Source organism: Balaenoptera physalus (genome assembly GCF_965194825.1).
Source record: "Balaenoptera physalus genome assembly, chromosome: 15".
NCBI lineage: Eukaryota > Metazoa > Chordata > Mammalia > Artiodactyla > Balaenopteridae > Balaenoptera > Balaenoptera physalus.
The window spans coordinates 82169211-82233805 of record NC_138894.1 but is presented as its reverse complement, the minus strand read 5'-3'; the positions used below and the strand labels follow the sequence as shown (position 1 = coordinate 82233805).

The 64595-nt window shown below is 38.1% G+C and overlaps 1 protein-coding gene and 1 long non-coding RNA gene across 2 annotated transcripts in view; both read left to right on the top strand.

Moving 5' to 3' along the window:
* The first annotated feature begins 8012 nt into the window (after positions 1–8012).
* Positions 8013–40893, top strand: LOC309644107. The gene is made up of 2 exons (XR_014254241.1): positions 8013–35371; positions 37333–40893. It is a non-coding gene; the product is annotated as an uncharacterized lncRNA (long non-coding RNA).
* Positions 40894–59604: 18711 nt separating this feature from the next.
* Positions 59605–64595, top strand: part of TDRD15 (tudor domain containing 15) — a 19154-nt gene continuing 14163 nt past the window's right edge. Inside the window, 5 exon segments of the mRNA XM_082427395.1 lie at positions 59605–62387; positions 62390–63117; positions 63121–63147; positions 63151–63786; positions 63788–64595. The exon segment at positions 63788–64595 is cut by the window's right edge and continues 24 nt beyond it. Of these exon segments, the coding sequence (XP_082283521.1) occupies positions 61304–62387; positions 62390–63117; positions 63121–63147; positions 63151–63786; positions 63788–64595 (3283 nt within the window). The 5' untranslated portion in view covers positions 59605–61303.

Below are 64595 nucleotides of genomic sequence, written 5' to 3'. Positions count from 1 at the left end.
CTCATGTGCAGGCTCTGCTTCATCTGGCCCAGCGCTCATGTGACCTGCCCAGGAGGCACCTCATCCCCACTAGTCGATCAAGTTAGAAGTGGGTCTTGCTGTCCTGGTTCCACTGTGCCCCTGGAACCCATGCCCTAAGCTACACCTCTGTGTCAGAGCAGCAGTGTAGCACAGTGGTTAAGCATGTGGCATTCAAGGCTACTTTGCCCCGTTTGAACCATACTCTGGCACTTTATCAGTTGTACGACCTTAAACAAGTCACTTGAGTTTCTTATGCTTTGGTTTCCTTACTATGAAAATGGCGATAACCACAGCCCTACCTTATAAGGTTGCTGTTGTTATAAGGATTAAATGTATTAAGATAGGTAAACAGCATCTGACAAAAGTAGGCAGCAGTATGATACAAATATTAGCTTTATATATTGTTACAATTATTATGTGTGCCAAAACCACGGTTTGCACTGGATCTCCGCTTACTGGAAACTACACAGTGGATGCCCTGCCTAGCCCTTGCCAGTCCCTCTTCTGTTGCCCTCTTCTGTTGCTTCAACCAGGATGGAATTTCTCTGGAAATCAAATACTAGCACCTATTAAAACACTAGCATCTAACTATTAGTTTGAACCATGTATGACATGCCATTTTTGTAGGTCACAAATAACTGAATATTGAAAATTTCATATGGTTTGACCTAAAATAAGCAGCACTCTTGGCATAAAATCTGTTTGTCAGACAACCACCACTTAACATTGTGAATTACGATCTTGACCTTTCTGGAGACTGGCTCTATATCCCTGTCAGCTCCTCAAGTCCTGGCACTGCTTACTCTTGGCTCCTCAATGCCCCCCTCCACATTATCCTGGGGCTGAGGTCCTAGAAATCTCCTAATCTTCCATGTTATGACAAGTGGCCTCACAGAAGCCAAGAGAAGTGAAGATTTTAAGAAGGGTCCAATGCTTCAAAGAGAGGTCCAATGGGATCAAAGGATGGAAAATGTCCATTGGTTGTGGAAATTAGGAAATTATTTGAAATCTTGTTTTTTGGAAAAAGTGTGAGGCCTAAAGCCAGATCACAGCAAGTTGGGAAGTAAATGGGAGATAAAAAGGAGGAGACTCTTTTGAAAAGTTTGGTTATAGCGAAAAAAGGGTGATCTGAAGAGAAGAGCACAGAGAAGAATTTATTTTGGCAAGATGGAAACATGGATATGTTCTGAGGTTATGAAGGAGAAAGTCGATGGTATAAAAAGAATAACTGATGGAGTATTTTCCCAAAGGAGTTGGGAAATGAGGGGGAAGGGGATGTGGTAAAGGTTGAAAATAGATATCTCAGTGGGGAAAAGAAACTGAGAATAGGATGATAAACTCTCAAGGAGAGTTGAGTGTCTAATTGAGGTTGGAAATAATGTTTGAAATGACCCTGAGAACTCAGTGGGAATTTTCTCCAGCAGAGATACACAGCCTTGAAACACAGATACTGGACAGCCAGAGTAAGCCAGGATTTGGGATTGACTGAGGGATGTGAAGAAGAACAAAAAAGTCAGGTAACCAAGGCGGGTAGGGTAGTCTTTGGAGGGATTCACTATGAGCTGGAATCTAGAGATGAGAGGGCATAAAGATAGTGACGCATGGACAGATTAGAAAGGGGGTGAAGGGATTGAAGATTTGATGAGGGTAAAAAGAGAGCTTACTGGAAGTTAGGGTCAGATGTTGGCTTTCTGAGTTTAAGATTTCAGAAGGAGAATCATTCTGGGGTTCTGGAGGGAGAGACGGTTTGGAGTGTGACCACGGATGTGGGTTGATGGAATATAGGTGAAGGTCATTGGAGTTGAGATGATTACAGAACTTTGAGTCTAGAGTATGGGTGAGTCACTGATTTAGAAACCAACATTATTAAAAAGTTGGCAGGAAATGAAAAAAGAAACTTGTCCTGTCTTTATTCATTCATCCTGCATTTATTCAACAAACACAGATCAACATGTATTTGTCTTAGTTTTAAGAAAGTCCAAATAACTTTATATTCCTATGTTAGTGTACCACACAGTTTTTCCCCAGGACCTATTCTGGAGTGATCCAAGTAAAAAAAGAGACAGCCTACGTAGCAATCTCTAAGGCTTTTACTTACGTAGCTTTAAGCAATTTTTGAGATAATTGCATATTCACATGCAGTTGTAAGAAATAATACAGAGAGGTCTTGTACACCCTTCACCTGGATTCCCCCAATAGGAACATTTTTTAAAACTATAGCACAGTATCACAACCAGGAAAATGACGTTGCTACAATCCGCTGATGTACAGCTTTCACCAGTTTTGCACGCATTTGTGTGTGGTGTGTGTGCAGATAGTTCTGTGCAATTTTATTACGTACGTAGATTTGTGTGAGCACCCCCCCGCAGGCAAGACACAAATCTGTTCCCTCACAGACTCCTTTGCACCCTTTAATCACTGCAACTACTTCCTGCTCAGTCCCCCCCTCCTTAACCCTTGGCAACCACTAATCTGTTCTCCATTTCTATAATTTTGTCATTTCAAGAATGTTATATAAACGGAATAAGACAGTATACACACTTTTGAGACTGTTTCTTTTTTCACTCCTCATGATTAGCTACAGATCTATAGAAATTGTGTGTATCAATAATTTTTCCTTTTTATGGCTGCGTAGTATTCCATGGTGAAGATTTATCAGAGTATGTTTAACCACTCACCCTTCGCAGGACATCTGGGTGGTTTCCAGGTTTTTGGTTATTAAGAAAAAAACTGCTATAAGCACTGTGTATGGGTTTTTGCAGGAACATAAGTTTTCATTTCCCTGAGATAAATGTCCAAGAGGATGCTGGAGTAAATATTATGCTGGTGCCTTGAGAGCCTACAGAGAAGTGTTTGACCTTCTTCCCTGGGCAAGCAATACATCTGCCTGTCTGGCTTTGCTTGTGGTGTATTAAGAAAGCATCAGGGTTGGCCTCAAAGAGTTTCTTTCCAATCCTGTGATCTGTACATTCCTGGATTTGTTCACATGTTGCAGGTAACAGACTAATTGCTTCACCTGTGTTGTTATCCTCTTCCGCTTTTTGAGGTTCTTTTTTTTTTTAATATTTATTTATTTATTTGGCTGCGCCGGGTCAGAATTATTCCACGTGTTGTGCCCTCTCTCTCTTATCTCCAGACTCTGCTCCATCAGCAACATGGTTGTTCCAAGCTTTGGAATCAGGCATCCTGTGCCCATCCTGCTTTGAAACTCATCGATTGACCTAACAGTAGGCAAACTGTTTAACCTCTTAGACTCAGTATTCTCATCTTTAAAAGGGTGATAAGAACTATCTTATTACTTCACAGACTTTGGGATTAGACTTCTGGTTCAATTTTGACTTTGCTGTTTTGTAACTGTATGCCTGGAGCTATACATTACTTCTCTGTCCTTCAATTTTCTCATCTGCAAAATGGGGGTGATAATACCAGTTACCTCATAAGAGTTGTTATGAGGATTAAATGAGGTAATACATGTAAAGTGTTCATATCCTACATTGGAACATAGGAAGCACTCAATAAATGTTAAATATTATTGTTATCATCTCAGAATTCTGAGAATTAACCAAGAATGCATATCTAAAATGATTAAAACTGCACATAAAACATGCTATGTTGTTTGCATATATAAAACTTGTCAAATCCTATCTTAAAAAATGTTTTTGATACTGAATCACTAACTACCACCCTCTATTCCTCCTTGATTTTCCCACAGCTTTTCCAAAATGCAGTTCACATAAACATTGCCTCCATTTTCTCACTTCCAATTCACGTCTCAGCTCAACGCAATCTGGTGGAGACCCTCTCCACCACTAAAACCCATGAAAACTGCTTTATTAAGGGTGCCAAAACTTATTTAACACATCCGGTGTCAGCATCTCAATCATTATTCTGCTTGACTTAACTTCAGCTTTCCATATTGATGTGTGTTGCCTCTTTCTTGAAGTCCTACTCTCCTGATGAGTTTCGTGTCATTACAATCTGCTAGCTCTCCTCCTATCCTGCGTATAATCTTTGCAACCTACTTTACCCAACTATTGCTTTATCTGTTCTTTAAGTGTCTGTCTTCTCTCGGGCTCTGTTCTTATTACTCTCTATCTCACCTGTCCTGTGGCTTCAACCTCTATCTATATGCTGATGGCTTCTCATTTGTATTTTCAGCCCAGTTTTCTTATTTGGGATCCTCACCTACATATATAATTGCCATCCAATTGGATGTCCTGCAGGCATCCCAAATACAACATATTCAAAAATGAATACATTACCTCACCCATCCTTGAATCTAAATCTCTTCGCCACGTACATTCCCTATGTTAGTAAACGGTGTCCTCCGTGCGTGCAAACCAGAACCCTAGGAGTCCTTAGAGCCTCCTCCCTCTTCACAAAACCTAGGCAAGTCTACTTTCTAAATATCTCCATCACTTGTTTCTCCTGCCATTCTCTGCTGCCACTGATCTGGACATGTCTTGCCTGTACTACTGCAATAGCCTTCTTGCACCCTAGTTACAGCCACACAATTCAACACGTAGTTCCCTGAATATTTCAAGGTCTTTCATTTTTCTGAGTCCTTGAAGATGCCACTCTCTCTGCTTGGAATGTTCTCCTCCCATTAGTTTGACAAACAAACTTAAAGTCCTCTCTTCAGCCTTCCCTGATGTCCCCAACAAATTTAGTTGCTGCTCTTAATGCTACCTGTGTGCTTTGTATGTATTCCCATTATAGTAATATCTGATTGTATTGTAACTGAACATTTGTCTGCCCATCTCTTCATTACTCTGAGCATTTTAAGGGCAGAGGTCCTGTGTTTTCATTTTTGTCATCTCAATGTCAGGCACATCAAAACATCTCCACTTGGATATCCCACAAACATTTCAAACACGACATGTTTGTTGAATGAATAAATTTGTTGAACACATCTTTTTCACCTTCTGTATCTTAAGTGTGGGCATTTTCATCACCTTTGGTGGCAAATATTTAATCATATGTCTTGATTGATGGAGATTCATACCTATTAGTTCTCATCTATCATTAACAACTTGTTCCCTTCTCAAGCCTCAGTTTCCTATACAGTGTGACAAATAAGACTTTTAAACCTCCAATGAAGTTTCCATTGTTCATGGAAAGATCATTGTTTGAATTAAAGCACACTGTTAATAGGAATGCTTCCTAGATGCACAGTTGGATTTGAACAGGACATTGGTGTTTCAAGAAGTTTCCTTTTTTACCTGGCATGCATTTTAAAAGATTAAGAAAGATAATTTCTATTGCACAACCATTTGCAAAAGTTCACAAACCTCAAAACATTTAGTGAATAAACAAGGAAAAAAACTCAACTCACATTGTCTTAGTGCAATAGATGGTTTTTAGCAATTTCTACTATCTGTTTGGTCAGAGTGAGAAAATATTCCTCCTTTGTGTCATGTTAAATTCCTTCTAGCTCTACACTTTATAAAACACTGTTCTACTCTGAGCAAAAGAACAGAGCCTACTTTTTAATTCTTTTTGTATGATTTGTATGTAATGAGATATAACTTCCACTCTAGTAAAATTCTTTGGGGTTTAGAAGAATGAAGTGGTTTAGAATTAAAAATATAAATGCTCTGGTACATGGACCACTGGCTCACTTCTTCAGCAAAAGAACCTATCAATTCATACCAATGAAACATAAAGCTGTGAAGGGAAGAATATATTTCTCATTTCTCAGCTATCTGAAAAATGTCACTGGGCCAACTTTAATCATCTTTCCCATTACCATTTAAATGTATATTTGAAATACAGCATCATAAACTAAATGGATATTTTAAAATTGTCATGTTAGATTTCCACTGGTCATAAAGCTGCTTGATATTATTTTCTATTATTTCAGCAGCCAACTAGAGCTTATTTTATGCAACTCTCTAAAATCAACATTACATAACTAAAGTCACATGGTATAGTTAACTGTTAACTTTCCCTACTTTTCATTATTCCATCAGTAATGACTCAGTTATGATAGAAACAGTTATTGATTTATCAACAGACTATTGGAAAGAACGAAGAGAGGATAACTTACATTTTCTACAGCCTGAATTTTTCACTTGTTCTCAGACCACTGCTTTTAAAAGTGAATGAATTAATTTTGCTGATATTAATTATCTGTAAGAAATGTAATACTTAAATAATTAGGTATCTTCATACAAAGAGAAAGAAGCAATTCCAGTTTAGGTATGGGATTAACCTTCTTTGAACTCAGGAAAGCTACAAGCTGTGAATTAGGCCACAGTTAATCTTCTGATAAAAACACCTTGATTTAGATTACACAACTGTGTAAAAGTTATTTAGTCATTTAGAGGACATCAGGTAAACTTTTTTCTCAGATCTTCAGCAATAAAGACAGGAATGCCTCTCCCACAAGAGAAGAGAAGAGAAACATCCCAATTTCAAAGAATAAATTTTAGATTTGCTTAGATTCAAAATTTAAAAAATCAGACTGTATATACACAATGTGGTCAAATAACAATTAGCAAATGGGACTCTGAATTGCAATAAGACAACTCAGTAAGAAACTTCATGGCTTAGCTGGATACAGCAGAGTCAACATAGTTTATTCTCTCCATATTTTCAACAGCAGCAATCAGAGGGACAGAATCCACCACGGGGTAATCTATACCCTTCACGCTGATGACGGAAACAGTGGGATTGGCTGTATTGCATAACAAATCGACTCTCTTCAATTTACTTGCTTTTGAACATGCTGCTACAGTAGGATAGAAACCAATGCTTGCACAAATGGTATAGGGATTCGTGACATACGACACTACATTTTAAGGAGTTGAGGGTCAGCCTTTAGATTTGGTCAAAGCGCTTCTAACCAGTCTTCTAAGGGTCCACATTCCCACTGAGGCAGTAAGACCCTGACCACTTACTAAGTAAATGCTGGGGCAGTAAATCAGATAGAAGCCAGCTTCTGTTACTCACAAGGCCTTTTCTCTCCTTTTCATCCAGGGTTATGGAACTACTCTTCTTAATATGAGAATATATAAAAATTATACTTGAGAAAACTAATCGTTCTTAAAAATTTGGTGGGCCACAGAACCCTGCCCTTTGATGATCTGATAAAAGCTAGCATCCTCTTACTATAAATATCTACAAATGACCAGCAAGTTTTGCACAGAACTTCAAGACATTGTGAAGCCCCTGGAATCCATCCATGGCCCCCAACAACTCCTTAGTTAAGCTGCTTAATGCGACAACTAACCATGTTCATACTTCATCCATCTGTGTAACTTTAAACTTCCCAGCACAGTGACCAGCCTGGAGTAGGATTTCAGAGTCTTTGGGAATGAACAATTTTTCAGGGGTTGGAGTTGTGCTCTCAGCCACAGGGAGCTCCAGAGCACCAGTAGGAAACCTCCGAGAAACTCGGTGCACTAGTGCCAGCATCTCCAGAGGTCTAGTCCCACCCCGCCTCCCCACCCCCAGCCCACTGCAGCCACTGGGCGTTCAGGAGAGAGGATTTCAAGAAGGCTGGGCAGCACGGTGAGTGCTGGATGTCAGGGACACCCACATGCCGGCAGTAGCGACCCCAGCCTGAACACACTGGGCAAGTCATGAGTGTGTGGTCACTGCTGTTAGGATGACCCGGGTTTTTGGTTCTTTGGCCCATGATATTAGATGCTAGAATAACACTATCCTTCAATAAATAGTACAGTTAACTGCTCCTGTGTCATCAAGAAATCCTGGAGGGAGCCAGACAATGAGTGCCCTGAGTCACAGGTCCAGAACCAATTGTCTTGATAGGGAAAATGTGTGCTACGGAAAGAAGGCAGCAAATGGCTTCAAATGTAGTCCATGCTCCAGCCTTAGAATCGGGTTTTCCTCAGGGTGTTGCCGTGTCTGTGTGTGGGGGTGGGGGCAGGGGAGAGGGAGAGAGAGAGAGAGAGAGAGAGAGAGAGAGAGAGAGAGAGAGGACAGAGAAGGAAGTCCCAAAGCTGTGGGCTCAATCTGTGCTTCCAGGAATGTTTCGAGGCTAACCTTCCTAAAGTCCATGTGACCTGCGAAACGACTTTAACTCCTGATCCTGAGCCTTCGGCACTGTCCCAGATGCCTGCTGTGCCTTAACGGTGCCTTAATGGTGGAACCACACCAAGTCATGCAGGGCAGGATGTACCTGATAGCTCATCAGTGCAGAGATCAAGTTTCTGTGAGAAAGCCCTGGTGGCAAAGGTTCACTTCAAGCGCAGTAGCTCACGAATAGAAATGTGGCAAGTCTCAGATTACAGGCTGTTCTGCTGCCTGTCTCTTGCCTTTCCTAGTCTACAGCTGCTGTGCATAGTGACTGGCCAGGGTTAGGGCTGAGGGAAGATGATGCAAGGGGAGAGAAAGCCAGGCTCTGCTTGCTGAGAGCTGGTAGCTGGGGTCAGCCAGGCAGGCAGGAGCTCATGGGCACAGGAGACTGGCCAAGATGTCGACTCTATTTGCATGGTGCCGCCCCTGTAAGTCCCTGTCTCTAGGGTTTGTTCTCAGTGGACTTACCAGAAATCCTTCCCGAAAATCTCAGTTCCACCCCCAACCTGTGACATTCTGTTACTGAAGAGTAATTATTACCTGGTGTGACATTTAAATATTCTCAATACTCTCTAGTTACTTTTGGTCATTCTCCTTTCCTGATTAGGTCCTCGAGAGTAAGATGTCTGTAGGCACCGCCCCATGGGGCAGAGCAGGTGTAGAAATCAAGAAATACTGGCTTGAGTGAGTTAAGAATCTAACTATTGAATTATTAAAGAAGAAACAAGGCTGAGTCCAAATAATTTTATAAACATTCAAGTGGAGAGGGCATGCAGTCTCCTCAGCATTTTTCACACTTTTTGAAAGTGACCTATAGTAAGAAATTACTTTCCCATTCTAACACAGTACATGCACACACACACACGAGAAAAAAGTTACCTGAAACTTACCCTTACTACATGTGATATACTCTGATTTTTTCTATTCTGTTCCATCTCAATAAAAAAAAAAAAGAAAAAAAGAAAAAAACTGGTCACCACCCATTAAACAGATTTTATGATCCACCAATGGGTGCCAACTTGTTGTTTGCAAAACATTGGCTTACCTCATGGGATTATATTAAACCTGACAAAGAACCCTGCTCTGCTTTGCACTCGTCACTAAAAACCGTAAAAATATTTTCTATTCATACATAATTTACAAACATTTCTTAAATAGGTTTCACTGTGTTTCACAGCTAACAAGTGGTGGAATTTAGAGCCACAGCCAGTCTTAAGATCCCAAATCGAGGGCTATTTCCGCTTTATCATGTTGTACTCATGATCTGATTTGTGCCTGTCTAGCCGCCCCAACTTGGTTGTAAGTGCCCAAAGGACCAGGAATGTACCTAACACCATGCTGGCTGCCCCAGAGGTGCTCAATGGTAAACAGGTTGGTCAAAAGCCACGTTCTGGTTTTGACATTGTATTCTGGGCATTTTTGTGCCAAAACCTTTTATAATGCTTTATAATCATACCTTGTAAAAGGTATGATTATATTTCATGGATAGTATCATATCTATGATACTCTATGTATCAATGGATTGCACTGGAAAAGTTTCCCAAGCTTGTAGGGCTTTTTCAGTGAACAGGTAGGAGGGGATGAGAGAGGGACACTGTTTGTTTCCTACCTGTGCTTGAGCTTTCCCCAGAGTTCAAAGAGAAAATTCCAGAAAGACCAATAAAAGCAACAGAAAGCAAAGTCTTTGTTTCTGCTAGTTTTCCCAAACAGCTGGTTTTCCTCAGGCTGTAATATGTAGGCCTAGCTTCTACCAGACCCCGAACCCATGATAAATGGTAAACTATCAAGAATATGCCCCAATTTGCTGCTACTTTGGGGCTTTCCAGCTAACATCCAATGTCCTTAGGGAAACACAAACATAACATCTGTCCTCAGGTATATACATATGTGTATGGGGAGGCATAAGAACTGTTAAGACTGAACATTCACTAAGTAATTGTCTGTTGAATGAATGAATGAATATGGATGAAAAAATCAAAGTGTGAACATATGCTATACATAGGTGGATATTCAGGATTTTTTACATGTTCTCATATAAAACTCGTTTCCGCAATGTCCTAGGAGCAGGAAATGTGACAATAACAGTCCTGGGGGTATCTGGATAGGAAAGGATGGGGGAGAAAAGAGTTGAGAGGAGAAAAGGGAAGGTAGGAATGGGAAAAAAGAATGCGAGGAAAACGTGGCTGGAATTGCAGGAAGAAGGCCCAGCAACACTGAATGTTGATCACATCTTTGTTAGTTCTAGAATCATCTTTATCTTACTTGCTACTCTGTATACTTTGTTGGACTCAAAGTACACATTTCATATGATGGAAAGTTCCCTTGTTTACTTATTCTTCCTGATCCAGCTTTAAAAGGCTGTCTAACCATCTCAATATGTTTCTTACAGCTGATATACTTGTGAGCTGAGGTAAGGAGTGGGAGAAAGCAGCGTCAAGGTGGCTTCCTAAATCCAGTTCATGCGAAAGAAACCTTTCCTAATATTAAATCAAGTGGAACCCTCTCAGTAGGAGAAAAATAGGTGATGTTGCAATGACAAGACTCACCTTTCAACCTCATGATTGATAACGTTTGGAGGAAAGAACGATATTCTGTTCAAAAGTCAGGTCAAAAGCTTATCCACACATTGATTTCTCAATACAGGATCTGTAATGTCAAATAAAACAAAATCCTTTGTCCCAAATGAAGTCATTAGCAAATATCTTTTTGCTCCCCTGGGAATTCTGTTCTCTCACAACATCTTTCTGAATTATCACTTTGCATTGAGTTAAGAGTTTAATCTTTCAAATGAAGTATATGACCACAGAAGAAGCCAGTGGTTCTGAGGGCAGAAGGGAAGGCTGGTACTAACCTGGTGCCTGGGAGAAACATTAAGATCAAAAGTACAGCTATGGGAGCCAGACTGCCTGGATCTGAAATTGTTTCTGCCACAAGCTATGTAAGTTACACATTTCTATATCTTATATGTGAAAGTGAAATGAAATAGTTTTATTTCATAGGAATAAATAAGTTAATACAGGTGATGCACTTAAAACAGCGCCTGAATATAGCAGGCATTCATTAAGTCCTAGGTATTAATAGGATATAAAAAAAGAAATATTCATTTGCTAAATTTGCAATTTATTTTGGTAGGTTTTTTCCTCATTTTAATAAGGGCCAGTGGTTTTAAGAATCTTGGAATGATAGATCTGAAAGGAATGTTTATTTTACAGAAATGTAAAAAGGCCACACAGCTACCTAGCGGTACATTCAGGACTAGAAACCCGACTTCCTGATTCTAAACCATTCTCCACTGTACACACTCTTTCTCTGGAGGAGGATGTCCAGGACCAAGAAAGTTCTATCAGAACAATAATAACAGCCAGAACTGCCGTACCTCCTTCAAGGGCTCCCTTGTCAATCTAATGACAATCTTAAGTTCATTCATTCTTTCATTCACTCACTCACTCATGCATTCATTCTTTCATTCACTCATTCATTCTGATTGATTCATTCTTTCATTCACTCACTCACTCATGCATCGCTGAGTTAAGCTATCCATGGAAGGTACAGAAAAGTAAAACACAGTCTTTGTCCTTAAAAGACTTCAACTGAAATTGGAGCAACAAAATAGGCAGAAATAAAGTGATACAATAATACTAACATTCATATAATATGAAAAGTATTAGAGAGGTTAGTCATCTTTTGTTATATAACCAATCAGAAGTCCAGTAAAAGAGTTTATGATAAGTTAGTACATTTATGAATGACTAAAATAAATGAAGCCAAGCGGGTCTACTATGAGTTGGGCTGTGTGTAATGTTTGCTGTAGCTGCAGGTACCAGAGGCTTCAAATCTCTATAGTGCCTTTGTTTTTGTCTCTCCTGCTGTCCAGGGGATACCCTAATAAGTCCTCCTTAGGTAGAGTCTGTATTTTGCAGCGGCTTCAGCTGTAATCCACTGCTATATTAGAGCCCTGTTTGTGTGGTGGTGAGGTGTCTGGGTGGGAAAGCATTCTACAGTTTTATAGTTAAATCTCAGTGTTTTAGTGTGCTTGGGTCCCTGGTATGCGACCTTCACAAGTGTTTCATAGACCCCACCCCGTTAGGGGCTGGAGGCAGGGCGGTGTACTTCTCCCAAGCTGAACAAGGCTCTGGAAAAATCTTGCCCCTGGAGATTAGGGCTTTGTTATGGAAAACATCTAGATTTATTTCAAAAGAAGAAAACTCCTCCACCTGTCAGAGCCATGAGGTTATCTTTCTTGGTTCTTCACTGTGAGGACCTGGTGGGTTTCCTGGAGGTAAAGCCCATGAAAGCGTGAGTGACCCCTAAGGTCACAGACTCCAGGACTCTGTCACTCTCATACTAGTCCACACTCAGCTCCAGCAATTTGTCAAAGTTACCGCAAAAGTGTTCCTATCAATGTAGGGCTCCAGTGATTTCCACTCCAGGTAAGCAGACCTCAATGACTCTCTGACTCTACTGTCTGTCCACATTTTGGGGTGGTTGTTTGCCCTGCTACCTCAGCTTCATGAGTCCAAGAAAAGTCACTGATTGTTAGGGGTTTTTTTCCCCCACTTTTTTGGGGTAAGACTGTGAGTGTTTTATATGTAGGGCTGAAACCTAAAGATCCAACTTCATTTTTTACATTTGGATATGCAGTTATACCAGCACCATTTGTTGAAAAGACTATTCTTTCCTCATTGAATCTTTTGGCATCCTCGTCACAAATCCTTTGACCATAAATGTGGGAGTTTACTTCTGGACTTTCAATTCTGTTCTCAATCGATCCATATGTCTACTTTTATGACCGTATGACACTGTCTTGATTACAGTAGCTTTGTAGTAAGTTTTGAAATTGGGAAGTGTGAGTCCTCCAAATCCATTATTCTTTTTCAAGATTGTTTTGGTTATTCCAGTTCCCTTGCATTTCCATATGAATTTTAGAATTAGCTTGTCATTTTGTGCAAAGAACCCACCTGGGATTTTGAAATAAATTGCACTGAATCTTTAGATCAATTTGGAAAGTTTTGCTATCTTAACAATATTAAGTCTTCCAGTTCTTAAATATGGGATGTCTTTCCATTTATGTAGGTCTTCCTTCTCTCAATGATTTTAGGTGTACAAATATTACACTTTTGTTACATTTATTCCTGAATATTTTATTCTTTTAATGCTATTAAAATTGGAATTGTTTTTCCTAAGTTTCATTTTTGGATTGTTCATTGCTAGGGTATTAAGATAATTGATTTTTGCATGTTGACTTCATATCCTGCAAACCTTGCTGACCTTGTTTATTAGTTCTTATGATGTTGGAGTATTCCTTTTAGGATGATCAGTTATAATTTCTCTATAGTCCAGTGAAACTGGGATTAAAAATGCCCATAAGACTTATCAATTAGAACCACTGTTACACTAAGAAAGCACACTCTTAATAAGATGGTGATGATAAACAGTAGTTAGAATGAGTCATGCAGTCCAGAGGGCTTGTATTTATTATGGGCCTGACATAAGCATGTTTACAGGCTGAAGAGAAGGAGCAAGTGGGAAGAGTTTATTTGGAAAAAGAAGGAGATGACTGACACAGAAAGTGTCAAAGAAGTCAGAAGGGGGTGGACTTAAGGTTGACCTTGTTTTCTTAGACTTTGAGATATGATATGAATGAGAATATTGGCTAGAATTTACATTAAAACTGCTGAATAAAAACAAGACATGATAGAGAGTATGCTTGATGATTTCAATTTCTCCATGACATAGGTGCTCAGGTGATCTCCTGGGGGAGGGATCTGAGGGAGAATGGCGAAGGTCCGGGACAACTGTTCAGGAGCTTGGAGAGCAGTCTGACCAAGGGCAGATGAAAGGGTTAATAGGTGTTAAGGGACCAACTGAGGCTAAATTACAAAAATGGTTGTCAGGTTGATTTGTAGGATTTCTCTAGTCATGTGTGCACAAGAATAAAGATAATAGTAAGCAGTAATGTTGTACTGATCTTGGGCTGGAGATTTACTGTCCAGGTGCTGTTGTGGTGAAGGTAGACTAACAAAAACACATCAAAGATACTGGTAAAAAAAATAACTAAGACAACCCATTATGTTATAACAGTTTACGTTGGCAAGGAAGCCTTAGAGAGTCCTCACAGACTAGGAAAAAAATTATGGGGTCAAAGAACTGGAGGTCGCTCTGAAGTTGAAAGTAGGTACAGTGGGAGTGAAGGCACAAGAGAAGTAAAAGGATAAGACATTAAGACTCATAGAGGGGTAGTACAGATCAGAATTTTGGATGTGGTGCAGTTCCAGGTGATGATAAGATTCTAGGTGTGACTTGGCTAAAGTAGAGTGGATGTGAAAGCCACTGGAATTAAGAAAGTCCGAGTGTACGTTTCTGGATGGCTCATCTACATGACCTTGATGTCACCCAGAATTAATGACAGCAACTGAGGTAGAAAGAAAGATCCAGGTCCTGTATTTGCCAGTTAACGAAGGGGAGTATCTGGGAAGTTGGTAGATTACAGTAATAAAGTGAGGCAGAGGTTGGTAAACCCATCTTACCTTAGGGAATCAAGAGCTTGCACTGAACATACCCGAGGGTTACAAAGCTCTCCGTAATCATAGTGGCTGGTTCTGGGATGGTTCTTAAGGTGGGGAAGCATCCTGAGGGAATATTTGGGATGAAGGAGGGAGGCAGCCCATATGTGTATTAGAAAACTCAGCCTGGTTGTTCCGATACAACCATCAGGAGGTGTTATTTCCCACTGTTCTTCTCTTCCCAGTGAGAACTGCTGCTTTAAGGATGGCTACAGAAATCTAGGAAGAATTCCTGAGGAGCATATGGCTTCTATCCTATTCATACTCCTGTGCTTGCTACTTATGACTATATACAGACATGAATCTAGATTTCTGAGAGATCTTTCCAAGGAAAAACACACATATTTTTCATAATTTTGTTTATTTTGATACGAAATAGCATAAATGCATACATTCATTTTTATAACAGGTGTTATTTACAGTGAAATGAACAGATCTTAAATGCACAGTTTGGTGAGTTTTGACAAATGCATAAGCCCTCACCTTTATCAGGCTATAGAATATTTCCATTACTCTAGAAAGTTCCCTGATGACCCTTCCCACTCAATTCCTGCCCTACTTGATGCAACCACAGTGCTGATTTCTATCATCACAGATTAGTTTGTCTATTTTAGAACTTCATTTTAATGGAAACACAGTTGGTATTCTTTTGTGTCTGGCTTCTTTTGCTCATCATAACAAGGTTTAAAGTTAGAATTGGGGTATTAAAGCAAGTCATTCTAATAGAAAATTCTCATGATTACCAAAGGTGACTGAATTCAGACCAGAATGAAGGCAGATGTGTAAAAGAATCGTGGTGTATTTCCACCTCCTGGACAGTTTGCCAAGAAAGCCAAGACATATTTAGTTATGTACTGCAGGAACTATCCTGTGGCCAAAGCCCACTTGGCTTTGTGTCCCCATCACCCCTTCCCCTTCTGAACTCTTTACCGTCTCTGAAATGAATCAGTGAGGAAAGGGTTCCTTTCCATACCTCTGAGAGGGATAGAAAACCTGCTCTGTACTTGGTAGTATGATCCTGCTCTTGCCTCAGGGCTTAAAAAGAAAACCCTGAAATATGTTCTCCAAGTTAAAAATGAAATTTCAGCTTAAACATGAAATCCTGGAATAGATTTCTTAACATCTGTTTCAATAGAAACCACAGTCTGAGTATTTTTTCCTTCCTCAAAATTGTGCCTAGGTATGTGGAGGGTCTGTGGACTGAATGTTTGTGTCTCTCCAAATTCATAAGTTGGAGCCCTAACACCCCAATTCAATGGTATTTGGAGGTGAGGCTTTTTGGAGGTAATTAGTGTTAGATGAGGTCAGGAGGGTGGGGCCCCCGTGAGGGGATTAGTGACCTTATAAGAAGAGATACCAAAGAGCACCTCCTTCCCCTGGACACACAAAGAAGAGGTCATGTGAGCACACAGTGAGATGCTGGCTGCCTACAAGCCAGGAGAAGAGGCCTTATAATGAAGCTACCTTGCTGGCACCTTTATCTGGGGCTTTCCAGGCTCCAGAACTGTGAGAAATAAATTTGTTTAAGCCACCCAGTCTATGGTATTTTGTTATGGCAGCCCCAGATGACTAAAACAGGAGGTAATATTTAGTAAGTACTAACTATATGCTAGGCATTGTGTCACATTTACTCTTTGAAACAAAACTAGGAGGTAGGCATTAGTATCTCCACTTTTCCAGGGAGGAAAAGAAAACTCAGCATCACACAGCTACTAAGTGATGGTAGATATTATGAAATTGCCCCCTACTCCAAGGATGCTGCATCAATTTATTCTCTCACTAACAATCCCCATATACCTACCAACCTTGATAAATAACCACTAAGCCTTTAAAATCCTTGATAGCTCTGTCTCACTGTAAGGTCCTGATCTCATTACTTCCTTTTTTGAGCTAATGGTTGAAAATGGGGATAGCTTCTAAAACTGGTAAAATATTGGCTTTGATGCTTCCTTATCAACATATACACTCTACATGAAGATTCTTGGGGAAACAGAAGGTTGCTGGGTACTGGTACAGATGGGTAACGGTGCCTTGGAAAGCAAAGATATGAAAAAACAACATTTAGGAGAGAGCTGCAGAGAGGAAGACTCTAGTTTTACCCTGTTTTATTGTCTACCTTATTCTAAGGGCGTTCTGAGCTCATAGGTGAGATCAGGGGAGCTGAAATTGCTTTGGAATTTAGTTATGTGTCCCTAATACACTGTAAATTTTGACTGAAGTCTGCCTACTGGGTGAGAAACTTAGCGTACTTAGAGCCTCACAAAATAGGGGCCTCAAAACACACAAAACAAATAAAAATACAACTGAAGGAAAGCTGAAGCTAGGACCCCACCCCGAATCATCCTTTCCCTCTTGCTTTCCCAGTAAGGAAAGTAGTAGTATCAGCCTGAGGCAGTGGGTATCATCATAACGCTGAAGGCTGTCTTGGATGGGTAGCTTCCACTAAGATAGGTAAAATATCAAGTTTACACAACTGGGAAGTGGCCAAGCCTGTATCTGAACCTGGTCTTTTTTTTCTTTTTTCCCCAATTTTCTTGAGTCATAACTGACAAATAAAATTGTAAGATATTTAAAGTGTACAACATGATGATTTGATATAGGTATATATTGTAAAAGGATTTCCACATAGTTAATTAACACATCCATCACCTCATATATTTTTATCTGTTAAAATCTATCTATCTATCTATCTATCTATCTATCTATCTATCTATCTATCTATCTATACCTGGTGAGAACATTTAAATTCTACTCTCTTAGCAAATTTTAATTATACAGTATAGTGTTGTCAACTACAGTCACCATGTTGTACATTAATTAGATCCTTATTCATTTTATAGCTGAAAGTTTGTACCCTTGTACCAATGTCTACTTATCCCCCCACCTTCCCCAGCCCCTAGTAACCCCTTTTCTACTTTTTTTTTCTATGAATTTGAATTTTTTTAAAGATTCCACTTGTGATACCATGCAGTATTTGTCTTTTTCACTTAGTATTATGCCCTCAAGTTCCATTCATGTTGCTACAAAAGGCAGGATTTCCCTTTTTCATGGCGGGATAATATTCCAGTTCATTTATATATATGTATATATCTCACACCTTCTTTATTCATTCATCTGCTGATGAACACTTAGGCTGTTTCCCTATATTTGCTATTGTGAATAATGCTGCAAAGAACATGGGGGTGCAGATATCTCTTTGATATCCTATTTTCATTTTCTTTGGATATATACCCAGAAGTAGGATTGCTGGATCACATGGTAGTTCTATTTTTAATTTCTGAAGAACCCCCATACTGTTTTCCATAGTGGCTGCACAATTTACATTCCCATCAAGAGTGCACAAGGATTCCCGTTTCTACACATCCTTACCAACCTTAACTCTTGTCTTTATGAGGATAGCCATTCTAACAATTGTGAGATGATTTACTGTAGTTTTGATTTGCATTTCACTGTTGATTACAGATGTTGAGCACCTATTCATGTATCTGTTGACCATTTGTATAACTTCTTTGGAGAAACGTCTATTCAGTTCCTCTGCCCGTTTTAAAGTCAGATCATTTGTTTTTGCTTTTGAGTTGTATGAGTTATTTACATATTTTGGATATTAACCCTTTATGGGACATATGATTTGAAAATATTTTCTCCCATTTCAGAGGTTGCCTTTTCATTTTGTTGACTGTTTCCTTTGCTGTGAAGAAGCTTTTTAGTTTGATGCAGTCCCACTTTTTAATTTTTGCTTTTGTTGCCTTTTCTTGTTGCCTGACATTTTCACTATTCTGGATAAATGTGCTTTGCTGACAAGTGAGTCAAAAGTTTGGTAACCTAATTATAGACTTTCTGGTGTGTGTGTGTGTGTGTGTGTGTGTGTGAGAGAGAGAGAGAGAGAGAGAGAGAGAGAGAGATGCACAGTGGGCAACATTTCTCTGATGGAACATGCTCATCAAGGACGGTCAGAAAATTTCTACTATCTAGTCTATCAAGTAATGTTTAGTTAAAATCTTCTGTTTGAAAGCATAAGCAATCAAGTTAGGCTAGTTTAAGTTACAAAGGAGAACTTTCTGGAAGAATACAGAGCAAACTTAAATAATCAGTCCTTAGGAATTTTGGGATCTCAATGGTAAGAATGTATAGACTTTTTGTTTAACATTCTACCACTAATACAACTCAATTACAAATTCCCAATCTCTGTGATTCTTAAGAGAGAGAATTAGATTACATAGCTGGATCAGGCATATGATCTGCACTGTATCTCTAGCCTTCACCTTCTACTTCCAGGTGTTCTTTTCAGTCACAGACGTCAGAGTGATTAGTGATCATCTAATTCAACTCCATTTTTCAGATGATGAAACATGAGGGAAGTAAAGCCACAGTCAGTAGCACAGGCAAGGATACCGCAGTATAAATCAAGAGACTCCAAGCCATATTTCCACTTCTGTCCCTTTTCACCCCCATTTCCTTAGACATCACTTTTGTCTTGACTTTTATTACCTCAGATCCAACACATTACAAGAGACTTCTAAGGATCTCTTAAGACTGTCCTTAAGGGTGTCCTCAGCCTAACTGATACTGAATCACTATAAGAGATCTCACCAAAACAATTATGATTGTGCTATTCTTTTGATTCAACTCAAAATCTCCAATGGTTACCCACTGTCCATCAGCCAAATCCCTCATTATAAATGCTAGTTTGTGTGCCTGGGAAAAGTTCATAGGAAACTGGAGTGAGTTAACACCTATCCTTCTGAAACTACTCCAAAAATGCAGGGGAAGGCACACTTCTGAACTCAATGAGGTCACCATCATCCTGATACCAAAACCAGACAAAAATACCACACAAAAAAGAAAATTACAGGTCAATATCACAATTTCAATGAACATAGATGCAAAAATCCTCAACAAAATACTAGTAAGCCAGCTTCAACAATACATTAAAAGGGTCATACACCATGACCTAGTGAGATTTGTCCTAGGGATAATTTTCAATATCCACAAATCAATCAATGTGATAGACCATGTTAACAAACTGAAGAATAAAAACCATATGATCATCTCAATAGATGCAGAAAAAGCTTCTGATAAAATTCAACATCCATTTATGATAAAAAAATCTCCAGAAAGTGGGCATAGAGGGAACATACCTCAATATAATGAAGGCCATAAATGACAAACCCACAGCTAACATCATACTCAATAGTGAAAAGCTGAAAGCATTCCCTCTAAGATCAGGAACAAGACAAGGATGCCCACTGTCACCACTTTTATTCAGCATAGTTTTGGAAGTACTAGCCACAGCAATCAGAGAATAAAAAAAATAAAAGGAATCCAAATTGGAAAGGAAGAAGTACAACTGTTACTATTTGCTGATGACATAACATTACACATAGAAAATCCTAAAGATGCCATCAGAAAACTACTAGAGCTCATCAGTGAATTTGGTAAAGTAGCAGGATACATAATTAATATAAAGAAATCTGTTGCAGTTTTATACACTAACAATGAAGTATCAGAAAGAGAAATTAAGGAAACAATCCCATTTACCATCACATAAAAAAGAATAAGATACCTAGGAATAAACCTACCTAAGGAGGCAAAAGACCTGTACTCTGAAGACTATAAGATGCTGATGAAAGAAATGGAAGTTGACACAAACAGATGGAAAGATATATTGTGTTCTTGGATTGGAACAATCAATACTGTTAAAATGACCATACTGCCCAAGGCAATCTACAGATTCAGTGCAATCCCTATCAATTTACCAATGGCATTTCTCACAGAACTAGAAAAAAAAATTCTAAAATTTGTATGGAAACACAAAAGACCTCAAATACCCAAAACAATCTTGAGAAAGAAGAATGGAGCTGGAGGAATCATGCCCTCTGGCTTCAGACTATACTATAAAGCTACTGTAATCAAACCAGTATGGTACTGGCACAAAACCAGTTCACACAGATCCATGAACAGGATAGAAAGCCCAGAAATAAACCCACACACTTATGGTCAATTAATTTATGACAAAGGAGGCTAGAATATACAATGGAGAAAAGATAGTCTGTCCAATAAGTGATGCTGGGAAAACTGGACAGTTACTTGTAAAAGAAAGAAATTAGAAAATTTTCTAATACCACATACAAAAATAAACTCAAAATGGATTAAAGACCTAAATGTAAGACCGAATACTATAAAACTCCTAGAGGAAAATGTAGGCAGAACACTCTTTGACATAAATCGCAGCAATATTTTCTTGTATCTGCCTCTTAGAGTAATGGAAACAAAAGCAAAAATAAACAGATAGGACCTATTTAAACTTTAAAGCTTCTGCACAACAAAGGAAACCATTAACAAAATGAAAAGACAACCTATGGAATGGTAGAAAATATTTGAAAATGATGCCACCAACAAGGGCTTAATTTCCAAAATACACAAACAGCTTATACAGCTCATTATCAAAAAAAAGCAAACAACCCAATCAAAAAATGGGCAGAAGCCCTAAATAGACATGTCTCCAAAGAAGACATACAGATGGCGAACAGGCACATGAAAAGATGCTCAACACCACTAATTATTAGAGAAATGCAAATCAAAACTACAATGAGGTAGCACCTCACATCAGTCATAATGGCCATCATCATAGAAGCACTATTTACAATAGCCAAGACATGGAAACAACCTAAATGTCCGCCGACAGACGAATGGATAAAGATGTGCTATATATATATATACAATGGAATATTACTCAGCCATAAAAAAGAATGAAATAATGCCATCTGCAACAACATGGATGGACCTAGAGATTATCATACCAAGTGAAATAAGACAGACAGAGAAAGATAAACATCATATGATATCACTTTTATATGGTATCTAAAAATTATACAAATGAACTTATTTATAAAACAGAAATAGACTCACAGACATAGAAAACAAATTTCTGGTTACCAAAGGGGAAAGGGGGAGGAGGAATAAATTAGGAGTTTGGGATTAACAGATACACACTACTGTATACAAAATAGATAAACAACAAGGACCTACTGCATAGCACAGGGAACTATATTCAGTATCATGTATCAATAGTAACCTATAATGGAAAAGAACCTGAAAAAGAATACACACACACACGCACACACACACAACTGAATCACTTTGCTATATTATATACCTGAGTCTAACAAAACATTGAAGATCAATTACTTTAATTATAAAAAGAAATTTGAGGGCTTCCCTGGTGGCACAGTGGTTAAGAATCTGCCTGCCAATGCAGGGGACACGGGTTCAAGCCCTGGTCCAGGAAGATCCCACATGCCACGGAGCAACTGAGCCTGTGTGCCACAACTACAGAGCCTGCGCTCTAGAGCCCATGAGCCACAACCACTGAGCCTGCATGCCACAACTACTGAAGCCCGCACACCACAACTACTGAAGTCCGTGAACCTGGAGCCCGTGCTCCGCAACAAGAGAAGCCACTGCAGTGAGAAGCCCGCGCACTGCAATGAAGAGTAGCCCCCGCTCTCCACAACTAGAGAAAAGCCCACGCACAGCAATGAAGACCCAACGCAGCCAAAAATAAAATAAATAAGAAAAAAAAAAAGAAATTGGAGGGATTCTTGGGACCTAATTTCTCTGAAAATAAGATTAACAGGTTAATTAAACACCAGATGATCTCTGAGGTCCCACCCAAGCCAAACTTTTCAAGACCGTATACCATATGGCTTCAAATTACCTTCCAAGCCTCATCTTCTCTAACTCAATATAAACCAGTCTTTATTCTTTCATATGTTCACATATTTTCACTGTTAGAAATACATTTTTATACCACCTCAGAAAAAATAAAATTCAACACTTAGGAGCTCAAGAGCAATGAAATGTTTTTCTTCTCTTCAAATGAATTTACTAATTCAGCTCTTCATGTTCCAGAAATTGTCACTGATTTGGTAATTTGTTGAAAACATTTATATACAAATATTCCACTAAAACATAACATCTACAGACATCAAGAAGTTTATTCAGCCAAATATGTAATCTTAGAATAAAATACTCTGAATACACACAAATGAGTAAGACATAAGAATATAATAAAATAGCATTTATGCTGGAGGGGTTTGATGATATATGCCCCTAGAGATAAAATTTCATTAGAATTACCTTCTCTCCACCTTCTTTTGTTTCAAAGACTTTTTGTACAGCACATTGCTTTTATGTTGGGAGTTTATCACTAAATTTAACTTTTTTACAATCTTAATTACTTTATTATTTCTTTTTCCAAAACCATTTGAAATACTGGAATAAAATCAGTCATTGCCAAGTTTTATGAAAATATATATCAAATTCTAAACTCTCCTACTCTTCTCAATGGTGTTACCCTACAGAGCTGCTTTCTCTATAGTCATTCTTTTCAACACCAACATTTTTATTCACTTTATCGTTTTAAAGAAAATCTTTCTATAGTGAGGACATCCTCCTCAGAGAATAATGAACAGAGCTCAGTATTTTCTTTATGATTAAAGGTTATCCTTAACCTTTTCCTTTTATTTCAGAATAATTTATTGAGCATACACTGAACAAATTGCTGGAGATGCTACTACACTCACTCTGTGTAGGACCTAAGTACAAGAAGACATGCTCAGGGCATATTTAGGATGGCGGGACACAAGTGGGTTGCTGGCCTGGAGATGGAAAAGTGTTGTAAATGCATCATAACTGGAGTGTCTTCATGTTTTTTCATTTTTGTTCCATACATACCCTTCAAACTAATGCTAAATCTCCCACTTATGTCCCTCTTTATCCATTACCAGATGTTCATTCTCTTTTCACCCTCAAAACAAATCTACAAGATAAACGGGCTAATGGTATCCTTCTCATATGGTGGGCAAAAAAAAATCTAGGCCATAAGGCTACGTGCTTGCCTGGACCCTGTAATATGTAGCTAGCTGAAGGGAGGATATATTTTCTTCTAACTTGTAGCTTAACTCCTTGGTTTCTTTCATAATTTTGTCCAATCTTCCCACAAAGTAGGAGAGGACTCAGTAGTTCTGAGTAGGAATGGAACTATGGTGAAAAGTAATGCATCTACAATGAAATCTATCAGTTTCTTTCAAAAAATAAGTTTGCAAATCTCCACACAGATGGGGTAGCTGGAGCACAGAACTCTGACTTTCAGCCCTGAAATCCACTTTCCCCTAAGTGGTTTCTTCCTGCCCTGTTATACTAGCCCAAGCAGGTATCCAGACCACTTTCTTATTTCTCCACAGCACAGCTGATAAATGCTTTTTCCAATTTTTTTTTTTTTTTTTTTTTTGGCTGCGTTGGGTCTTCGTTGCTGCGTGCGGGCTTTCTCTAGTTGCGGCGAGCAGGGGCTACTCTTCGTTGCGGTGTGCAGGCTTCTCATTGCGGTGGTTTCTCTTGTTGTGGAGCACAGGTTCTAGGCGCGCAGGCTTCAGTAGTTGTGGCACGTGGGCTCAGTAGTTGTGGCTCACAGGCTCTAGAGTGCAGGCTCAGTAGTTGTGGCGCATGGGCTTAGTTGCTCTGCGGCATGTGGGATCTTCCCGGACCAGGGCTCGAACCGGTGTTCCCAGCATTGGCAGGCAGATGCTTAACCACTGCGCCACCAGGGAAGCCCCAATTTTTTTTTTTAACATTGACTCATTTATTCAGATTTTCTACTCCATCTTAGGTCAACTTTAATCATTTGTATTGTAGGAGATGTATCCATTTCATCTATGTTTTCAGGTGGATTAGTACAAAGTTGTTATAGTATTCTCATAATTTTCTTTTATCTTTCACATATTTGTGTCTATGACCTTTCACTCATTCCTCATGTTTTTTTGTGATCTCTTTTTGTTCCTTGGTCAATCTTGCCAAAGGTTTTATTTTATCCAGTTAACAACAAAAATAAAAAATGGGGAAATTCTGTGGGGCTGATAAACTCCATCCATTCAATATATATGTATTATGCACTCTATGCCAGGCACTGATCTATGGCTAAATGTTGCTGATTGGTGGGGTGACCACATGACCCAATTTATGCCTATTTTCAGCTGTAATAATTAACAGTGCTCTCTTACTCTCTTTTACTAAGTGTCCAAGATTGTAAAATAAGTTACATGATCAACCCACTGATGGTTCAAATAAAATTAAAGTTGAAATATACACATGGTGGTCTTTACAAGATATGTTTTGGTGAAGTGCTGAAGATAGAAACCTGATTAGGTTTTTTTTTTTTTCTTCTTCTTTTTTTTTTTAAATGGAGAACGACTGAAGACAGTGAGAATAAGCAATTATTTTGAAGAATTTTGCTACAGGAGACAGGAGAAATGAGGTAGGAGGAAGAAGAAATGGACTTATCTATTTGCTATTTCATCCGTTTCTGCTTTAATTATTTTTATTTCTTCTTTCTATGGGCTTGTTTGGGTTATTTATTTCCTAGCTTCTTAGGTTAGTGTGTAATGCTTTTGAAGCCATGAAAAAACATATAAGTTCTGATATGGAGTGCTTTCATTTTCATGAATTTATAAATAATTTTAAACTACAATTTTCACATTCTCTTTAACCAATAAATTATTTAGAAGTGACTTAAAATATCTAGATGCCTGGATTAACTTTTTAAAAAATTTAAAAAAACTTTAATATACTGGGGTTGGTTAAGTGGTCTATATATCTCTATATTTCATTTTTTTCCCTAACTGTAATTTCTTTGTGACATTCTATACGACCAATTTTTGTAAATGTTGACTGAGTAAATGAACAAGTTGCATATTCTCTATTGGATGTGAATTCTATTCATATATATTAGCATGAACTTATTAATTACATTATTTAAATATTCTATATTTTTATTCATAGTCCATCATAGTGGGAGACTTTAACATACGTCTACGATATGGATTTTCTAATTTCCATCTGTGATTTTATCAATTTTCCTTGTATTTCCAAATGATGTTAGGGGCATTTAAGTTTATGATTATTATTGCTTCTTGGTGAATTATTTAACCATGAGAAATGTCCTTTATTAAACTTTTAATGTTTTTGACTTTCAATTCTACCTTGTCTGGTATTGATGGTGCTATTGCCACCTTTCTGTTAGTACTTGCTAGGGATATGTTTTCAAACTTTGAGTTATCACAGTTTTGGCTTTCTCTAGTAACCTGCACATAGCTGGATTCTTAAAAGTCCAAACTATTTTCCCTTTAATGAGACAAACATAGGCAATTCATATTTACTGTTACATTTGATACACTTAGACCTATTCCTACCGCCTTATTTTGTGTTTTCAATTTACCATCCTTTTTCTCATGCTTGCATTTCTTCTTCCCAGCCTTTTCATGGATTAGTGGAATTTTCTTTGTTCCTCTTTTCATTTACTGGTTTGAAAATCATACATATTCTATTTTTATTTTTCTAGTAGTTACACTTAAGCTTTTATCATAAGTGGTTAGATTTATATTTTTCTAATAGTGTCTGAAGTTAATCGCTACCCATTGATTCCTTTTGATGAATCTTAGAATGCTTTTATTTTCCTAAATTCTTCATCAGCACCCTTGCCCCCATCTTCCCACATCCCATGTTGACATAATCTGAAATCTTGGCACAGTATTGTTTTTTAAAAGTAATTTTATAATCATATTTATAGAATGGCTTTATTACTTTTTTTGCTAACTATTGCAGTTCATTGTTAAGTTCCGGATTGACTTTTTTGGGGGGTGTATTCTCTAGTAGTTCTTTCAGCTTTCAGAGAGAATCTGCTGGGTTGTTAGAATTTGAATTCTTGGATATTTGAAAGAATCTTATTTCATTCTCACATTTCAATGATGTCATGGCTGAACACAGAAATCTAGATTTGAACTTCTTTTCCTTTACCAAACTAAAAATATCATCCAATGTCTTTTTTCATCCAATATTGTTGATGACACACCTAATACCAAATCTGATTAGAATTACTTTGAACAGTCTTTTTCTCACCCTCTCTGGAGGCTGCAGCAGTTTGTCTTTATCCTTACAGCTTTTAGCATATTGACTATATTGACTAATGAAAGTTCTGAACTTTCATTACTTTTGTACATTGCCTTTTATTTTTGTTGTGTGTTTATCCTACTCTGTAGTTGGTGGACCATTTCAATCCTCAGATTTATATATTTCTTCAACTATAAGAAATTCCATCCTATTATTTCTTCAGATTTTACCTCTCTTCTATTCTCATTATTCTCTATTGGGTAGATCCTACGACTTGCAGAACTTTCTTCCATGTCTTAAGTTTTTATCTTTTTCTCGCCTTGTACTTCATCCCTAGGCTGTCTTCCAGATATCTAATTTCTTTTTTAGCTATGCCTATTCTTCTATCTAGTGCATTTTTAATTCCAATTATATTTTTTACTTCCAAGGTTTGTCTTTGGTTTGTTTTATAACAGACAGTTCCTGATTCATTATTGTGACATCATCCTATATCTGAAGACACTAATCACACTTGTTTTAAAGTCCTTTTCTTATCGCTCTATTAACTTTTGCATAGTTGTAATTCTGTTGGGTTGTTACCTATTTTTCACGGTGGCTGCGTGCCAGATGTTGGTGATTTTTGACTGTGGGATCATCTTTGTGGTTTGGATCCCATGCTGGATCCTTTATACTTCTAGTCTTTCAGCCAGCCTTGGGGGAGGTGGACAAACAGCTACTGAGGTTTGTGCTCCCCACTGTTTTCAGTGAGAATGGGGAAAAGGTGGGATGTATTCTGGATGGAATATCTTAGAGGCTGGTATTCTGGGCTCGGTCATTATCTCTGGGCATTGTCAGGCCCTGCCTCTCCTTCAGCATGGCTCCTGCCCAAAGACAGATCCGAATGGATGGAGAGGAGGGTGGGATGCACACGACACACTGTGGGTACCCCAACTCATTTTCCTGTCATTTGCATTGAACCACTCTTCTCTACTCCTGGCTTCTTCCACCTGTAGGCAGGAGGAATTCCTGGTGATTCTCCCATGTTCTCTGTAGTACTTTCCAAAGGGATCCAGCACAAATTCCAGGCTGCGATTACCCTCTTCAAACTTATCCTTTGTTCGTTTACTCTCAGGAATTTCTCATAATTTTCATTAGCCAAAATTTTCTCTTTGAATTTGCAGAACAAGGTATATATTCCCATACTCAAAAAAGAAATCCAAGGCTTAGAGTAGAAGGATAGATGGGATTGGGGAAGGGGAGAACATTGCTGTGTGCAATTAGTTTCCCATCTGGAAGGCAAAAGCCTCCATTTTTACTTTGGGTTGTTTGTCTTTTTCTTATTGATTATTAGAGATATTAACCAACTTTCAGCTGTGTTGTAAATATTTGTTACATATGTCTTTTAATTTTGTTTAAGGTACCTTCTGATATACAGAAATTTTACATTTTTATGAGGTCAAATCTGTCCATTTTTTACTTTAAGATTTCTGGATGTTGTGTTATGCTCAAGAGGTCTTCCTAATCCATAATTAAATCCTATTTTACTATACAGTGCCCTTTACTATTTCATAGTTCAGTCTTTTGTGATTAGATATTTCATGTTTAGATACAGATCCAACAGGATTTTAATTTTGTGTTTGGTCTGAGATTTGGTATGTATCCTATTCTCCCCTTTCCAAGTGGAACTTTTTATTGCTGTTGTCCTTTTCTGCTCCACTAACTTGTGCTGGTGTGTGGGTGTGCAGGAGCAGTTAACATCTTTTAGTTCATAGGTCACCAAACCATAAAGAACCACATATTTGATTTGAAGTATTTGATGGAATGGACTGCACAGCAGTCAGAGTTCTTAAACTTTGAGATGAATGCAGTGACTGCATAAGATTTGGGGTCATCTCTCTTGGGGAGGAAATGAGTGTGAAGAAGGGTATATAGATACAGGTAGCCAGAGAAGCTGACTGGGGCAGAGAGCACTAACTGTCCACAGAAACCACTTTCTAGTTTTCCCTTTGAGCGCACAGCTAGAATCCATTTTCCTGCCTCCCTCACAGTTGGGTACAGCCATGGGACTAAGTTCTCCCCAGGGTAATGTGAACGGTATTCGTGCCAGGCCCATGAAAAACTCTCCCTTGCACTCCTCCATCCTCCTTTCTGAGGCTGGATATAGAGGATGAGGTTCTAGGAGATGGGGCCACGAGATGCGAGGATTCTGAGTACCTGAAAGACTGTGTGTAGGGCCTGCTAACCAGAAACACTCACCTTGGACTATTACTTAAGTGAGAAATAAGCTTCTTTGGTATTTGCCCAAACTAAGGAGATTTAGGTTTCTACTAGATATGCCGTATCCAGTTAGGGAAGTTTCCTTCCATTCCTATTTTACCAAGAGACTTCCTTGTTTTAATCAGGAATGGGTGTTAAATTTTACTAAAACATTTTTGACATCTATCAAGGGTATCATAGAAATCTTATCCTTAAGTCTCAAAATGTAATAAATTACAATTGATACATTAAAAGTCTCCAAATTCTTGATTGGCTTATAGTTTTCTTTTTTTATCCTATCTTTGTCCACTTTTGGCACTGAGTTTATACCAGATACAAATTGACAAGCTTTTCAGCTTTTTCTCTGGTTTTGAACAACTTATGTATCATGAGTCACTGGGGCCTGGTGTCCTTTTGAGAAATACGTTTTTTACTACAGTTCTAACTTCCTCTACGGTTACTGGTCTACTCAATTACTTACAAGTGAAACATCTTTCCATTCTGGAGTTTTCTGGGCCATAATTTTTCTAACTTATATCAAGTAAGTGAGTAAGCAACCAAGGCAAGCCCACATTCCTCCATAATATGTTTGGTATTCTTGATGTATAATTTTATCCATGTAAATCTTCTAGAATTTTAGTCTTACTGTGAATAAAAAGGAACCTGAATCCTTAGAGATAATCTTTTTCTTTTTTTAATACTAATTGGAAAAATGTACATATTGAACTTATCTATATTAAAACTTTTGAATTCTAAAATTATCACAAATATGAGAACTTAAGCAATAAAAACTGGCACACTTCTGTCTTTAAATGTTTTAGTGTCTATATGTGAGAAAGACATATCTTATTAATATGACATGGTGATTTATGTTTCTTGATTATCTGTATCTTTGGAATTAGATGAATAGAAACTTAATATGACCATAAAATAACCATTATACAGAGATTTAAAGATTCATTTTATTTTGTTTTTTCCTAATCATCTTATTATTAAAACCAAAGTTACATATTTTTATGCACAGTGAATTCATTCATTAGGAGGCTATCTAATATCACCCCTGGTCTATATTATCACAGTTCAGAACATGGACTTCGGTGTCAACTTTTATTGGCTCTGTGACATTTGGCAAGTATCTTAACCTCTCTGTGCTCCAGCTTCCTCAAATGTAAAGTGAGGATAACTATGCTACCTACCTGATAGGATTTTCCCAAGGGTTAAGAGTTCAAAATGTAAAGTTATTAGAACATTCCTGGGGAAAATATTAGTACCATGAAAGTTAGCTATTTTTATTATAATCTAGAAGCAATCACAGGTATCTCTACTGAAAACTTTTCTGCTGATTTTCTTCTCATTATTAGAGTGCCCTTAATGTTTAAGGGACATTATACAAATTGTCATAATCTTATCTTAAACCTAGTGATGTAGGTATTATTATGCTCCATATGAGAAACTAAGAAAAGTGAAATAACTTTTCAAATTCACAAGGTGGTAAGTGGCAGAACTGGGATCCAAATCCAGGTCCGTCTGACACCAAAGTCTTGCTCTTTCCATTACATTACTCAGCCTGATGCCCCCATTCTCTGTAAAATTCACTACAATCACCTCTTTCTGCTATCACCAAACCAGAGCAAATTTTTTTTTTCTGGTAGACTGAAAAGATTGTACTTATAGCAACAATGTAGTACCTCTGTACTGGCATTAAACTGTAGGTATCTGATGACATTAATGATTAACTCCTGATTCCCTCAGCTTAACCCAGATAATGTGTCAATCAATACTCAGCCTTTTGGTTTACTCTATGCCATGCCTCTCAGTTTCCAGTTTCAAATAGGCATTTAAGAATGCCTCTCTGTACTTCAGACAACACTAAAAGCTACAGTATTCAAAACAGCATGGTACTGGCACAAAAACAGACATATAGATCAATGGAACAGAACAGAGAACCCAGAAATAAACCCACACACCTAAGGTCAGTTAATCTTCAACAAAGGCAGCAAGAATATACAATAGAGAAAAGACAGTCTCTTCAACAAGCAGTGCTGAGAAAGCTGGACAGCTACATGTAAGTCAATGAAATTAGAACACTCCCTCACACCATACACAAAAATAAACTCAAAATAGTTTAAAGACCTAAATATAAGACATTACACCATAAAACTCTTAGAAGAGAACATATAGGCAAAACATTCTCGGACATGAATCATACCAATATTTTCTTAGATCAGTTTCTGAAGGCAAAAGAAACAAAAGCAAAAACAAACAAGTGGGACCTAAGCAAACTTATGAGCTTTCTCACAGCAAAGGAAACTACCGACAAAATGAAAACACATTCTATGGAATGGGAGAAAATGCTTGCAAATGATGCAACCAACGAGGGGTTAATATACAAAACATACAAACAGCTCATATAACTCAATATCAAAAAACAAACAACCCAATCAAAAAATGGGCATATAAGAACTAAATAGACATTTCTCCAAAGAAGACATACAGATGGCCGACAGCCACATGAAAAGATGTCCAACATCACTAATTATTAGAGAAATGCAAATCAAAACCACAATGAGGTATCACCTTACACTGGTTAGAATGGCCATCATCAAAAAGTCTACAAATAATAAATGCTGGAGAAGGTGTGGAGAAAAGGAAACCCTCCTACACTGTTGGAGGAACTATAAGTTGGTGCAGCTACTATGGAGAACAGTATGGAGCTTCCTTAAAAAACTAAAAATAGAGCTACCGTGTGATCCAGCAATCCCACTCCTGGGCATATATCTGGAAAAGATGAAAACTCTACTTTGAAAAGATACACGTACCCCAACGTTCATAGCAGCACTATTTACAATAGCCAAGACATGGAAACAACATAAGTGCCCATCAACAGATGATTGGTTTAAGAAGATATGGTATATACATATACAATGGAATATTACTCAGCCATAAAAGGAATGAAATATTGCCATTTGTAGCAACATGGATGGACTTAGAGATTATCATAGTAAGTAAATCAGACAGACAAAGACAAATATATATATATATTGCTTATATGTGGACTCTAAAAATTAATACAAAAATGAATCTACATACAAAACAGAAACAGACTCACAGATATACAAAACTTATGGTTATCAAAGGGGAAAGGGAGGAGGGATGGACAAATTAGGAGTATGGGATTAACAGATAGAAACTGTTAAAAGGGAGGAGGGATGGACAAATTAGGAGTATGGGATTAACTGATAGAAACATAAAATATATAAGCAATAAGGATTTGCTATATAGCACAGGGAACTATATTCAATATCTTATAATAACCTATAATGGAAAATAACCTGAAAAAATATATATAACTTTGAATCACTTTGCTGTACACATGAAACTAACACAATATTGTAAATCAACTATCATTCAATTAAAAAAAATAATGCTGAATGCCTGTCTCTAGTTCTCTGGGCAGTCTCTTGGAATGAAGGCGCTACACAATATAAAATGCCAATGAATCAGTTACTGCACTGGATTCCTGGCGTTCAAATTAGAATGGGAGGAAAATGGCTGCTTTCTGAGGTGCAGACAAGAGGGCTAGTTGCTGGGAAGATGCTTCCTAAGCCTGGAAATAAAGTTTTGACTGTGCTCATTCAAAGGCCTATGTCCAGTCGAGGTCTGCACATCCATGGAGCCAGTCACTTCTCTAGTCACGCCGATCCAGCGTGCTCACTACTGCCTCCTTGCATCTCTTGAGAAGCTTCGAATCACAGAGTGGTGCCTATTAGTCTGGACTGTTTTTTGTATTGTTCAGTTTCTCTAACAAAATGGTAACTTCCATATGTTTTCTTTTGTGTTCATATCCTCCATATCCTTTGCCAAGTGGGGACCATGTACTGACCATTATCTTCTTTTTCACATTGTGATAAAATGTACATGACATAAACGTCACCATTTTAACCATTTTTAAGTGTACAGTTCTATGGCATTAAGCACACTCACACTACTGTGCAACTATCACCACCATCCATCTCCAGAAAATTTTCATCATCCCAAACTGAAACTCTGTACCCATTAAACCATAACTTCCTCTTCTCCCCTCCTCCCTAACCCCTGGCAATAACCATTTGACTTTCTGTTTCTATGAGTCTGACTGTCCTTATATAACTGGAATTGATTCATACAATCTTTGTTCTTTTGTGTCTGGCTTATTTCACTTAGCATCATGTTGTCAAGGTTCTTCCAGGTTGTAGTGTGTGTCAGAACTTCATTTCTTTTTTAGACTGAATGATATTCCATTGTATGTATATACCACATTTTGCCTGTTCATTCATCCATGGATGGATATTTGGGTTGTTTCTTCATTTTGGCTATTGTGAATAGTGTTGCTATGAATGCTTGTATAAAAATGTCTGTTTGAATCCTTCTCAAATTTTTGGGGTATATACCCAGTAGTAGAATTGTTGGATCATATGGTATTTCTGTGTGTGTGTGTGTGTGTGTTTGTGTGTGTGTGTGTTTTGAGGAACCACTCTACTACTTTCCACCGTACTGCACTGTTTTACATTCCAATGAGCAATGAACAAGGTTCCAATTTCTCTACATCCTCCCAACACTTATTTTACCATCATTCTTCTGACTTAATCCTCATAACAAACGAAAGATTTTACTGTATCTGGCATCTGTATCACACTTCACAGTTGACAAATTTTTTTTTGCATATATTACCCCTTTAAACCATTATAATAAGCTTTGGTTTAAGTATTATATTTTTATTATGAAAGAAGAAATTGAAGCTTAAGGGTGTTACATTACGTGTCCAAGACCACAGAGCTAATAAATGGAAAAGTCAAATACATAACTTTACTCCTGACTCTTTTCTTATTGGGAAAATTTAACAGTCTACGTTCTTTGAGATTCTCCCTTGCATGCTCTGTTCACTCTGAATCACAGCATTGAGAAGTTTCCAGGAAAGGATACTTGCTGTTTTCCCACATCTCCTAAGGTATCAAAAAAAAATAAAGGCTTAAATAAGTAGCAGGAGTGATTTAGGTTAGATATTAACTGGGTGGCTGATGCTGGCGAGACACTGGAAAAGATGACCACAGGACACTTGGAGATAATTCCCGTCTTGAAAAGTGCTATGGGTTGGATTCCATCCCGGTAGATGCCTACAGGTGCAGGGAGTAATTCAATGAATCCTTGTTAATTATTTGAAAGCAGGGGATAAATTGGACGACTTCACAGAGTTTCTTCCATTCTCTGATTCTAATAACAAAGATTCTACTGAATGGACTTGTACTACTCAAGAAAGTTGTTCTCTGGTTTTTGGGAATGGGTCTTTTTTTCTTGACCCTCTCATCTTTGATCTCTGGAGAAGGCCTCACTCAGTTCCATTTCATACCCTCAGAGTTAACCAAGGCCTCGGGGGAGAGCTCAGAGATGACCTAACTCACCTGGGGTCCTAAGCTACATCTTGGGCAGTTAGCTTTCTATACCACTGTTGATTTGATTTCACTTTGCTCCCCAGGGAGATCTGAAGGAGTTGCAATTTTGGCCTGAGATGAAAGGGGACAGCTTCAATTTCCAACCTTTATGGGTCGTCAGTGCTGAAGCATAAAGAAGGGACAAGGTAGCTGGCTGAAGACAGTAAGCCTAGAAGAAAGATACCTAGTGGGGAAAATAAAATTATCTGGGTATTTGTCTAGATGCTGCTGCAGTCATCTATCTGCCTTAGAGCAGCAGTCTGTAGGGTATTTAGACATGCATGTGATTTTACTCATGGTTGAAAGTCCCTTCCCTCTCTGACAGAACTGTAAATTGTACAACTTTTAATGATCCTATAAGCAAGACTAATTCTGCTTCCCTGATGTGCTTAATATCTACGCGTTTTAGTTTCCTCTTTATTCAAAAGAAAGAATCAAAACTTCCCACCTCACAGTTGTTAGAGAGCTAAGCAATGAAGCTTTCTGAAAGGTAGCATGCATTCCAAGTACTTTAAAGACCCTTTCAGGAGAATGTTGAAATTAAGGAAAAACTATTGTAGAAGTCATTTAACAAAATGCTTCCTAAAAAATTAAGGTAATGCACCATAAGCAAACAAAAGTGGTAATCAGTTAATAAGTAATGTGCATTTGAAACTCAAAAAGATAAAATAAGAAGAAAATTATTATTTTTTTAAAAAGCGAAAGTACTGCCTCTCACCCACATCCTCTTTCTTTCCTTTCCTATTCTTTGAAGCCCCCTTGCTGGGGGCCCTTACTTCCTACACTGTAATTGATAAGCGAAGAACTGGGTTTAGAGGGGCAGTCACTGAAGCACTGCTTTAGCAAACAGCCCAGCTTTTCCATAAGGCCAGCACTGTTGACCCGAGTAGAGATCACACTGCTCCTGCCTAGTGCAGGACATTTAGTTTTTAGAACCACAGACCAGAGAATGCAGAACCGGGGAGGGTACTCAGTGAAGAGCCCATCCAACCAACCCTGTAATTGTTCAGATAACAAAACTGAAGCCAGGACAGGTGCTGATTTTTTTTCTCTTTTACATTTCAGAGCTGGAAATTGAAGAATGCAATGAAAAGCAAGGTTATAAAAAAGGCAAGAGTACACCCATTTATCTCATACCCAGGGGGTGCTTATTTGCAAGTAGACCTGCCTTCAGATGGTCCACTGGGTCTGCAGAGTTTACAGAACAACTAAAGATCCCTCCAAAGCAGGCATCGTCTCAATAAATACATGGAGTTAAGGCCAAGAGAACTTAGCTTAGCGCTTAGCTGATCCTCATTCTTGGCAGAACTCCCTTCTAAGCCCAGATCACTTCAAGTAAGATTAGAAACTGCCCTCCAAAGATCTGCCTCTTTACCTCTTCAGGGCAGCTGGAGGCTTCTGTTGGCAGCTCTAATCAGTGCAAGATCAGCACAAATCCACAAACCTCAATCACTCTGTTTTCACCTCTTCGAGATTGCTTTCTCTCAAATTTAATTGTCTGAATTTTAGTGTCTGCGATAAGAACTCAGGGGTAATATCACACACCTCCAGAATCCTTCCACTGATTACGGACTGTGCCCGGCAAGTGACGAAAGTAGGATTTAGGCAATTAGGAGTGCAGGATTTTCTCGGCGCTGCCAGCATCTTCAGAGAATGTCATGCTGTGCACACTCTCATGGAGCTGGCTTGATTTCGTAATTTTTTTACAGCCTATTGTAATATACGGCCTATCTCGAAGAAGGTCCCTGTCCAAGCATGCTTTGATGTTTTATGAAATAAGTGGCAAAATCCAGGATTTAAACATCAAAAGTAGAAATCCACATTTTTCTGTTTTATTCTGTAAGATTTAACGTGTCAATTATATCTTTAATCACAAAAGAGCATGGTGAACAAAATGTGCTGTTGTGGGATTATGAAAATGTCTTAATACTTTTATATAATTTAAAATCTTTCTACCAAGAAAATTTATTATATTTATAACCCATGTGTTTTAAAGCCGCCCTCCAGGTGTCGTGGGGCTTGTTGGGCCTCCGAGAGGCTTTGTGACACTGGATCTTAGGCACCCCCTCAGCCCCACCACGGTGGGAAACACTGACTTCCAGGTTTTTGGCTACCTTGAGATTTTATGATTCCATGAAAGCGCTAAGCTCGTCCTCATTAAAAATGGATCACTAGGGGGCTACCCTGGTGGCGCAGTGGTTGAGAATCTGCCTGCCAATGCAGGGGACACGAGTTCGAGCCCTGGTCTGGGAGGATCCCACATGCCGCGGAGCAACTAGGCCCGTGAGCCACAATTACTGAGCATGCGCATCTGGAGCCTGTGCTCTGCAACAAGAGAGGCCGCGATAATGAGAGGCCCATGCACCGCGATGAAGAGTGGCCCCCACTTGCTGCAACTAGAGAAAGCCCTCGCACAGAAACGAAGACCCAACACAGCCATAAATAATAAATTTAAAAAAAAAAAGGATCACTAGGGCCTGGAGGATGATTTTGATATTATAATAGTTTTACTGTTCTAAAACCCCAGATTTGGGACTTCCCTGGTGGCGCAGTGGGTAAGAATCCACCTGCCAATGCAGGGAATACAGGTTCGAGCCCTGGTCCAGGAAGATCCCACATGCCGCGGAGCAACTGAGCCAGTGCACCACAACTACTGAGCCTGCGTTCTAGAGCCCACGAGCCACAACTACTTAGCCCGCGTGCCACAATTACTGAAGCCCGTGTGCCTAGAGCCCGTGCTCCGCAATGAGAGAAGCCACCGTGATGAGAAGCCCGCGCACCGCAACGAAGAGTAGCCCCTGCTCGCCGCAACTAGGGAAAGCCCAGGCGCAGCAACGAAGACCTAACGCAGCCAAAAATAGATTAAAAGAAAAAAAACAGATTTGGAGCTGGAATGCTTCAAGAAATCTCCACTTGAGGAGCTGAAGACAAGACAGGTGGTCCTCCAGGAGGGGTGGGGACTGGGAGTACGTTATTGTTGTTCACACACCTGTGAGTTCTGCTTCTTTGGTGTTTTCGTCAGTGTGACTAATGAAAATGCTCTTTGTTCTCTGTTCCAGAGTCAGAGAAATCCCTGCCACGTGGCACACAGATGTACAACTCTGGGCAAAGGTTTCCACAAATACCATTTCTTCACTCCAAAGTCCATCTATGTGTTTTCCCTGAAATACAGAATGCTGCATGTCTGTCTGCCGGTCTCTTATCCTAGGAGCCTCAGCAGCAGAGGCAGAAGGAGCTCCTATAACTCTGGAGATAAAACACTGGCTCACACAGGCTGACGCTGCGTAGGGGCACTCATGGACTTTATTTATTGTTCTTTATTCAAATGGACATAGTGTCTGCGCTGACAGAGGCAGCCTAGAAAAGAGAAAATGTGTCTATTGTAACTTTTACTTAAGTGGTGTAAATGAAAAGATCATCACCCAAAGATTTGGTAAGATTTCCATTCAGAGAAAGAGAATGAGTGCAAACAAACAAACAAAAGAGGACAAGATCTGGGATTAGGTTTGATGGTCTGAAACATACAAGGAAGGAAATAAAATTTCTGATTCCATATCTGGGAGAGAAATCAGAATTTTCGATGGCTATATTACCCTGCCCCCACCCACCTCTCCCATGAAGAGAGGCAATAGGGAGGTGCTTGAATTCTTTCAGGTCCTGTGGGTGTCACTGAGTAATTCGTTTCTTAAGCATCTCAAATAAACATGGCTGAAATAACTGATAAAGCTCATGTGGGAGCCCAACCGGGGGGAGTGCATTTCTGATGTCCAAAGTCCATGTCACAATGCCATCTGAAAAATATGTGACTTGAAGCCAAAGCAATGACACTAAACCCACTCTAGTGAGCAATTCTGTAAAAGGCATCCATCTCGGAGCCCAGCCCAGACATTAGTGAAACTCAGTATTGTACGACAATCTGACTTCCCACAAGGTCTTACGGCACAGTCCAGGTATGGTATTAACCTCTGAATCACCTAATCTGGGAAGGAGCCAGCTGGCTTACAGAACTCCTGAAATTGAAACACTACCAGAGATGGGAAAGTATGCATGCCTTAGTAACTCTGATAAGAGGCTCTCAAAAACTGAAAACCACACAATGGCCAACAATGTTTTAGTTTCTGAGAAGTTCCTTGTCTAGTGGGGAAAGCAGATAAAAAAATAAAAAGCTTAGAAAATAATTCAGGTGTAATAGTAAGGGTAGGTCCAGGGTGCTGTCAGAACACAGAAGAAGGACACCTCATCCAGCCAGATGGTAAGGGCCAGGGAAGGCTGTCACTCTGTCTAGTTATAAGAAATTCAGAGTACATTTGGTATGTCTTGTCTTGAAGATGACACTTGTCCTCCAAGTAAATCAGACTCTCCCCAGAGCCATGCCAGAGGACTTAGCTCTTCTCATAAAACTGTATGTATTTATTCATCTGCATCCTTGGTGAACGGAAGAAAGGTCAGAAATGTGTCAATGTTTAGACATAGGCCAGTGCTACTGCTTTTTAACCTATGGTCCACAGCCTTGTCAACTGAGTTATTGAATTAATATTCCTCCCTACGTGCTTTTCTTTAAAAATCCTGTTCTTTCATGTCTTCCAATCTGAGCGCCTACTTCTCTTTACATGATTTTTAACAAATCTCTACCTAACCACTTGGACAAACTATTTAACTTCATGTGACCTTATTTATTCTGGAAGATAAAAACATAATTGCCTTAGACAAAATTTTTTTTAGTTTACATTATGCAAGACTTCATCTCACTTGATATTTGCTATTTTCCCTTCCCCATCTTCTGCATACTTCCAGGAGGTCTCCTGAATAGTCCGTGCCCAAGCAGCATAAGCCTAGGAGTTATTTTCAGTATCAGGTCTCTCTTTATAACTAAATACCTAGAAACATTTCCATTTCCCGTAAAGTTATCTAAGTCAGGTGAGCTGAAAATTGGAGAATGGGCTCTATCTGGGCTGCCTGGAGAGCTCAAGGCCCTAAAAGTGAATGTCGTCTTCTAACTGCCTGACAAAGCTGTTTGTCATTCCTGGCTTAGTACTTTACATCCAGGACAGGGTCTGACCAGCCTGAATCGTGACAAAATTAGGCTGCATATTGGAAACTTCATATCCTTTTCTCTTTTCTCACTGGCAATATTCATGTGTCCATTATTCCTCTGGACTAGAGAGGCCAAAGGAGCTCAGGAATGACAACGGCTGGGCCCTTTCAGTTGCAGGCGGGGAGTACGCCATGGGTGTCCTCCGGATGCACTCTCTGTCTTATGGTGGGTCTCTAAGAGTGGAATGATTTGTTGTTCAGTAAGGGCCATACTCAAGGATTTTATCCTGAGTTTGGACACAATGCAGGGTCACGTTAATTACCTTGGAAATGAGAGTGGTGGTAGCCAGTGGAGAGGCTATTTTGGAATAAGACAGTAACATTATCCAAAGCCACTTCCAGTTCTAAGATAAATATGCACCAATTGATAGAACATGCAGATTTTTCTCATTAGATCTGCTAATGTAGTGAATTAAATGGACAGAGTTTTTAACAGCTCTGTTGAGATATAACTCACATACCATAAAATTCACCCAATTAAAGCAGACAACAGTTTTTAGAACAGTCACATAATTGTGTAGCCATCACCACAATCTAATTTTAGAATATTTTCATCACACCAAAGAGAAACCCTGTTATCCATTAGCCATCACCATCCAATGTCCCCATTTCCCTCTCAGGCCTAAGCAACCACTAATCTACTGTCTGTCTCTACAGATTTGCCTATTATAGACATTTCATATAAATAGAATCATATAATATATGGTATTTCATGACTGGCTTCTTTCACTTTTCATAATGTTTTCAAGGTTCATCCTTTTGTGGCATCTAACAGGGCTTCATTCTTTGTTATTGCCAACAAATATTCCACTGTGTGAAAACACCACTCTTTGTTTTATTGATTCATCAGTGGTTGACATTTGTATTATTTCTACTTTTTGGCTATTATGAATAATGAGACTATGCCTCATTATTTACAATAGCTAAGACATGGAAACAATCTAAGTGTCTATCAACAGATGACTAGATAAAGAAGATGTGGCATATATACATACAGTGGAATATCATTTAGCCATAAAAAAGGAGGAAATCCTACCAATGTGACAACATGGATGGACCTTGAGGGCATCATGCTAAGTGAAATAAGGCAGACAAATACCATACGATCTAACTTATCTGTAGAATCTAAAACAAACAAACAAAAAAACTCATAGAAAGAGATCAGATTTGTGGTTACCAGAGGTGTGTGTGTGGGGTGGATTGGATAAAGGGGGTCAAAAGGTACAAACTTCCAGTTATAAGATAAGTAAGTACTAGGGATGTAATGTTCAACATGACTATAGTTAACACTGCTACATGGTATGTATAAAAGTTAAGAGAGTAAATCCTAAGAGTTTTCATCACAAGGAAAAAAAATTTTTTTTTCTCTTTTTCTTTTTTTTTTTGTTATCTATATGAGATGATGGATGTTACCTAAATTATTGTGGTAATCATTTCACAATGTAAGTCAAATCATTATGCTGTGTACCTTAAACTTATATAATGCAGTATGTCAGTTATATCTCAGTAAAACTGGAAAAAATGCAGCTATGAACATTCACGTTCAAGTGTTTGCATGGACATATGTTTTCACCTCTCTTGGGTATATATCTAGGAGTAGAATTGCTGGGTCATATGGTAACTCTATGTTTAACCTGTTAGGAATTGAGAAAACCAGACAACAATGGGAATTTTTCCTAAGAAAATGTTAAGGACTGGCAATAAAAGGAGATCAAGGTTGAGACTGAAAGGGGCTATCCTCAGCCAGACTCCTCTAAGTCTGATAATCTGGGTATCAAAGGTAGTAACAAAAAATATTTCCTAGGCAACACAGAAAGCAAAACTGCAAGTAAACTTTCCAGTAGTCCTACCATCCCAAGATTTTTTCTAATTCAGAGAGGAAGATAGGTAGATTTTCTATTCTTGTAAATTATTTCTACATGACATGTCTCAGAAGTACTTCAGGAGGAATTGTGTAGATTTCACTGTCTAGAGTCAGATCTGGATCTTATAAAGTTGTGCTGTCAAGTACGATGGCCATTAGTTACGTGTTATTAGTTAAATTGGCTTTTGCAATTAAGTTAATTAAAACAAAATAACATTTAAAATTTAGGTCCTCAGTTGTACTAGCCACACTGCAAGGGCTCAAGAGCCGCATGGGGCTCGTGGCTACTGTATTGGGCATTTCCCTCATTGCATAAAGTTCTATCAGACAGGATTGCTGTAAAGCAGAGGTTCTCAAATGGTGGTGATTTAAGAATCACCTGGTCAGCTTTGTAAAAATTCATATGCCTGAGTCCCACCCCTAAGATTCTGGTTAAGGAAGTCTGAAGAGAATCCAGGAACCTGCATTGTTCAAAAGCTTTCCAAGAGATTCTTATGGTTGGCAAGATTAAGAACTATTGTGTGAAAGCAGACTGACTCTGGGCTCTTAATTCAGAGGAAAATCACCTGGTAAACATTAGCAGTATGTCCAGAATAGAGTAATGGCTCCAAGGCCATTACCTCTTCTATTTAATTTCTCCAATTACCTATTTCTCAATTAATGGGGTCATTAAGCACTCAAGACCTGCATTAATGTCCCTCCTCTTTAAAAAAAAATTCTTTCATTCTGCATAAATCCAGTTTGCAAATGATTACCTCTTGTTAATTATTGTACACTTTCTGTTTACAAACAGAACAAATGACCTAGAAAATGTTTGGCAGCTCTCTATGTTCATTGGTGTTTGATGAGAAACAGCTGAGCAAACAAGCATGCCAGCCCTATAGGTAGTATGGCACAGCATATTATTATCCATTCCTTTGCTACCAACTAAATACATGGAAGTGAAATTCATTTTAAGTGGTTTAAAGTTGCATACTTTAAGGTCAATATAATTCTTCTGAACTTAGAACAGTGTGAAAATGAATTAATTTTAGCTTTAAGGCATTTTTTCCTTTCCATTTTTCATCAGTCTGTAATAAATTACAAAAAGGGAACAAGTCCCTGCTCTTAAGAAACTTAAAAGGTAGTAGCGGAAAATGAGACATAAACACAAGTATCTGTAAGAAAAAAAGATGTTAAATTATTTTGAGAGGGTACAAATTTGAGAGGAAGAGATCCTGAGAGATCTGGGAAATTTTCATGCAGGTAGCAGCATCTTCACTCATTCAATAAATGTTAGCTGGCGCTACCTCATGCTAGGTCCACCATATTAGGAACTGGGGCTAAGTAGGTGCAATCCTTTTATTCACAGAATTTCATTTCCTGGAGACTAATCAGTCAGTCAACAATTTATTGCGTGCCCATGGCAAGCCAAGCATACAGACCAGCAATGATGATTCAAAGTGATCAGTGTTAACGCAGGGGAAGGACATGGTGTAATTAATTACTGGCTGGATTTCTATCACACTGAATCCTCCTTTCTAAGCACTGACATTTCTCTGACTTCATTTGCAAGGCCAGTATCATAGGGCACGCACTCACCCTTAGCAATAATTTAACCATGACATTGAGTTCAGCAGCAGCTATTTAGTAACACGTTGCAATCATCTAGTGGATCACTAGTGTTAACTCTGGCATCTTCCAAGGAATGAGTTAACAACTGTAACTAAGAAACCACTGACATGATCCTCGGTTTAATACCTTTGAGGAAGTTGTGTGATACAACTAATAGGTATTGACTGTTGTCTGTAAATCTGGTAGCTACATCATGTGTGAGGTTATTCAGGAATATGATCACTATACAGCACACTTTGTTGGGTGATGTTTATAGCATGACTGACTTAATCCAACCTCAAAATAATTTTAAATTATAAAACATTTCAAACATATCAAAAGTATAGAAAATAATATAACAGGCACCTACAGGTACTCCCCATAACACCTAAAAGATAATAATATTTTTCTTTTTTTGCCTTCAGTTCCATCTCTGTCATTTTCTCTGGGACACAAATGAAATAAAACATTAAAGATATAGCTAAAATCCCCTTTGCACCCATCCCCCACCCCCCGCCCAATTCCTTTAGGCTTCTTTTCTCCCAGGGAAAACTAGTGTCTTAAAGTTGATAAATTAGCATTCTAATACTTATGAGAATTCTAATTCTAAATAAGAATTAAAAATAAAATTTTTAATTAAATAATAAAATTTAAATTACAGATTTTTTTCTATGTATGCATGCATAAAGAATACAGATTATTTAACATTTACACAAATGTACAATATTGTACATACCCTTTTGAAACTTATTCTAATTCAAAGTTATGTTTTCAAGATTTTTAGGTATATGTAGATTCAGTTCATTCATTTTCACTACTGGACAGGAGTACATTCATTCAACCTTATCTGTAGTTCAGGTCTCTTTTCCCCATAATATTTTATATTTGCCTTTCCTTTTTTTTTCTTGATCAGTCCTGCAAGAGGTTGGCTCATAATATTCATTTTTTCAAAGACAGGAATTTATCTTTTATTTTATTTGCAGATGACATGATACTATACATAGAAAATCCTAAAGATGCTACCAGAAAACTACTAGAGCTCATCAATGAATTTGGTAAAGTTGCTGGATATAAAATTAATATACAGAAATCTGTTGCATTTCTATACACTAAAAATGAATGAGAAATTAAGGAAACAATCCCATTTACCATCACATCAAAAACAATAAAATACCTAGGAATAAACCTACCTAAGGAGGTAAAAGACCTACACTTGGAAAACTGTAAGACACTGATGAAACTGAAGATGACACAAACAGATGCAAAGATGTACTATGCTCTTGGACTGGAAGAATTAATATTATTAAAATGACCATACTACCCAAGGTAATCTACAGACTTCAGACAATACTACGAAGCTACAGTAATCAAAACAGTGTGGTACTGGCACAGACACATAGATCAATGGAATAGAACAGAAATCCCAGAAATAAACCCACACACTTATGGTCAATTAATCTACAACAAAGGAGGCAAGAATATACAATGGAGAAAAGACAGTCTTTTGAATAAGTGGTGCTGGGAAAACTGGACAGCTACTTGTAAAAGAGTGAAATTAGAACATTCTCTAACACCATATACAAAAATACACTCAAAATGGATTAAAGACCTAAATGTAAGACTGGATACTATAAAACTCCCAAAGGAAAACATAGAACACTCTGACAAAAATCACAGCAATATTTTTTTGCATCTGTCTCATAAAGCAAAGGAAATAAAAGCAAAAATAAACAAATGGGACCTAATTAAACTTAAAAGTTTTTGCACAGCTAAGGAAACCATCAACAAAACAAAAAGACAACCTACTGAATGGGAGAAGATATTTGCAAATGATGTGACTGATAAGGGGTTAATATCCAACATATATAAACAGCTCATACAACTCAAAATCAAAACAAACAAACAAACAAACCAAACCACCCAACTAAAAAATAGGTAGAAGAACTGAATAGACATTTTTCCAAAGAGGAAGTGCAGATGGCCAACAAGCACATGAAAAGATGCTCAACATCACTAGTTGAGCATCTTTATCACCTCAGACCTATCAGAATAGCTATCATCAAAAAGAACACCAATAACAAATGTTGGTGAGGCAATGGAGAAAACAGAACTCTCTTACACTGTTGGTGGGGATGTAAATTAGTGCAGCCACTGTAAAAAACAATAGGGAGATTTTTCCAAGAACTAAAATTAGAACTACCATATGACCCAGCAATTCCATTCTTAGGTGTATATCTGAAAAAAACAAAAACACTAGTAATTCGAAAAGATACATGCACCCCAATGTTCACAGCAGCACTATTTGCAATTACTAAGGTATGGAAGCAACTGAAGTGTCCATCAACAGAGTAACGGATAAAGAAGATGTAATGTATATAATGGAATACTACTCAGACATAAAAAAGAATGAAATTTTGCCATTTGTAGCCACATGGATGGACTTTGGAGGGCATTATACTAAGTGAAATAAGTCAGATAGAAAGACAAATACTGAATGATACCACATGTGGATTCTAAAAAATACAACAAACTAGTGAATATTACAAAAGAGAAGTAGACTCACAGATATAGAGAACAAACTAGTGGTTACGAGTGTGGGAGGGTGGGAGGAGGGATAATATAGGGGTGAGAGAGTGGGAAGTACTAAATATTGGGTGTAAGACAGGCTCAACCACGTATTGTACAACATGGCGAATTGAGCCAATATTATATAATAACTGTAAATGGAAAATAATCTTTAAAAATGTATAAAAAATTAAAAAAGATTAAAATTTAAAAAAGATAATTCTTTTAATAGATTTTAATTTCATTCTTACTTATGCCCCTCTTCTTTTATGTTTACACTGCCAACAGTTTTAATTCTACAGAATCATTAAATTTGTTTAGTTTCCACTTTTATTTTGAGGAATCTTCAATTACTTCACAGATATAGCATCAGCAATTATTTAAATTTATGCTAATTGCTTAATTAGAAGAGATTCGTTTCCTTCTCATTCTTCTGATCACAAATTCTGTTGGTTAAAGCAAATCAAACCATAAGGCCAGACCAAATTTAAAGGGAAGGGAAATAAACTCTTCCATTCAGTTGTAAGATCTGCAGTCATTTTGCATTTTAACCCTTTTGGTACCTATCCACCCTCAGAAAATCAATGAACTCAGTAGTGTGTCTTAAAATTGATGGTGTCTTAGAAGTGAGTTTGCTACATATACAGTAATGTCATCTTAGCTCACTCACACATTAATCCTCCATTAAAAACTATCGAGTACCTGTGTGCAATACACTGTAAGATAGATGTGATTCTGGTCCTTATCTAACTTACCTTAGGTCTATAGGCCACAGTCACAAGGTCCTGTTAATCTTATGTTCTAAATAATCTTGAATCTGATCCATCTTCTGTTTCCTACCTCCACTCTGGCTCAAGCCCTTATCATGACTCACATCTGTTACTGCAAAAACCTCTCTCCCCACAAATCCATTTTTTCCATAAAACTCTGTGATTTGATTTCATCACTCCTTAAACTTAATTGGCTCATCCATCCGTTCTAGGATGAAGTTCACTCTCTATAAAACATCATGCTCTGTCCTCTGTAATCAGGTCCCTGCTGCCCTTAGGCTGTGTCTCTGAACAAGCTTCTCAGTTTACCACCACGTATCACTGATTTGAGTTCTCTGTGCATTTCATGTTATTTTTCTCTTCTTTGCCTTGGTCTGTATTATCCTGACATGCCACCATGTCCTCTGTCTCTGCCTGGCCAACTCCTCCTTATCCTTAAAGGCTTAATTCAGTGTCACCTCCTGGAGTTTAGGAGGAGAAAAAGAATTGGAGTTTTCAGGAAATATGATGAAAAGGGACTTGAAGGCTATGAGGATGGAGCTGGATGCCAGAATGAAGGAGAGCTGTGTTGGCAAATGGCAAAGGGCTGGGTGGAAAGGAAAGGAAGCTAGGGCTGTGATGGCAGGATGAAGCCTGGGTTTTGGAGAAGGAACAGGACAGGGAGCTCCGAAGGAGGTTGGGGAAAAGAAGAGTGTGGGCTTATGTGGGAAGTCTTAGCCTTCTAGTTGTCCAGGAGGATGCCACGCTGAACCAGGACGGTGTTTCTGGGACCTGAGAGCAGATATTAGGAAATGGAAGCAAATGGTGCTCTTCTATTTAGTACTTAAAATCATCTAGTGTATTTGGGAAAACATTTCAACAATATCGTGTTTAACAGCCACAAAGTAATCCGCTGTATGATCTGAATTCCTTATTGTTGAACCTTTACGTTGTTTCTAGTTCACATTATTATAAGCAAAGCTGTATGGAATGTCCCTGTCCCTGACACTCTCCCTAACTAAGGCCTTGACACTACTCTTAACACAGGCACTGACACTGCCCCTAAATAAGGCCCTCACACTACTCCTAACTCAGGCCCTAACACTACTCCTAACTCAGGCATTGACACTGTGCCTAACAAAATCCGTGACACTTCTCCTAACTCAGGGCCTTACAATGTCCCTAAGGCTGTGACACTACTCCTAATTCAAGCACTGACTCCCTAACTAAGGCCTTGACACTACTCTTAACAGAGGCACTGACACTGCCTCTAACTAAGGCCCTGACACTACTCCTAACTCCGGCACTGACGCTTAGAACTAAGCTAGATTTTTGCTCACAGCCACAATAATTTCTTTAAGGGACATGACTAGGGGTGGGAGAGTGGTTCTGAGAAAGGGGAATCCCAGGGCAAAGGATATAAACACTTTTAAGGCTTTGGATATGTAGTTTTTGAATTGCTCCAGTTAACACTTCTACCACAAGTCTATGACAGTACCTGCTCCCCGACGTCCTCACTAACACTGTGTATTTGAAAAAAAAAAAAAAGAGGTCAGGTTTAATTGCATCTTAAGTAGAAAAGATATCTTACCTTAGGAAGTGACAGAATGACTGCAGCTGTACAGGCACCGAGAGTGAGATCACAAACAAGTCTGTGCTGCCTCCTGGTGGCACCTAACAAACCAGCATGACAGAAAACCCAGTTAACCTGAACGGAGACTATCTGAACAAGTCGTCAGAGTTAATTTATTTAACGCTGAAGTTCTAGAAAGTGGGTGGCAGAAACACAGAAAAAATGGACCTGACTTTAGGATGTTGGAAAAACTAGGGGAAAAATATTCTTACCTACAGTACAGCACATGGCATGACATGCATGATACACTCAGAGATGATTTACTAAACTTAATGATAAAAGAAAATTAACGTTCAAATGGCGTGTTCTGAGGAGGGATCACGTGGAGCTTCCATGAAGGGGGTGATGGAAACGACGATATTTTATAGATTTTATATCTGCTTTTCCTACAAGATGGTGAAGGCAATGAGGCACGAAAATTTAAGAGACTTGCCCAGTTCACAGTCTTCTAGAGTAATTGTTTCACTGAAAAGAACACTCTTAATAGTAGCTACGGACTCTGGATCTTAGACTGGTTTGGTGAAGCTGGGTTATTCTTACTTTTGTTTGCTTCCTATGTCCAAAACACTGTCCTCCCTATTAAGGACAAAAGAGGAAAGGAAAAGGGAAAGAGGTGCAACAACAAATGACACAGTTGTGGCCCTAATAGGAGCTGTTAATCCACTGCTGTTTTCCAGAGTTCCATTTTCTGCTCTGCTTACGTGTTCCAGGTAATCTCATCTACCCCCAGGACTGCAAATACCACCTGCACGGTAATGTATTTGTTCATTCAACCTTTCACTTAAAGATTCACTGAGGTAAAACAATACATTCAGTATTATTTCTATGAGACTTGATGTTGTAGGAGAAACAGACATCAGTAGTCATACCAATAAATATGTATTTACAGATTATAATCAGTAAGGGAAAAAGTCCAGGTTGCTGTGAGAAAATATAATTTAGTAGTTCAGTGGTTCTTCAACTTTTTTGCTGTCATACCATTAATGCTCCCATGTCTTTAATGACTGAATGATTGATTGAGGACTTGACTAGATTCTTCAATCTTCTTCTTTTTTTTTTTTTTTAGTGCTAAAATTAGAGACTACTTGACTTGAATCATCTTTCTTAGTTTCTGGGAAGTTTCATAAAAAGGCCTTATCAAAAATGACCAAATTACGTGTGTTATTCTTTCACTTAGATGTGACTGACTTAGCAGATATACTCAGAAAAAATATTGTTAATTTCCACAATTTTTTTTCAAAGCTTGTTTTTCTCTTTTTTCATTGAGGTATAACATAAAGTATACTTGTCTTAAGCGTACAGATCAGTCAACTTTTACATAAAGACACTGGTAGCAATAAATCCTGGAGTTGAAGATTTGGTGAATTCAATTTCTAAAAAGTTTCTGCATGTAACCTAATTTCTAAAAGTTTCTGCATGTAACCTAATTGCCAAAGTGAGTTCTCATTTTCAAATCATTTAGCCAAATCTAACTTTTTTTCTTTCAGATCAATTCTGACTTTCATTTCAAATCAACATTTTAGTTAAGCATCTCTATGATGATCATCTTATTTCTGAATTCTAATTCGAAAATAGATTGGTAAATAAGGAAAGGACCCTTGCTGTGAGTTTGTAGCCTGGATGAAATGAAGTACTTCTGCTTTAAAATGTCTTACCTACATTTTGGGGTTTGATCTAATAGAACTTTCTCTTCGGAACATTGTATTTTTTAAAAACATCAAAGAGATGGAAAAAAAAAAAAAGAAATCTGTTCTTAACTTTGCTAGGGTTGCCAGATAAAACACAGAATGCCCAGCTACGTTTGAATTTCAGAAACTAATAATTTTTCAGAGTTCTAGTATATCTGAGGCATCCTGTATTAAAACATTTTTTTGTTATCTGAAATTCAAATTTAATTGGGTTTCTGTATTTTTACTTGCTAAATGTGGCAACCCTACCGGTTTGACTCTACATTATGTCTATTAACAACCCAACATGCACCAAAATACTCCATTTTTAATGCTTTGCCTGTCAGAGAAATATGAATAATATAGGGAAAGACACACAGGGAAGTTTCACTGATGCTAATATTTTGAACTGCTGCCTATTTGTTTGGTCTTCTAGAGGAATTTACACTCCAGGGGAAAGCATAATAATAAATAGAGGTACTAGAGACATACTTTTATTTTACAAAGTGGGAACAGGGCAATAGTGAAAGGGAAGGAGAAAAGGAGAACCAATCACCTACTTCGGCTTGTGGGTGGCTTGGTTCTCAATATTAGGAAAGGGTGCACATAAAAGGTGAGGCTCTGGAAATTAACTCCTTTAAAGCTATTATGCCTGTGCCCCCTTGGGAAGTCTTTGGGCATTTCTAAGTCTATGGCAATCCAGTTTGATGACTGCTCACCCAGAGCCTAGAGAAGTCTTCTCAGAGGAGGTGTCATTTAAGCTGAGAAATGAAGGGTGAGTAGGAGTAAATTAAGTACAGGGAGCAGATGGTCTATCAGATGTTCACAGAAACTCCTCTCAGCAGATCTCGGGAAAAATCATATAAGTTAGAAAGGGTAAGGTGATAATTGAAGTTAAAATGTCCCAAGGTCCTTATATTGTTCATGAGGAGGGTAAAGGTATTTATTAACTTCAGAATTTGTTCAATTAAATATGTGTTATAAATTGTAGGGTGACCACCAAAAGATAGTACCAGAGTGAGTAACTTCCCATGTAGTAGAGAAGAAAATGGCACATGGAAGTGGGGGTGAGGCAGGGAAGGATAGGTTCAGTAAAAATTTAACCTCAGAGAAAGCATCAATGGAGAAACCTAGAAAACGCAACAAAAGCTTAACACTTAAAGTGGTAGAAATGAAGCACAAAATACCAGAAAGCACAATGTCAATGAACCAAAAAAAGCTTCTAATGCTGAGTAAATAAACATCAAATAAACACACAAAAAGCAAGCGAGCAAACCTTGAGCTACATGTTGTTTACAAGAGACACACTTAAAACATAAGGACACAGAGGTTCCTAGGTGAAACATAGAAAAAGATAAGCCAAGGCAAATACCAACTAAATGAAAGTTGGCATGGCTAAATCAATATCAGGAAAAACAGACTTCGAGGCAAAAATTTTCTGGACTTGAAAAAGGCGATTACAAATTGTTAAAATGAGAAAATCATCAGGAAGAAATTTTAAACCTTTACATGCTTTATAAAAATGGATTCCAAATATAGAAAGGGAAAATTGGCAGCCTTAACAGAAGCTGATAGAAATCACTTTCTGTACCTGATACAGCTGACAAAAACATCAGTAAGGATATAGAACACTTGAACACAATTAACTACTTGATCTAATGTTTACAAAATGATCGGATACTAGGGTATGAAGGAAATATGAAGAAATTTTAAGTGATTGGTATTATACAGACCACGTTCTCTGACCATAATGCAGTTAATGCAAGTAAGTTATAGATGAATATCAAAAAGCTTCCACATATCTGGAAATTAAGAAAAATTGTCTTTGACCCATAGACTACAAAAGAAATCTCAATAGGAATTAGAAAAATTTAAAACTGAATGATAATGAAAGTATGCCACAAAAACCTAAAGGATACATCTAAAGCAGTACAGGAAAATTAATAGCTTGCACTTTTTAGGAAAGGAGAAGTTAAAAATAAAGACAGTCAACACTCAACAGAAGAAGTTGAAAATTAGTAGGACAAACTCAAAGTATTTTTTTAAAAAGGAAAGAATACAAGTAAGAAAAGAAATACAAAAGAGAACAACAATTAGAACAAGAAAAACCAATCGAAAAGATTAATAAGATTTGTCAAGAAAAAATTGAGAAGACATAAATGAACAAAGTACAGAATAAAGGAGGAAATGGTCAGGCACAGATTCTAAAACAATATGCTTGTATTATTAAAATCATACATTAATAAAGTTGAAAACCTAGGGGAAATGGATGCACTTATAGAGAAAATAAGATGACAAAATTCATTCGAGGAATAGAAAACGTCACTAGACCTGTGGGCATGAAAGAATTTATATGGGAGTCACAGAGTTTTGTCTTCCCCAAAACACCCACACCTAGATGACTTCGTGGCTGTTCTTTTTTTCAAGGAACTGTTAATTACTTTGTAATATAAATTGCTACCGAATACAGAGAAACAGTGACTGTACCACAGCTCTTTTTAGGAGGTTAGTGTAATTTTTTAAATTAATTTTTCTTTTTCTTTTGAAATAACTTCAAACATACAGGAAAGATACAAGAGTAGAAAGAACATACCCCTCCCCGCCAAAACCCCCAAATTTGAAAGTAAACTGCTGACATCATACCCAATCACTCCCAGTACTTCAGTATTTCCTACAAGCAAGGGCTTTTTCCTACATAACCCCCAAACACCCTTTGGGATCAGGAAGTTAACATCATAAATGACTACTATCTATTTCATAGATCCAATTCCAGTTTCTACAAAATAGAGAAATAGAACTAAACGCAATAACATACATAAATACCTGATTCACAGGTGCTCAATAAATGGCCGTTACTTTCACCAGAACGTAAATTCACTGGGGGCTCCTGGGCTTCTTTCTTGAGCAGCCACTGCGGAGATCTGTCTGCGCGCTCTGCAGTCTCTGCACAGAGAAGTGGGGTGACCGCCCCGCCCCGTGCCACATCCACGCGGCAATCTACAGCCTTTACACCCCCCCCAGCCCCGCCCAGAGACGTTCCACAAGGCTCTAACCCAGGCCTTAGCCGGGCCGTGAGAGACAAGGCTGTGAGGGTGCCCACCTGGAGCTAGAAGCTCACATTGGGCACCGCCCTGCCCGGCACCCAGGCAGCCCTTGTCCTCGGGCTGGAGGAACTACGCGCAGCTGCGAGCCTCCCGCTGCGCCCGCGGCCTTCACGCCCTGCGCATGCGCCCCGCGGCAAACGCGGGCCGAGAACAGGCTTCAAATGTGCCGCCATCTTGGGCCGCGGCCGTCTTCCTGGAGCTGCGGACAGAGCCGCCTGAACTGCGCTGGGGTCTCTCTGTAAGTCCACGCTCTACTTTTTAATGGTCAGCCTGCTGTAGGCAGTATTGTTTTCGATGGTGTCCGCTCTGCAGCCTCTCTGCGCCTTTGTTCCTTGAACCGTCGTGGCTTTGGTCTCAGGAGCGGGGCCGGCCGTCAGCCCTCGGTCTGTGGTGGGATCCCGTCAGCTCCGCGACCTCCCTGCCTCATATCGGCGTTCGTTACTCGGCTCCCCGTGGGCGCCGGGTATCGTTGACCTGAAAAATGCCATATTCAGAGCGGGTGTATCCCCCAGGGTCGGCTCAGTGATGGCTGATAGTGTTGTCCGGGCGCTTTTACTGTGGAGGTCAAAAGGCATCAAGTCAGAGTGTGGAGGTGCTCTTCTGAAGAAACTGAGTTTTGCTGAGTCACTTGATTGTTGTAATACTTTAATACACATTCAAGAATAACCTTTCTACCATTTAGAATTTAGGGAAAAACGTGCCAGCCCTTTGCAGTGTAGCAGCTAAACAGAAGGTAAAGTTCATCTCCCCCCACCCCCCCACCTCCGTTTTGCCAATTCCAGCTCCTGATTTATCCTTCATCCCTTCATCTGTTTGCAGAGAGACACATATTCCTGTGCATATGTAGGATATCATTTTTATTTTCTATACCTTACTCTGAGGCCCTCCCCCCCGCAACTTAACAGGATTCCTAAGACCTGTTTATCAGAGCCAATAAAAATAGATGTAATTTACCGCTTTTCAGTAGTAACCAAAAGAATAAGAGATGCTCCGTAATTTATTTTACTCTTCCACCATTAATAAACTTCAGGTTGTGTGTGTGAGTAAAATTTATTTTACTCTTCCATCATTAATAAACTTTAGGTTGTGTTCAGCTTTACTGAAGTATAAGTGAGGTACAACAAACTGCACGTGAAGTGTACAATTTGACATTTGGCAAATGTATATATGCCCATGAAACTATTATAATCGGGATAATAAATATATCCATCACCCCCAAGAGTTTCTTCTGCCCCCCTCACTATAGATTAGTTTGCATTTTCTAGAAATTTTACATAAATGGAATACAGTGTATATTCCCTTAGCTTTCTTTCACTCAGAATAATTATTTTTGAGATCCATCTGTGTTGTGGTGTGTATCAATACTTTGTTCCTTTTTATTGCTGATTAGTTTCCATTGTGTGGCGTACAGTCGTATGGTTCCATTTTTACTTCAGGAACAAACTGGTCATTCAGATTAGGGTATTTTGCAGACATTTTCTTGAAAATGAGTAAAGTGAGCTTGACACTTTAAGGAAAACAACTGGTGGTGTTTGTCAATGATAAAATTCAAGCTTTAAAGCCCAAAGTTTTCCAAAGGTGGAAAACTTGTGCCTGTCACTGCAAGCTTTGATGACTTCCCAGTATTTGAGTTTTTTAATGAGGTTGGTGGTGATATTAATTTGATTTGAGATGTTGGGTAATGTGCTATGTCAGTATATGGAAGTTCTGTATAACTGAACCAGTATTTTCAAATGAATCAATGTAGTATCTTTTAAAATCATTCATGTTTAAAAGTTCCATTGAAAATGCATGATAGACTAAGGGATTTTAAGGTAACAGTACAAAAAGTTTGTTTATATGGTTTAATATTCCATGTTGTAAATAATTTTTAAGAAATGACCACTCATAGAGTTTTTGTGAAAATCAAAAAAAGACTATCCTCAGTTATATAAAAAAGCTGTTAAAGCATTCCTCCCTTCTTTGAGTTGGCCAGAAAGTTTGTTTGGGTTTTTCTGTAAGATGAAAACCCGAACAAACTTTTTGGCCAACCCAATACATTATCTGTGTGTGGCCAGCTTTTATTCACACACTTTACCCAGAACAACCTATTGCAACATACTGAATGCAGAAGCAGCTGTGAGAATACAGCTACTTTCTATTAAGCAGACATTGAGATTTTCAAAGATTGTAAAGCCATATTACTCGTTAAATTTTTTTGGTTCTGAAAAATAATCTTTCATGAAAATATTAACATTTAATGAGTTTATTGTTATTTGAAAGTGAGTTCCTAAATATTTTAAAATTTTCTATTATTTCTAATGCGGTGAATGTTGACAGAAGCCAGATAAATGCTCTTTGGGTTATGTCCTAGCTGGGGCTGCTGTAACAAAATACCTTAAACTGAATGGCCTATGAACAAGAGAAATCTGTTTCTCACAGTTCTGCAGGCTGGGAAGTCCAACATCAAGGAGCTAGCAGATCTGATGTCTGGTGAGAGCCTGCTTCCTAGTTTATAGATGCCTGTGTTTTCATTGTATGCTCACACAGCAGAGAGCAGAGAGAAGCAAGCTCTTGTGACTCTTATCACTAATCACTAATTAGTGAAGGACACTAATTACATTCCCGAAGGCTCAATCCTCATGACATCATCTTATCCCCTCACATTGGGAGATAGAGTTTCAACATATGAATTTGGGGAGAGAGGACACACAACCTCAGTCCATAACAGGGTCCTCGTTAACTTTAGGTGTATAAAAGGGTCCTGAGGCCAAATATTTGAGAACCACTGGTTTAATGCAACTTTTTTTGGTGCTAGAGAAAGAGGGGTTGGGGGGTGGCTAGGGACAACTAAATTAGAGGAAGCTTGCTGTTTTAAATAGTGGTCAGGGAATGCTTCACCTGGAAGGAAACATTTCTGACCAAAAACTTGAAGGAGGTGAGGGAGCAAGCTGTGGTTTGGGAACAAGAGGCTCAGAACCCAGAGGCAAGAAGTTCAAGGAATGGCAAGATATTGTAGCTGCAGTGTGATGAGTGTAATAGGAATAAGGTAAGAGAAAACGTGGGAGGTCCTGGTGGTGGTGATAGCAGTTAGATCTCATAAGGAGAGGACTTCATAAGCCATTGTGATGGTTTTAGTTTTTAGGAGCTACCGAATTTCTTGAGCCCAGTAGTGCATGTTGTGGTCTTATATTTTAAAAAAAATCATTCTGGTTACAATGTTGAGGATAGTCATGAATGGGGGTAGGGTGGGGTTAAGCATAGAAGCAGGAAGACAAGTTAGGAACGCAGTATTACAGATGACAGGAAGGTAGTTTGGGCCAGGGTTGTAACAGCAGAGATGGAAGAAAGTGTCAGAATTTTTCTATGCTGTGAAGATGAACCTAATAGGATTTCCTGATGGATTGTGTGTGGGATGCAAAGAAGTGGAGTCAAGGGTGATTGAAGATATTTGGCCTGAGCAAATCTTTTTTATGTGGTAGATTATATTGACTTTTAATTGATGTCAACTTTGTTATACCTTCATTTTTTTTTGTCTGTGATTTTTTAAAATTTTAATTTTTTTTTGTAGCCTCTAGATTTTGTCTCTTGAAGAAAGCTTTAATGTAAGATTAGATTATTTTCTACTAATTCTCTTAGATGGTTTTAAAAAATTAGTTCTTTATCTACTTGGGATTTGTTTTTGCTTTTGGTAAAGCATTTTCTCAACCTCTGCACTATTGTCATTTTGGTGTGGATAATTGTTTTTTGTGGGAGGTTCTTCTGTGCATTGTAGGATATTTAGCAGCATCTCTGGCATATACCTACTATATGCCAGTGGGAACCCAGGCCCAGTTATGACAAGGAAATATATCTCCAGACATTGCCAAATATTCCCTGTGGGACAACATTGCCCCTGGTTAAGGAACTACTTCAATAAAGAATGTTAAAAAAAAAATTGAAGCCCTGATTTTGAAATACATAATTTAAAAAGTTCTCTATGCTGTTTTATTTCTCCTGCATCAATATCCTGAATATTGATATTCAGGATAGAATATCAAAGACCTGAATCTAGAAACCATTTAGAATGTATGGAGAAGATAGGAGGAGGAAAACCAAGGCACAGATGCTTAACTTGAGCCAGTCTTTTGGAACATGGTAACCTTGCCACAATACTAGTCAGAGTTTGACCAGAATTATCTTAAATTTTGAAAAAGGAAGAATAAGCTCATTCTATCCCGTAAGGGTGCTTTACCTGTTTTGTTTGTATTTTTGGTTTTGGATTTGTATCTTTTCCCTTTTATTTCTTGTCCATGGTTACATGGGTTAGTTGAAAGAGCAGTGTGAAACAGTGGGAGTAATGTACATGGAGAACTGGACTGAATCAGAAAACATAAATTCAGACTCCTAAATTTCCTTTATCTTCACTTTTTTGATCTGAAAAATGAAAATCTTATTGAAAAGATCAGTTAAACTAATGTACTGGAAACTTTTTAAAAAATGTAAAGCATTATAAGGAGCTCTTAATATAAGGAAAGAAATCCAAATTCCTTTTAGAAAATTTACAAATTAAAAATGTTAAATTACTTATATGGCTCAACTATATTTCTCTTGGACATCTCCCCTCCCCCCCCACCAGTCTAGACTTATTAGATGTGAATTCATAGAAAACAAATCCCAAAACAGTAAGAGTGACATCATCTATAATATGTATTCTATAGAATCAGGGAATTTTAGTATAGGAAGGGCTTTCCATATCAATTTTAATAGTGTCTATAGATTGTATTTTTGCAGACCTTAGGGGAACTGTGAGGCTCTGGATTTTTGACGTAAATTTAATTAATGAGTTTGTGAATTTTGAATTTAACTTTTTAAAATAGTATGCTTTTTTAAGAAGAAATAAAACATTTAAATATGATATACGAAACTTAAAAGCAGCGATGAGCACTAATTAGTGCCATCAGATTAATTTGTTGTGGCTCTACTGTGCCTTTATTTGAACTTATCTGTATCTGATCATGTATAATTGTGGAACTATTATGTATGTCTGAGCCTGATTTTTTCCCCAATACTGTTATCAGACACAATATTAAGGCAGATTATATGATGGAGCTGCTTTAAGACTGTGTTCATCAGAATGGTTTTATTATTCTCATTTACTGGCTTTGTAATTAAATTGTATAAATTTATGAAATTATTAGAACACCACTTGTGAATCTAATTTATAGATGTTTTATGTTTTCTGTTAACTTTTTGCACCTTATGTTAGATTAAGAAGGATTTCTCCTATTGCAAAAAAAAAAAAAAGGTTAGAAAAACCCTAATTTAATTCAACCCTCTCATTTTACAGATTTAGAATCTGATTCTAAGAAAAAACAGTTCCCCAAATTTCATATTATTAATTGAGTCTCAAGTAGAACTCAAGTTTCCTGATGTCCTACTCTTGTGTACACAGAGTAAGTACTTTCTGTGAACATGTTAATATTCTAAGGAGTATAATATTGAATAGAGTTTGGCTCTAGAACGTCTTTATTTAAGTTATATCATTAAATAATTGTCCCTTGTATAAAATAATTGGTTTGGTTTTAAATTTCCTGTTTATTTTTTTTCCCTAATTTTCTCTGAGTTGTTATAGTTTGATCTTCAGAAACACAAGGGTAGGAGCTTTATCCATGACCCAGGGAACCTTCTTCATGATTCTATTGAGCAAGCATTGGAGAGGCAGGTGAAGAAAGCTGATTGACATTCACAGAATAGGTTATTCTGTCTACCTGATTAAGAATCTTTTCCATAGTGAGCCCTTTGGTGTGCATCACCTGAGACCTACAGATTTTCTTTATGTGCCAATTCTGAGAGGCTAATCCACATGCCTCTTCTTCAGACTTGTTTTGTTAACAAATTCTCCAGTCTTGCTCCTTCAGAATTACTAATCATCCTGCAGAAACTATTAGCTATTGCCTACTAATATGCATAAGTTCTTAACTGAAGCAGTCTTTTTCAGGCAAAATAGATGTATTGGTAGTCCTGTCAACTGTGAATATTTCCTGGGATGCAGTGCTTCAGCAGTCTATTTCTGGAAGTTAATGCCACTAACTTCCAGATTTCCAGAGCATGTGCAAATCAGGCTCAGATTTTTTTACCGCCTTCCTCTGTGAAACTCCCCATGAGGCCATTTATATTGTTTGAGGGAGGGATAGCAGTGTGGAGGAGCAGGCTTCTGGTAGTTTGAGTAACCTGACCATGCGTATTCCTTTGGGCTTTCTTTGGCTTATTTGGTTAATACCCTATTCATTTAATAAAGGAGTCCTTTTGGCTACATTTGCTTTTTATACCTAAAGAGTGTGTTGTTCCTGAAAGACTTATGTATTCTTTTTTTTTCCTGTTTACTCAGGTGAATAGTCACAAGACCCTTTGGGTAAATGCCAGGAAGAATGTTCTTGGTATATTCAAGTATATTCAAGCACGGGATCCTTTCTTAATAGTACTTGGTCTTCCCTTCATCTAAGGTATTATAGGTCTATAAACTGACTAAAGTCTGGGAATTGAGTAGAGGCCTGTGACTTTAAATAATGGCGGCTTATTCTGATATGAGTCTTTAGTGTATTGCTCATTGATTTTTATTCTTAAGGACTCCAGGGTCAAGTGAGTATTGTCTGGAATCTGTATAGATCAAACCATGCTGATTATCACACCAAATTAATTATCTAGGAGGAAATAAAAACGATACTCAGTACCCAGAAAACCCTAAATCGTACCTCTTTCTCTAGCTTTCCAGTGGCCTGTTTCACTTTGTGGACTTGGGTCTTAAGTCTTAGAAACGGCTTCTGTTCTGTTATTTTATCTCTGAGATAACAACATTTATACTTTGATAAGGTTTTATATTCCTGTCCTTCATGCTTCTCTTCTTTTTATCCTTTTCTTCTGGGTTTTTGCGTATTCTCTCAAAATAATCTTGTAGTCTATTTATGTTTATTTTGTGTTGGCTTTCCCCTTTGCAGTTTTGAATCTTACGTGTGTGTAGTTTTTCCTAATTTCAGTTGTTGCATCTTTTTTTTTTTTTTTTTAAATGATTTTTTTTTTTTTTTTAAGAGACTGAAGTTTATTTATTTATTTATTTATTTTTGGCTGTGTTGGGTCTTCGTTTCTGTGCAAGGGCTTTCTCCAGTTGCAGCAAGCGGGGGCCACTCTTCATCGCGGTGCGCGGGCCTCTCACTATCGCGGCCTCTCTTGTTGCGGAGCACAGGCTCCAGACGCGCAGGCTCAGTAGTTGTGGCTCACGGGCCCAGTTGCTCCGCGGCATGTGGGATCTTCCCAGACCAGGGCTCGAACCCGTGTCCCCTGCATTGGCAGGCAGATTCTCAACCACTGCGCCACCAGGGAAGCCCTCTTTTTTTTTTTTTAATAAATTTATTTATTTATTTTTGCTGCGTTGGGTCTTCGTTTCTGTGCGAGGGCTTTCTCTAGTTGCAGCGAGCGGGGGCCACTCTTCATCGCGGTGCACGGGCCTCTCACTATCGCGGCCTCTGTTGTTGCAGAGCACAGGCTCCAGACGCACAGGTTCAGTAGTTGTGGCTCGCGGGCCCAGTTGCTCCACGGCATGTGGGATCTTCCCAGACCAGGGCTCGAACCCGTGTCCCCTGCATTGGCAGGCAGATTCTCAACCACTGCACCACCAGGGAAGCCCAGTTGTTGCATCTTAATGACTACTTAGTCATATAAAAATGCATTATTCTCTTTTGGGCTTTTTAAAAACAGGAATCTGACTTTTGAAAAACAATTTTTTTTGCTGTTTCCTTCAATATATTTATTCCTGAGGGGAGCATTTCCTTGGTTTCTTTTAAGTGGTTCCCTCATTTGTTTAGCTCTAGTACTTTCTCTCTCTCATCCTCATAGAAAGAAATTGTCAACTATTAACTCAGAGTCAAGAGGGAGTTGGGCTGTGTCCTGTCACTGTAGATGTTGGTTCTTACCTGAATTTGGGGGCTATTTTATACTTCTTGAATATTTGCATTACAGTTTTTAGAATCCCAGCAATCTAGAGAAAATTAGCTGGAGCCATAGTTATTGTAGAGAGCTTTGCCTCTGTGCTAAAGATTTCTTTTCCTCTCTCCCTCTCTCCACACTTTTTGTGGGTACCCGTGTCAGTGACAAGGCCTGGATGTACTTAACCTGCCTCAGGGTCTTTCCATGCCTGTCTTTCCTTACTGGTGTCCCGGACTCAGCCAGTTTCCCTCAGAGAAGAATCCTGGAGTTGTATAATGATGCTGATAGGATCCCACATATTGCTAATTGACACAGAGTGGGGAGTGTGAACAGTGTGTCCCCTGTTGGTTCACCATCCACCCTTGCTTCTAGCACTCACCCCTTGAATTATGGGTTGTTGGAAGAGGTCTGAATGAGGGAAAGTAGTTTTCTTACAGGAGGGGGAGGAGTTTTCCAGTAGTTTTTATTTGGCTTCCTTTTATTATACCATATCAGTCCAATATCTAGTAGAAATTTGTTAGTCTCTGAAAAATATTGCTTTTTTTCTGTTTTCCAGTGATTATATATATTCTATTATGTTCTCTTGGTTGTTTCAATGGAATTTTTTGAACGTGTGGAAGGCAGTGAACTGTTAAACGCATTTTGTTTCTCTTCATCTTGTCCAGTGTATATAAGTTTTGCCAACATGTTCAGTTTGGTAAATGCAGGCATAGAATTGTTTTTGAGATTTGTGTTTGCATACATATAAGGCTAATTTCATTTAATTTTGACAGCTGTCTGTCCAGAAGCTAATAGGTACTTATTATTTGCTTTTTAGAAAATGGATTCTACATCTCTGTTACCAACATTTTTAGATGTGGATCTGACAGTATCACACATAGAATGTTTTCCCAAGGACGTTCTGGTGAAATTTCAAGGCAGAAATAATAGTGAATGTGAGTTTGACTACCACATATTGCAGAGGGAAATACAGCATATTCCAAAAGTAAAAAATAATGTGGCCATTGATGAATTTTGTTTGGTAGAAGAAAGAATATCAGGAGAATGGCAGAGAGGAAGAGTTGTGGAAAAGAAAAATGATCTGTATACTGTGCTCCTTATAGATCGCGGAGAAGAACTGAGAGTTGACAGTACGCAGGTTGCTTCAGCCTGTGGCAACTTATTTGATCTACCACCACGGGTAATGTTTGGCATTTTTGCCAACATATTACCAACTGGGGAAAAATGGTCTTCTAAGGCTTTGAATTACTTCAAGTCATCGATAGAACTACAAGTGAAAGGTTGTGTGCAAGCTGTTTTGCCTCTTCAGATGATGATACTTGAAGTGCCAAAAATTATATCCCAGGTTCTTGAATTACAATTAGGGAGACTTATTGGTGGAGATTCATTTTGTCTTATTGTGGAAATGGTAAAAGAATTCCCCAAACAAATGCCAGATTCATTACAACATAAAAGACCTGAATTATCATTAAGTAATAATGATACTTTACTTGATATTCAACATGTTCTGGATAATTTGCAACCATCTTTGTCAGTAGGCGGTATTGAAAGTGTAAAAGTATCATCTGCCGTGAGCCCAAGTAAATTTTATTGCCAACTAATTAAATGGATTCCAGAGTTAGAAAACTTGACAGTGTGTTTGACTTTGCATTATGATATTGTCAGTCAAGAAGGTAGTCCCGCATGTGATAATTTTGGAGTACTTTGTGTTGCCAAAAGGAGAAATGGACAGTGGCATAGAGGAATTCTTCAGCAGCTTTTGCCTAATAATCAAGTGAAAATTTGGTTTATGGATTATGGCAGTAGTGAGACTATACCCTCAATTCACGTAGAGAAACTTAAACAGGATTTTATTTTAGAACCATTATTTTCATTTCCATGTTCTCGGACATATTTACACAGTCCAGAGATGCAAGAAAATTTCAACTAAGTGTATTTAAACAAGCCTTGTTAGGACAAATAGTATATGCATACCTTGATTGGTTCAGTAAGGATGAGCATTTGTATTATGTAACACTACAAACTCAAGAGTCTACAATTACTCCTAAGTGTCTGCTAAAGACCGTAGGCACACAAGTACTTTGTCCAGTGTCTGATTCAAAAATCTCTAATATGTTGAGGGAGACTAGTGCCTCAGATGTAAACGGCTTTGCAGTTGAGAGTTCTATTGCAAATACTGAATGGTCGATAGATTCTCTAAATAAAAAAGACACTTTGAAAGTAGATTTTCCTATTAAAACTGTAGAAATGGAGATAGAAGCTGTCTACATAGCTTTTGTAGCATATGTATTAAACCCATCAGATTTCTGGGTACGTACTAATGAACATCAGAATGAATTTCAAGATATAATGAAAAATATAAACAAATTTTATGATTTGTGTGAAAATGATGAACTGATTCTAAGAAATCCAGGACCTGGATTATTTTGTTGTGCTAGATACAGCAAGGACAGACGTTTTTATAGAGCTGTCATTACTGAAATTAATGGTTATAAAATTAATGGTTATTTTTTGGATTACGGAAATACTGATTCCATACCATTTTTTGATGTAAAAATTTTGCTTCCAGAGTTTTGTGAGTTGCCTGCCTTAGCCGTGTGCTGTTCACTTGCATATATATTTCCCGTTGAAGATTAATGGGTGAAGGCAGCAGTTGATTATTTTTAAAAAATTGTCTTGAACAAAGCAATTTTGCTTCAAGTTATAGCAAAAAAAGATGAGAAGTATACTGTAAATATTCAGAATATTGAAGCTTCAGAAAATATTGATGTTGTCTCTCTTATGTTACAAGCTGGATATGCAGAATATTGGGAAGTAGAACCAGAATGTTGTCCAAAATCTGTAAGTGAATATTCAGTGTTAAATTTAAAATCTAAAAACAAAGTAAATACTAAGAAAGTCATATCTGCCCTTCTTGAAGGACCTAAACCTAAAAAGTACCATTCAGATAAGCTAAAAGGAAGTAACTTTTCTTTGTTAAAGTCCCCAGCTGTTAACTTCCTAGATTTAAAAAACCCTTTCACCTTGTCTGTGAGACATGAGCCACCATGGCCTTATAAAGAATGTGTGTTTAAACCAGGAACAGTCCTTGAAGTTAAGTGTTCTTATTATTATGGCCCAGGTGACTTCTCATGCCAGCTGCAATGTAAGTTAGAAGACTTAAACTTACTAATGGAACAACTTAAGGATTATTACAGTGTTCATTCTGATCCTTATCAGATTGGGCAGATTGCTTGTGTTGCTAAGTATTATTCTAAAGATGGGAAGTGGTATAGAGCTGCTATTTTGACTCAAGTATCAAAAAAAAGAATTTGATGTGGTACTTGTTGATTATGGTTACCAGGAAAGAGTTTTAATTAAAGATCTTTGTGCTATTAAACCATGTTTCCTTTTTTTAGAAGGTCAGGCCTTCAGATGTAGTCTTAACCATTTAGTTGAACCCATTAGTTGTAAAGTATTCAATTGGACGAGAGAAGCATGCAGAGACCTTGGGAATTTTATTTCTTCATTTAAAGGGTTATTGACTTGTGTCATCTATGCCTTAGTTCTTATATATCCAAACTGTTTATGTAATTTGGTGGGTTTACAATCTCCATTTGGTAGTGCAAGAGAATTTCTTAATAATCATGGCTCTGCACAGTATAGTACAGTATCAAAGCCATTTCCATCTTCAGTTAGTCTTTACAGTTATTCTTCCTTCAATATAAAAATTGGAAGTGAGGAAGAAATATATATATCTCACATATATAGTCCCCAAAAGTTTTATTGCCAACTTAGTAGAAATAATAAAGACCTAGAGATGATAGAAACAAAAATCACAGAGATTAGTAACCTCAATCAGTGCCGCAAATCTGATTTTAGTAAAATGAGATTGTGCATATCTAAGTATGTAGAGGATGGTCTCTCTTATAGAGCTTCAGCGATGCCGACAGGTTCATTATCTGACTTCCTGGTATATTTTGTGGACTTTGGAAATAAGCAATTAGTAGAAGAAAGTATGTTGAGGGATGTTTCAGATGAGTTTCCAGAGTTGCTGTTTACACCTATGCAAGCTATTAAATGTTTTTTGTCAGATCTTAGAGATGTAGATATTCCAGAAGAAATCAATAGCT